The sequence below is a fragment of the Amborella trichopoda genome, chromosome 5 (assembly GCF_054954075.1).
Source record: "Amborella trichopoda isolate Santa Cruz 75 chromosome 5, AtrichopodaSantaCruz75HAP2 v2.0, whole genome shotgun sequence".
NCBI lineage: Eukaryota > Viridiplantae > Streptophyta > Magnoliopsida > Amborellales > Amborellaceae > Amborella > Amborella trichopoda.
The window spans coordinates 42,793,012-42,865,100 of NC_142340.1; the positions used below are offsets into that span (position 1 = coordinate 42,793,012).

A 72,089-nucleotide genomic window follows, 5' to 3' on the forward strand; every position below is an offset into this window, starting at 1 on the left:
CTATGTAGGTGATATTACATCGCATGTAGATAATGTCACACCTCTCCTAATAAGTAAAAATACCATTATTAAAAAAATATTGTATTACAAAATAATGGTATATAAATTTTCAAAATTTGTTGACTACTATTATAAAATGCTCTATAGTGAATAGTGTGAGCACCCTAACACAACTTTTTTTTAAATAATAATTTGGTGACACTTAAATAGATCCCAAAATTTTAAATAAAAAATCCTCCATCTATTTTGCTCGAGGAAACTGTTTTTCGGTATGTGCTCTCCCAGGGTACTATATGTATTCATCCCAAATTTCAAGATCTAGAAATTCTTTCGAAATTGACTTCTGCTTGAGGGAGCAAAATAACAATACGATTAGGCATGGTACACCAAACACAAAAAGGCCAAATGGAACCTCTTACCTCAAATTATGAAAAGGCATTTAAGTAATAAAAAGGATAATTATCGAAAATATACCTATATTTTTGCAAAATTGAAAAAAAAACGCTAAACTTTCAAGAAACCTCGTCTATACCATTTCTCATTATTTTTGGGCTTTTTTGGACGAAAACATCCTTCATGGTAGTCTTTCTACCATAATATATATGGCAAGTTTTACAATAATAAAAATACCGTAAAACTTTTAAGTAATACTACGTTACTTTAAGTACCGTAAAACTTTGGCTATGACCGTGAAGCCAATTACGGTACTTTAAGTATGGTAAGAACTAAAACTCATTATACGTCATTTTAAGTACCGTAAAAACTAACCCATGTTATACGGCATGCCAATTATGGTACTTTAAGTATGGTAAGAAATAAAACCCATTATACGGTATTTTAAATACCGTAAAAACTAACCCATGTTATACGGCACTAAAAATGTCGTAAACCATTTTCTCCTTCTGTTTATATTTATCTCTTTCATCTCTAATTTTATCTATTCTTTTTCTCTCTAGTTCTTTTTAATATTATTTCATCTTTCCCTCTCTAATTCTTTGTTATCTTTTCTCTCTCTTTACATTCTCATCAGTGTTTCTTTAGATATATCATGTCTACTTATTTGCATAACCGAAGTCATTACTCATATGAGAAAAGATTTAGAAAGAAAAAAAAGAGATAAAAAAGAATCACAGAGAGAAAAAAGAGATAAATATTAAAAAAAATTAGAGAAAAAAAAAATAGATAAACATAAAAAGAATTAGAGATGAAAGAGACAAATATTATTTAAAGATATGATGATGATAAATATTATCTAATAAAACAATGATGAGATTATAGAAAGAAATAAGAGATAAATATTAAAAAGAGAAAGAAGAGATAAAATTAGAGATGAAATAGATAAATATAAAAGAAAGAGAAAAGGGTTTACGGCATTCCAAGTGCCATATAACATGGATTAGTTTTTAGTTAAAATACCATATAACGGGTTTTAGTTTTTACGGTACTTAAAGTATTGTAATTGGCTTCACCGTTGGCCAAAGTTTTACGGTACTTAAAGTACCGTAATATTACTTAAACATTTTACGATATTTTAATTATCATAAAATTTGTAATATATATTACAGTAGAAAAACTACCGTGAAGGGAATTTTTATCCAAAAAACCCGAAAATAATGATAAAAAGTGTAAACGAGGTTTTGGAAAATTTGAAATTTTTTAAAAAATTTTATAAAAATATAGATATATTTATGATAATTTTCCTAATGAAAAAAGAGATTTTGAATTTTTTCTTTTCTTTTTCTTAAAAAAATTCGTCAAAAACTTATGGCAGAAGAGACAAAACGAACTTTTAGGAGGGGGCTCACATCCCAACCACCTCAAGCATATATATTCTCACACCTAAAACATATGAGGGGAAGCCCTAGTATCGCCACCACGTTTTGGGTGGCAAAATAAAAAAGAAAGGACAGTAAACAGATGAGTCCAAAACAAGCCTTTTTCTTTGCAAAAAGAGGGGGGGCCACTTTGAAAAAAAGCATTTAACGCGTGTCAGTTTGTCAAAAAGGTCGATTCCGGGTTTAGGGGACTCCTATTAAATGACAGCCATGACATGTCTATTGGAAGTTCCCTTGCAGCCACGCCAAGTTATGAGAGAAAGAGAGGGGGCCAGGTGCGCATCGATTTGGTATGTACAACAAAATGTAATAATAAATTTGAGAGAGAGAGGGGTTGGGCTTAAATATAAAATTTTAGGGAAAGAGGGGGTTTGGATTAAGTTAATAAATAAATAAATAAATAAAATAATGGTCAAGCCAAACCAAAGTGGTCTTCTCTTGACGTGGCTTAGACCCGGTCCTCGGGTTATATTTTGTAGCCCAGGCTGTAGTTTTTTAAAAATACCGCACCAAAGAGGACTTCATAGATTTGCCTATGTAGTTTCCAACCACATCGGTCAGGAAAATTAGTTACTGGTTCTTTACACATCTGGTTCTTCCCCCTTCCTCTTTCATCTTGCTCTTTTTTTTTTCCCTATTTTTGGCTGTTGGTTTTGCCGACCCTTTTTAGATGCTGCCATGGGCTTATCAAGAGTATTTGAGCATCATCTGGGTGTCACCGTAACCCCGGCATATGTGATTCTCGCAGAAGGGAAGGTGCTTTGATGAGGATTAGAGTTGGTGAGGCTTGAAGCTTGGGATTAGAGAAGTTTAGGAATCCTTGCTTCAAGTGGTCAACGGGTCTTCGAGCTTTTGAGTTCGTTTGTTTTTTTGGGAGCGTTGGTTGGTCTTTCTTTGAAGCATAGTTTCTTACCCTATTTTTCTTCTTTCTAATTGTATTATTGGAGTTTCTCTCCTTATTAATGAATACTTACGGTTAATATTAAAAAAAAAAGGTTCTTTGCATATCTAATTACATATTTGGATTAGCAAATTAGACTGGTTTTCTAGTGTGAGAATTAGTCCAAGATAAAAAAAAAAAAAAAAAACTGAAAGAGGAAGAAATAACAAAAAAATAGGAACCAGGAGATCCGGCTAGTCATGATTGTTTCACCAGGCTCTCGGATGGAACCAGGCGAATCTAAGGGACGGGATCAATGTTGAAGGAACTACATCAGTTTGAATCAGTGATTCCCAATTCAGACCACCAGTTTTTAAATACTAATCATGTATAATAAACCCAAACGATTGAAAGAGAGAAGTCCATGTATTCGGAATGGATAATAAACTAGTGTTCCAAAACCTAGACCGGTCTCCAAGTTTTCAATCCGGATAAGTGGGTTTTAAAATAAAATAATAAACCGCGGGCGCGAATAGGGGCAGAAAATGCTATGAAAAGGCAGGATTTTTTTGGGTCAATGTAGAGGAAGAAATATTGCTTAAGATTGGGAGTTGCTTTAAATTCTTCCCTTGCTATAAATTTAAGTAACTTACATTGGCGTCTAGTGGGAGCCAGGTTTTGAGTTACTGAAAATTTACGTCCGTACCGTATTTAGATACGCTAATTACGGATTGATACAATTTTATGTGAATATTATGTAGATGTTTATTTATTTTTATTTTTTTTCCTCTCAGTTTGATGTTTCTAATATAAGACCATATAACATGTGTAAAAATTCAAAAAATATGACGCGGATGTCTCCTGCATCCGACCATGTACCTTACATCATATCAGGTACCCTTAAAATTTTGAGAATTTGGGAGGTCCGGTATTTTTAATATCAAACAGCTATATATACTTAAAAAATAAAAATAAAATAAAAAGCAATCTGATGATGTTCCAAACTACATAAAAAAGGTTACTTAGACCTATATATAAAACACTTGAATCTCTAACATACTATGTTTTGCACACTCATTTTTGCTATTTTCTCTCTAAAAAAAACAGGGTGTAAAGGTACTGGAGATGCATGAAAGTAAGATCCTTCTTTTATTGTCCATTAAACTTTTTTGATGAGGGAATTTTCTTTACTCGTTATCCAATTTCACCGTTTGGGCTTGGCACCTCAAGCCTTGTTTGCCCGGGCCCGGCACATGTGAATCCGCTAGGGATTGGTTGAGAGCGGTGTTCTAAAACCCCATAATTGTCAATTTGAATTGTCGATTCGTATGTCAATCAATATGGATCGAATCAATTCCAGGATGGTATGCTTTTTTTTTTACCTAATGTTTTTTTAGATCTCTTCTAAATCCCCACACCATAAACCTCAATTTCAATTTTTATTCTTGTATTTATTTATTTTATCCACTCCATAAACCTTGAATTCAATTTTTGTTTTCTTTGATTTATTTTATAATATTTTCTAGATTATTGATTCGGACTGATCCAGACATAATCTAGATCGCTGATCTAACAATCAAACATGGTCATTAGATGTTTGATCTAACGATCAAACACGAATGTTTTGCAATAGTGACGGCTGATCTAGATTTTTTATCGAACGATCAAACAAGATTAAACTTTTAAGAGCTGAAGCCAATTATAGCGCACAATGGTGTAAATACAAACAACGTTGAAACGGTTTTGTTGACATGTTCAAACTTCACAGTTCAAACCGAACAATCGGGGAATCTGGTTTAGAGAGTGAGGGAGAGATTGTTTCTTGGTCGTTTGATTGAGAGGGAGGACTCTGGTTTAGAGAGAGAGAGAGAGAGATTGTTTCTTGGTTGTTTGATTGAGAGGGAGAGAGATTGTTATTTGGTTGTTTGGAGAGAGATTGTGTCCGGGTTGTTTGTTGAAAGAGAGAGATTATTGATTGTTAGATTAAAAGCAATTCTATCATCCTTACTATAATGGTATTTGTTTTTTTTTTTTTGGGTAGTGGGAAGAAAGCCCTTACCTGATTTTTATTAATAATAAAAAGAAAATACAATTCATAATTTTACAGCCCTACTGGAGAAATGCAAGATAAAGAAAATATGACAGTATAGATCATCAAAGAGTAGCATCTTTTATGACAAGTAAATCAACCACCATGTTAGCTTCACGGTAAATGTGGTTAAAAGCATGATCAGAGAGCTTATATTTGCAATTAACAGAAGCGACACATAGCACCCACAATATTTTGTGTCGATCAAAATTATATTAACTAACAATAAAGAGTCGCTTTCGAAATGCAAAAATAACATTTGAGCTGAATGGCTAAGTCATCACTCAATATCAACTTTTCCCACCTAACATATTTATGGGGAAACTAATTTGAAAGTCCAGAGTTAGAGAAAGCATGCACCCACTAAAAATTCCTTGAAAATGACACCTGGGTCCTGCACTAATGGAACGAATTACTTTCTCTATCCACTATACTATACGTCTTCATCAATAAGGTTTGAAAACTTACTCCTCTCTCTCTAAAAACTTGCCACTCTCTCTCTACAAACTAGTCACTTCTCTCTCTTCGTCAAATATAGACTTTTACCCCCAAGAACTTTGCACCCAAAGCAATTAAAGAAGTAGAGAGAGAGAGAGAGAGCACGTTTTGTTTGACGAACAAAATTCAAAAGAGGCTGCTTTGAGGTTTACCACTCATCAATGAAGACTTCAATGAAGCAAGAAAACTGGTTAATTTTCAAGTTCTCAAAATCTCAAGTTAAATCAAACACAAGTTTTCAAAATCCTCAAGATTCTATACCAGTTAACACAATATTTTTCATTAGCGAGTATCTAAAGTTCCATCCTCCAAACTTCAAACATTTCAACTTCCGAAAAATCTGTAGCTTCTTCATGAAATAGGATAGATTTTAGAAATTGTGAGTATTCAGTTGAGGTTTTTAGGATCTAAGTTTGGGCTTGAGTGATTAACAATTGACATTAGTAATACTATATTTCATGTTCGATCTATAATTGAACTAAAAAAAAGAACCCTTAACTTTTCTACATGGGCAATAAAAGGATTTATTAAGTGGGGTTATTGTTGCAAGTGGTTGATTTATTGCCAATGTCTTCTTATCTCGAGCTTGCTTCTAGAAAATCAATAAATTGAAGGCCCTTTTATTTTGGGCAAAGTCTTAGGTGGGCCCCCATTTGATTCTCCATTTCCAAGCATAAGTTCTTCAATGCACCAAAAAGGTACCTTTTAGCATTAAAATTTGTTCGTTGCATTTGGATTGTTCATTAGAGACACGCACATCAACATTTTTTAAACCATATCACTTATCCCAATTTTATTTATTCTTGTATCCACCTCACACCTTAATCTTAGTTTTATTTATTTTTGCACCCGCCTCACACCCTAATTCTCATTTTATTTATTTTTGTACCTACCTCACACCTTAAGTAAAAATATTTCTTAAGATGAAAATACCTCCCTTTCAAACCATTTTTCTCTCTCATCTTATCATGCTCTTACTTGTGCCACTTTGGCACAAAATGTGCCAGACTAGTTTCATCTTTTTACTTGAAGCCGGTCTGACAAAAAATATGTCAAACCTGTATATTTTGTGTTAGACCAACTTTTGAGGCCCAACATCTATCGGTCAGGTACAAAATATGCTGGATTGGCTTCTAGGCTGCAAAATGTCCCCGTACGACATACTTTTGAGCCCCAATATAGGTTGGTCTGCGACAAGCCTAGAGAGAGAAAGTGTGACGCAATCATGATAGAAAAAAAAATAAATGAAACAGAAAATTGAAAGATAAAAATAAAGAATGACATAATATGCCCTCACTCTCAGGGGTTTACAAGGAGTTCGACCCCCCTAAAAAAATCTATTAAGAAGACCCAAAATGTATTCTTCTCTTTTCATCCTTTTTCCTGATTCAATAGTTACATGTTTATAAAAGAAAACAACCCTAAAACCTAAATTGTTCTCTAAAAAACCCTAATTAAGTCCCTACCTTTCGCTCTCTACAACTAAAAAATATACAAATACCCCTAAAGAGAATAAGAAATCCAAAGAACTCCAAACTTAAATTTCAATCCCCTAAAACATATAAAAATAAAACTTTATATTTGTCATTCTCTTAGCATTGGATAAATGTGACCTCAAGCTTGTTGAATTCACCATATCCTTTAGGCACTTTTTGAATAGTTGGTGATGAAGTCTCACCATTCACCTTAATACTTCGCCTTTAATAAACTAATTCGTACAACACTTTGTATACAACTTGCGGTAGAACTCTGGGATTTCAAGTATAATATTGATTTCTTCGAACTCAAATGGTTGTATTTTATGTGCTGCAACTAGTGTACCTTCTTATTTATAGTTTATTATCGAATTTTGTAGCACTTTTAGATTGTTGCTAACATCCTCCGCATTGAAATTTCCCCCTTCATGTTATTGTTCATCATGTTGCAATCTATTACGTAAATTTTGTAAACCTTATTCTATTACTTTGTTGATAGGTTCTATCTAGTCTTCTTTGAATCTCTCAAATATTTGACCCCAACTTTCTATAACCAAATACATAGATGTTTGTGAGGGCATCATGGTAAATAGATCTCCATGTTCTTGTTTTAAGTCTCCGATACCAATCAATATAAACATGATGAAATATAAAACATATCATCTCTTAAGGTCTACAAGGGAATCCACCCCAAAAACAATATCTTCACAAGGCCCAAAATTATTTCTTCTTTCTTTATCATTTTTTTTATCCAATAGATGCATATTTATAAAAGAGAACAACCTCAAAACATAACTTGTTCTCTAACAAATCATAATTGACCTCTAACACTTCATCTTAAAAAAGAAAAAAGAAAAGAAAGTTCCAATTTTACTTCTCAATTCCCTACAACTAAAGAAGACACAAATACACTTAAAGAAAACTAAGAACCCAAGTAAATTCAAACTTAAATTTCAAACTCATAAAACATATAATAAAATAAAAAATAAAATCCTAATTGCACCAAAGTGCGAATGTGAAAGAAGGGAGAGAAATGTGAGTCGGAAAGTGGGGTATTTTCGTTCCAAAAAATTGTTTTACTTGGGGGTGGGTACAAGAGTAAATAATATTGGAATTATTTATCTGATTTAAAAAGAAAAAAACCCTTAAAATGTAATTTTGGCACATTTGTAACACCATATCTCATGTTTGATCCCTATCATTGGACTTAAGGAAAAAAAATTTGCAAAAAAAAGAAACTGCAAGACTACACTTTCTATGCAGCTTTCCCCTAACCTAACTTTTTCTCTCACTTTTTTTCTCATAATACAGTTTCTATGTAAATACCCCCAACCAAATAAAAAATAAAAAAAATAGCTAAATCAATGCGGTCTGGTAGTAGGGCTCCAACTCTGTGTAAGGTGCGATCCAACACTGTGTAAGGTGCGATCCAACACTGTGTAAAGTGGGATCCACCAATAGGCTCGAGCACTGTGTGAAGTGGGGTCCGACAATTGCAAAAAGCGGTCTGACAGTAGATATTACTATATTCCACAACTCGAGTACTATATAAAAAGGCAGTCTAACAGTACTCAGTTTCGGTTAGGTAGTTGTCTTAAGGCAGTCGGGCACTTATGTGCTCCAGTAATGTAATAGTATGCTTCGATAATGTAATGGTACGCCCCAGCAATGTGATACTGGGTCTAAAAGTCAACGTCAAATCTGACCAAAATAAATTTTGTGTATAAGAAATGTATTTTTGTTTAAAAAAATAAATTTTTTCTCTTGAAGGGTATTTACATAAAAAATTTGTTTTGAGTAAAAATCTAAAAAAAAAAGTTATGTTGAGGGTGAACTACATAAAAAAAATGTGATCTCGGGGGTTTTTATAATTTTTCAAAAAACAAAAAAAATTTAAGAGGTAATTTCCGCAGTCTTCTACACTCATATGAATGATAGAAGGATTTATGAAGTGGGGTTATTGATGCAAGTGGGTGATTTAATGTCCGTGTCTTATTTTCTCCGTCTTCTGAAAAATAAATGAAGGATTTGATTGTTTGCTTTTTGCTTTTATTTGCGCACAGACTTCGGTGAGATCGGATATCTGCTCATTTCCACGTATAATTTCTTCAATGGAGCAAAAAGACAACCTTTTAGCATTAAATTTGGCTCATTGAGCTTGGTTTCTTTATTGGGAAAAGCAAAAAACGACCTTTTAACATTAAATTTGACTCATTGAACTTGGATTCTTTATTGGGAAAAGCAAAAAACGACCTTTTAACATTAAATTGGTTTGTTGTACCTGATTTTTTTATTAAAAAAAATATAAATTAATTTCAGTACTTTTTAAACTATAAAATTCATCTCAATTCCGATCATTTTTGCACCTATACCCCAAGTCCAGAAGTTCAATTTTTAAAACGAAAATATCACTTCTTGCAACCCACATTTTTCTCTCATCTTATCCGATGCCACTTGTGCACCAAACCAGCTTCATGTTTTTTCACTTGAAGCCAGTCAAGCGAAAAATGCATCGGATCGACTTTTGAGCCCCAAAATATGCCTGTTGAGCACAAAATATGTAAGATCGGCTTCTAAGCCCCAAAGTCTTTTGAATCTCAAAACATATCGATCAAGCATAAAATGTTTCGACAAGTCTAAAGAGAAAATGCGAGCATGAGGTTGATAAAAAAGAAAGGGTAGAGGGATATTATCATCCCCAAAACACAATTCTTTTTAATTGAGGGGTGGGTGTAAGAATAAATAATATTGTGGTTAATGATGTGATTTAGAAAAGATCTTTTCTTTTCTTATTTTTTTTCCGTTGGGGGAGATATTGTGCATGCCAAGAAATTTTGATCAATGGGGTATGTATAAATTTCCTTTCTTTTTTTTTATTATCGGGTGCTTCTTTTTTCTCATATAATATTGAGTATTTCCTGTTATGTCTACGTATCTATATATATCTATATATAGCGGTGTTATTGAATTGGACTAGCCACCTAACTAAATAGGGGACGGTCCAATCAAAATTATTCTTATTGATTGACCTAGTTGGATTGGACTTTTTTTTAAAGTAAAGAAACCATTTTTTTATTTAGTGATTCCACAAGCCAAAACCAACCTATTAGATTGGCCAAAATTGGTTACACATTAATTTTGATTAATTTCCAATCAAATTTAACTTTATTGCGATAGTTTTAATTTGGGAGGAATGGTGAATTTTACAAGAACTTATTTTCTCGAGAAAAAACTTCCAGGTAAAACATAAAATTGAGCATATTTGATATCGATTATTTGTCATGAGACATCATAAAACAAGGCAGACAATCTGCACAAACTTTATTCAGTTTCTTTGATAAGAGCTGGTACTTGATGTTGACCACTTCAGTCTGGTTTTTAGCAACATACAAACCATGGCCTTCAATTATTGTCTTTTGTCTGGTCCAAAACATGTGAAATAAGTAGGCATAGTTAGTGCTTAGCTAAGCTCTGTAGTCACTTTTGGGAAAAATAAAAAATCATTTGAGACTATAATATCAGTAATAATCCTTCATATTGGAAAATAGTTGATAGGGCTGCAGATATATCAATCAAAATAATTAAATCCTCACCTCATAACTCATCGAAAATTGCAAGTGAAGCATTGGAAAACCTTGACATTGAATGATCTCGACTTGAATATTATGGTTTTGAAATACAATAAAATTTCAAACTTTAAAAAATAGTTTATATTATAATAAATTATCTAGACGATAAATTTTGCTTAAATAAGTGTTCACAAATCTACAAGATTTGTACCATTTTTTTATTCTTAAATTTTATTATCAATATCGGAAATTGATTTTAGAGCCATCATAGAGATTTCCATTGCCGAAAGTACCTTCCGAACAGGACTTGAGGTGAGGCTTTATTTTATTTTCATAAAGCCTTGAACTTATAGAAATCTCATCCATTCATATTATGGGGCCGTTTGGGTAGATTACAGGGAAATAGATTACTAGAAAATATGACATTTGGTACATTGATTAGTAAGGAAATTAAAATAGTAAGTCTCAGCCTCTCTTCTCCGTTTCGAGCCTCCCTTCTATGTGCTCTCTACGTAGAGAGAACAATGTGGGTAAATTATAATGATTACTAAATCTTTTGAAAAAAAAAAAAAGGGATTTTTTTGAGATGAGGGTTTAGATAGAGAAAAAAAAAGGATAAATTATATTTTATTTAAATTGTAATGATTACTCGTTTGGAAAAAAAAATATTTGTTGGGAAGAGGGTTTAGATACAGATAAAGAAGTGATAAATTACTTACATAGGCCTCTTCCAATATCTTAATCTAATTTTTTAAATACTTTACCATTTCACAATAAATTTTTTAAAAAATAGATCACCATTTACTATTTAAACTACAAATTAACGGTATTTAAAGGTTGTGACTAAAATAGTTCACTCAATATGACCAATATTAATTCACACTATTAATAGATTGTTACTTTTTGAGTAACAAAGCTTTAAGATAAATTAATGTGTAATAATCATATTTCACCCACAAAACGGGTAGAAAAGAGGGCAAGTGGCACCATATGAAAGTATGCATTGTTGCAAAAAGTAAGACACATGATGGTCCACAGTCATCAATGCCCACAACTATGTTAATTTCCAAGATCATGACTTCATAAAAAATGGAATACCCTGGAATTGAAAGTTTCTATGTGCCTTTTGGTGCAATGAAAATCATGTATTCCCCCCTCCCAACTGTAACGGAAAGGAAAGTTTTCTATGTATCTTTTGGTGCAATAAATATCACATGTGCCCTCTTTCCAAGATTCCATGTATCTTTTGGTGCAATGTGATAGATGGATTTTTTACGGGGTTTGTTTACCGTTTTAGAGAGTGCTCTCCAAAATTAAAGTTTTTATTTAGTGTTGGGCATCTATTACTAAAGAAGAGTGGGGGATTTCACAACCTGATGTTTTCTTAAATTCGTTTAATTGTTTTTTGATGGGTAGCTTTAAGCTTAGACCAAGAGGCTTATGGGTAGCACCGTCCTTAGGTGGATTCAAACTGAATTTTGATGGGAGTTCCCTTGGGAATCCAGGAGTTGCAGGCATAGGAGGGGTATTGCGTAATGTGTTTGATGAGGTTATCTTTACCTTTGCAAGGTCGGCTAGTATAACCAATACAAATCATGCAGAGCTACTAGCTATTCTTGAATGTTTGAAGATCTTTACTGCTAGAAACATTGGCAATTCATGTGAGAACGAGGGTGATTCTATGAATGTGATTCATTGGTGCAATAAGGAGAGTCGGGTTCCATGGGAGTTAAGGTCGTGTTGGCTTCAGATTATGGACATAGTGGAACCGTTATCTATTGCTTTTCAAGGTTACAGCGAGGCAAATTCTTTGACAGACTATCTTGCTAAAGGAGGTGTAACTATGTATCTCTCTCTGTTTCTTCTGATGTAATCACCTTTTTGTGAGGATTTATTATTAATTTTTTTAAGTTCTGTCAAAAAAAGAAAAAGAAAATTATATATGCCCTCCTCTTGAATGGACGGTTAAGATAACTTCAGTCATAATGCGGTGATTAATATTAGTTTATTATTTATATTTCTATAAGTTATGTTGGGGCATGCCTATACCCTTGATAGGGACATAACTAAAAAAAACTAATCGTATAAAATAACCAAAATACCCCTATAATTTTGGTCATTCTATTTTATCAAAAATAAATTTAATTTTTATGGTGCAACTATAAGAAGTGATCACACCTCAAATTTAATGTGAAAATAATTTACCAAAATAAATATAAATACTATGATTTGTCCAATCAAGATTACATGGTCCGAGGCTAACTTGTAACAATATGCTTGAAGCCCACAGTCTATTCAATTCGAATAACTGGAAGGTGATGAGCCTATATAATTTTCTTATATCAAGAGGCATTCTTAAATCTTTCTCTTAGTCATAGGTTTAGTGAAAGGCTTAAGCTTTATGATCATAAAAGCAATGCTGCATCCCAAAACCTAGAAAAAAAAACAGCAATTACAGCGCCAGAAATACCTATAATGGCCTGCAAATTTAATTTCTCTTTGATTATAATTTTGGAATTCCAAGGACAGTGTAGAGCTAATAGATCTATGAACATATGAAAATGTATGACAAATAAGTATTATGTTTAGAGACATCCATTGTTTTGCAAATCCAGTTGAGGTCGAGATGATAAATTGATACTCTTTTGATACTGAAACAACCTTTCCATCGGGTTTGGGTCACAATTTTTTAAATCCTCAACCATAAACTAACTTTTTCCTATTTATAATCAAACGTATTATAAAAAAAGTTGGGGATAATTTCATACTTTGAGAGTATAACTACTCCTTGTAAAGGAAATGAAATTGGGTTTGTCTCACCTTCTAAGTTTGGCTATTGGGAAAGGTGAGTTCGTGGTGGTAGCATCTTCATACACCAATCACCACATTGTGGTTTCTATTCCCACTAATACCACTAACACTTTTAAACTCTTAAGCTATTTAAAAAAACTATTCCCACTTATACCACTACCACTTTTAAAAAACCTACCACTAACACCATTAAAAAATCAACTCCTAAGCTATTTAAAAAAACTATTCCCACTTATACCACTAACACCTTTAAAAAACCTAACTCCTAAGCTATTTAAAAAAACTATTCCCACTTATACCACTAACACCTTTAAAAAACCTAACTCCTAAGCTATTTAAAAAAACTATTCCCACTTATACCACTAACACCTTTAAAAAACCTACCACTAACACCTTTAAAAAATCAACTCCTAAGCTATTTAAAAAAACTATTCCCACTTATACCACTAACACCTTTAAAAAACCTTACTCCTAAGCTATTTAAAAAAACAGATAGGGGCAATCGCTGAAATTACATCATATCTTAGTGGTAAATATCATGTAGGGGCAGTCTCTGAAATTACATCATATCTTAGCATCATATATTCCTCTATTTATTCATATCAGAGGGGAAGATACTTTTCTCAATATTACGAGATGTTTCCACTAGCAAGCATCTATGTTTGGAGCACAAGCACCTTTAAAAAATCAAGTCCTAAACTACTTAAAAAAACAGGTAGGCTTGTCTATGAAGTTTACATCATATCTTAGTGGTAAATATCGTATATTTGTCTATTTATTCATATCAGAGGGGAAGATACTTTTCCAAGATTTTTCCACTAGCAAGCCTCTATGTTTGGAGAATTGGTAGTCCTATGGGACCAAATTCTGTACAGATTCTGCAGACAAAATAGAATGTTAGATTGTTTGTTTTTACCCTAAAGCTCTCAAATAATATTTATTCATCTCAAATATTATTTCAAAAGGGAAATTGTTTGATAGGGCTGCAGCTTTACCTCATAAGTCATCGAAAATTGCAATTCAAGCATTAGAAAACTTCAATCATCTTGGCTTGAACATTATGGTTGTGAAAAAAAAAAAAAGATTTCAAGCTCTTAAAATAGTGTTGTAACAAATTATCTAGATCGTCCATTTCACCCTAAAAATAAGTGCTCATAGATCCCCAAGATTTGAACCAATTTTGAATTTCAAATGTCATTGTCGGTGTTGGAATTGATTTTAAAACAATCATGAAGAATTCCATTGCTGAAAGTGCTTTCCAGACGAAGACTTGAGGTGAGGCTTTATTTTCATTACATAAAGCCTAGGCCTTATATAAACTTCATCCATTTCAAAAATCTATAATGGGGGTCCCACATAATCCAGTTACCCTTATGGCCCCACACCATAGATGAGGAAAACCAGTCTCCTTGGTTCCTAACCTAGACGGAGGTTATCATATACAAATCTTGGAGGAAAAACTTGGTCTCCAAAATCTTGACTAGGTGCAAAGCTGTTCTCTTCTTCTTTGAGTTGGCAAGGCCCCTCATGTTATAAGAGAAAAGCTTCATGAGGAGTAAGGGGCTTACTCGCTAATGCTACCTACAATTAACATATCGGAAAAAGTTTATATCACTGCAAGGCTCTAAACAATCAAGGGCATACCTCAAAATTTTCACTATGTTTTGATACCCAAATATCTTCAAATTGATCATTTCTACCTCAAGTTGCATGCACATGAGAAAAGAATGGATTTCAAGTTTTGGAAATAGTGCATCTTATAATGCATTTTTAGGCCTTCAATCTTCAAGATTTTCAAGTTTTCATAGATTTGCTCGTTGTACACTATCTCTAAAGCTTTAAATTTTACAATTAGAGATGAAAATATATTTTAAAGCTATCATGAAGATTCCCAATATTAAAACCTCATTTCTTGACACTATTTGAAGGTGAGCTTTACTTTGATTATTTAGGGCCTCGGCTCTATACAAACCGCACCAAACAAGATTGTCTGACTTTCTATTTCTCCTTCCTTTTCACTTGCTAGCTCTCTGCTACCCTTTGGATCCACCTCTCCCCTCATATAGCATCTATTGAGTCATCATATAGAACCTTCATGGTGTAGAACATGTGTCTGATCTGATGTGGTCTTTAGCTTCCTTGATTCGCTCATCTTCAAGGCAGTCGAAGGAACCCTGATCTTCAAGGGATCCCACCTCTCTCTTTGTAGACTGATTTTGTATAGGTGATCTACATTTTCCCTAACATAAATTGCAATTGTAATTTTCCATATGGACCATTCTGTATCTTTCCATTCACATGAAAAGAAAGAAGTCCATTTTTTATTACACTTACTGGGAAAGTCCATGGAGCAATTCACAAAACAACCATGGTTCGTGCCAGCATCATGCAATCTCTCTCTCTCTCTCTCTCTCTCTCTCTCTCTCTCTCTCTCTCTCTCTCTTTATATATATATCTATATATATATATATATATACACGTAAATTCAAACCCCCCCCCCAAACACACCCTCTCCGTGTAAATTCATCTCGCCTCCCCCCTCCCCCTTCTCTCCATGTAAATTCATCTCCCCTCTCTCTCATCATGTAAATTCATCCCCCCTATCTCATGTAAATTCATCACTCTCTCTCTCTCTCTCAGAGTAAAGACAGGACTGGAAATCCAAACAAGAGAGTCGATACTTTATCTCGTAATACTCATAGAAGCTCCCAGCAAATTACATAAAATATATTTTACATTTTCTCTGCAATTAACTAGAGAGATAATTCTCGTTCCAAAACCCCTGTAGAAGCTTCAGTGTTATGGTGTGCAGAGGATAGAGGAGCATCAACCAACCTTTCAATGCTCTGCAATTGATCATAGGGCGCTATCTGCATGACACACCCACCATTGCATATAAAAAAATTTACTGAGAAAGAAAGCAAATTTAGAACAATCTGTACAAACAAATGAGAAGCTCAAGGCAAGTCACAGGCTCAAAAAGTAGGGTCCGACCACTGGAGTGGTGCAATTTCAATTTTCAGATAATAAACCATCTCTCTCTCTCTCTCTCTCTCTCTCTCTCTCATCCTGGATCATTGCATCATATGCTATCAAAAGATTCAATCCTATCCATCATAAGAGTGGATCAATTTCAAATTTCAAACAACCCACAGGCATGCATTGCATTTATCTTATGGTGAGGATGTATAAGCATAATTAGTGGGGGAGTTTGGGTATAATACCTGATTAAATCCATCGGGCCATGTTATGGACACTGCATAGTTTCCCATTGGCCGTATATCCTCAGGCTCAATGTCTTCAGGAACATCAGCATATTGAAGTTTTCGCTCTCCAGTCCACTCATCCTGTTTCAAACAAGAAGAATTTGAATAGGAAAAGAAAATGAAGAGACAAAGAAACAATGAATCCGATACAAATAATAATACAAAATACAAGGATAAAAGTTACCCTACTTCCACGGAAATAAAAATAAAACTTACACTTGTATTCAGAAACAAAACCTGGATGGGGTTAGTCAATATTGTTGGGAACTGAAACTCATTCGATTGTTGTTGCAGTGAACCCCACAATTATAAACTCAATATCTTGAAAACAGCACACTTATCACTGGCAAATCGATTCCAAGAAACTCAAACACCCAAGACCCATATGTGGTACAAGAAACTTGGGAAACAATTTCAATGTCATGGAAAAATTACAAGGCTGGTTTGCCTCTGAATCGGTAGAGAACCACCAATTCTCCTTTCCACTGCCACAAAAGAACCATCGAAATAACCTCCATTGTTGACTTCATCGCCGACGCTCCGCCTTAATGGAAAAATGTAAAAATGCCGATAAAATCACCTAAAATAAAACACAATAGTAGCTGGGGATTTCTCCTGAAGCCCCTGATCTCCACCTCAATAAGAGCTCTTCCTCACAAGATCTGCTTTCTCTCTCTACACACTGGCTTATAAATCCCTCACATAAAATGATTTTTATAATGAGCATAAATGCCCTTGACAAAGACAAAAATACCAATGGCAGTTCTTTTGGATCACCTACCCAATGATCTCCACCATGATACAAAATCACGCCCGTACCTTGCCAATCATATCCAATTAATTGTTTCTTGAAAAACCTAGAAAACTTAACCAATGCCACAAGCTCTCTAGCTAAATAACCTCTATGAGCATATCGTGCTCATCTTCATTCGTACTTATCCTTCTCATAGAAACTCCACCTTCTTCAATTCCCTCATCCTTGAGTTCTTTAGGCCATGTCATCACGCATGCTTTAGGTGCAAACCTTCTTGCACATCTACAAGCACAATCAATCATTGATCTCTTTTCACCAAGATCCCTTGCATGAGTTGTTCCCACAAAGCCTTTTACACACTCAAAATCTTGAGAATACTTGTCCATACTTTTTAAATTTTGAACTACCCAACTCACTCTACTGCCACATTACTCTCTTAGGCTAATCAACAAGTCTGATTAAGAAAACAATAAACAATTGAAATGACAACTTTTATACTAACCATGGCAATAATCAAGATTAACACTAAAGTAGTGTACATAACTCTAATCACATCAACCCTTCCTTTATCAAATTTTGGCCACTGGTTCGAAGGAAATTCATCAGGTGCTCCCGGTTTGACATCCTCTTGTGAAAGTCCCAAATCCTTAACCTCTCTACCTTGTTGAATGTCCACGATATGACCTTGTTTTGTACCAACAAGACCTTGTAATGCTAAATCATATACCCCGTGTCGAGCTTCTTCATCCTCTACAACAAAATGTATCTTTTCATTTACAATTGTGCTCCATTTATTTTCTTCCTAGATTCCCTTCTTCATAAGTAGAGCCCAGTTTTAAACTTTGAGCACTCCACCTTGCCCAGTAAATTTGTAGCACTTTTATATATAGAAAAGAAAGTGAAATCAAGCTCTTATTCAAATTCAGCACATATCTCACATTTTCAAGTGTCAGAACTATTTCATTACAGATCTTTAAGCGAATGGGGCCTACAACAATCGTCTCACTCATGGAGTCGTTTCCCATTGGTGCCAATCCACCCTTACATTGCTTATCAAAACACATTATATGTAGGCACATATAATATGTGGCTCTACTATCAAGAGCCCAACCTTAATAGTACATGGGATTGCATCCCACCATCTTCAACATAAACGGATGGTAATTCTTCAACTTGGTGAGCCCCATTCTTCACTTCTCCTTGCCATTTCAATCCCGAATTCCCTTTGAGAAATTGACCCTTTTTCATACCCAAAATTTTTTCTTTATGCGGCCGGGCTTGCTACAAAACCAACAATCACTTTTGTCATAATACCCCTCCACTTTGTTCAGAAATGAGCAATAACACTTGAGGAATTCATTGATGAACTACACCATTCATCCAATCAACCTCTTGCTATAAGAACATCCATTTTTGAACCCATAGGACTTTTCGTCGATACCTTCTTTTGGAGTTCATTGCAATTAGTGTAATACAAATTGAATCCAATTTGAGGGATTCTTCCTTGTTACAACTTTAGGCAGTAACAAGGTGTGTGCAGATAAGGCATGCGCGTGAGGCGAGCATGCGCGTGTATGCTCGCGTGTGACCCCAAGGTGTGTGCGGATAAGGCATGCCGTGCGATGCGATTAGCTAACCAACAAAAATTTAAATCTGAAAAGGTAAACGCACAAAGGGAAAGAATTACCTCGAAGAAGTGATTGAGTTCAGACGCATCCGAGCTATAGCCCTCTTAGATCCCGGTTTTTGATGCCACGGAAAGCCTTCCGACAGCTGTCAGTCAGCGGGGCACGATGGCATATAAGTCGTAGAGATTCTCCCAAAAGGATGAGCCTTGTGAGCCAACCACCTTTGGTTCTCCTCAGGTGAGCCTTGTGAGCTAAGCACCACAACAAGAAGGGAGCCAGACCTATGCCGTCGATACCCACAAGATGGGAGCATGATTTGATTTCACTCCCTCACATGACTTGTCGAGCTAAGATATGTAGGTCGTGCATTTTTTATTGTCGATGGGCCTAGATGGTTGTCGCAATTTAGTTTTGATGAAGAGGTAGGGGGTTAGGTCTAGGTTGGTTGGTTGGTTGGTTGGTTCGGTATAGATTTGAATTGAGGTTGATTGGAGTGAGTGTAAGCTATGGTGAGTTCGAGTGTGTCGAGTGAGCTGAGAGAGAGCTGAATGGGTTAGACTGGATTTGGGGCGTGTGGGCCCGAGTGGGTCAAATGGATTGAGGGAGAGGCGAGTAGGTATGAGTGGGTTGTGGCGTAGGCAAATGGGGAAGGGAGGGGCCTAACCCAAATCCGACAAAATTTCAGTAACACCTCCCTAATACTAGGGTTATGGACGACAAAATAAAGGTGCTCGGTGATTAACCGAAGCACCCCACGGGAGTCCGTTGGTCAGGGTCTGACGGGTCTAAGCCCGTCCGAGTGTCGCCTTGGAAGAGCCTCCTTAATGGGCTAAACTAAGTGGGGGTTAAGTGGGTTAGGTCAAGTGGCTCAAGTGGGCTCAAGCCAATCTTGGTAGGCTAGGTTTAAGTGGACCTAGGTATGCTCGATTGGGTTCAAGTGAGCTAGGATGGGATTGGGTTTGGAGTATAGTTAGGGTATGGAGTTTGGAGTTTGGAGTATGTTTAGAGTATGGGGTATTGTGACGACCCAAAATTTTTGAAACAATAAAATAATATTAATAGTATTAACAGAAATAAATAAAAAATAAATAAATAAAATAATAATTATATATTAGTAATGATAATAATAAGAGTAATAATTTTATACCGTTAAGATATTGCTACTTTTTTAATATAAAATTAGTAATATCTTAACGGTATAAAATTATTACTATTAGTATTATCATTACTAATATATAATTATTATTTTATTTATTTATTTTGTATTTATTTCTTTTAACACCATTAATTTTATTTTTCCGTTTCGAAAATTTTGGGTCGTCACAGGTATAGAGTATGGTTAGGGTATAGGGGTATGGTTAAGTTAGGACTAGGGTTTTGATAGCCTTGGTTATATGTAGAGACTTAACCAAGGTGGGTTAGGGTTGGGTTAGGCTAAATAAGGTATATAGTTAAATTAAGGTTAGGTTTGGGAAAGGCTATGAGCTCTTTTGCAAAAAACAATTCCCTCTCCTCCTTCAAGGTGATAGAATTTCTTTAATTTCAATGCAAGCAAATGAGTCTTTGTTACATACGTGATGGGAGTTTATATAGAGCTTCCATTGGAACATGGGTAGATGCTCAAAACTTGGGGAATTGGGTGAAAAGAAAAAAAAGAAGAAAAATACAATGAAATTCGAGCAAAAGAAAAATGGACGAAAAAAGACATGAACAATGTCCAAAAATGACCATTACGTCTCTCAAGGAGGGTCTCTTCTCAACCACATGGTATGGGCCTTGTTTTTTGGACTCTCTAGCACCAAAACAAGTGAACTAACATTGGGAAAATGTAGATCACGCCACCACAATCATTTTGACATAAATTTTGCACAAAACCACAGATTTGGAGTTTTGCTTGTTTTGGGTTTTGTGGTTTTCATGCAAACTCTTTGATCAATTTCTTCAGATATGCCAGGTTTATTGGTCGGTGGAAAATCAAAGGGGATCTCATCATGATCATTTTGCATCAAAAAGAGTGGGAAAAGACCTTCAATTGGCCAAGTTACGACTCCAAAAAGTTGCCGGAAATCCAAAATTCTGCTATACATAAATTTTGGCCCATTTGCAAGCCATGGATGACCATCAATCCGGATGCCGATCGTGATTTCTTATGTCATCTCGAAGGTATTCGAGTCACAATCAAAAAGCACTAATTTTGAACTCAAGATGATGATCAGATGTCAAGTTATGGCCGAAGAAGCACGGGGAGGTCATGCAAACTGGTTTTTGTGTAAGCATCAAAACTAGTACACCTCTCTCCAGGATTTCTCTCGAACCAATCAACAATCAGATGCAAGGCCTATACCAAAAAAAAGTGCTTGTCAAAGAGCACGACATATCTAAATTTCAGCTCAATCCGATTTGAGGATTGTGAGATTCAAGGGCGGAAAGTTTTCCCAATTTTGAGGAAGTGTTGCAGGATTTTACTATTTTTAGTAACTACTATGAGCTTCAAAATCCTGAATAGTATGAAAACATCCCTTTTCTAGAAAGTAGGGCCTAGGAATGTCTTTAGGCATGAAACTTGGGGTTAGGAGCTTTTCAGCCTTCTGAGTTCATTCGTGGCGGTCTCGAAGCCATATGAGATCAAATTTTAGGGGTTTTACAGTAATCTTTCCTTTCTCAACCCATACACTTGTGGTCTACAATACCCTTTAAATCTTGCCTTCCTCCCTTTTCTCGGTTGCAACACCTAATTGAGCTGAAATTTGTGAGGTGTCTTTAGGTTAATAGGACTCATCTTCATACTCTCTTTTGGTGTCAGAATGAGAACATCCAAGTGCCTTGCAAGATATACGCCTTATTATGCTCTCCATCGTGGTTGGGGCCAGAAACCCTCGAAGGCATCTTGGTTTTCAATGGGTGGGGGGGCCCTGCTATTTTGGGAGCCTGAATGGGCTTTACAGGAAGCTCGCACGTGCTTCTTCAAATTTTTAGGCATATTTGGTGGCCAAAAGTCACGGTTGCAACTGTCTTCTCCGTTATTCGTATGGGGGGCGTGGTGCGTCAAAAATACATGCAAACAGCTTCTACTCATTAAACAACAAACACGAAGTGACTAATTTGTTTGTGTCAAGCTAGCAATAGAATTTCTTTGGACAAGTTATTCAAAGGAATTGGGCTAATGTGATTTACACCATAAATTAGATAATAAATTTCGTTCTATGTGGATCATTTTTGTGGTTGGTATTTAATTAATGAGAAAGCTTCCAATCGTATCCATAGACATGGAATTAAATTATGGTATCCAATTCTTGGAGTTACATAATGGTGTGCACTCATAAAACCAACTCAACTTACTGATAGTTGAGATCCTTCATGAGGATGACATATGGATTTTTCTTTTCTTTTCTTTTCTTTCTTTTCTTTTTTTTTTTTTTTGAAAAGAGGAGTGCAGGGAATTATGATGAAAAATAGATTTCATATGCAAAGGTTAGCTCCACGTACAACACTTTGAGCTGAGCGATCGTTCCGGCGCACTATTGCAGGATGCAATAAAAACTCTTCATCTGAATCTGGCACCTTCACCCTGATTGCTCTCAAAGATTTGTCATAGGTTACAGCCGTTGACACTGAAAATAAACATATTTACTAAATTTTATTAATTTAACTGCATAAGACAAACTTTCCTAGTGCAAAAGAATAAAATTCTATTTATAATAATAAAAAAAACGTTCATAGCTATGTAATACATAACAATATATAGAACAATAACAGGAGAATTATCACCACTAATTATCCAAGGGCAATGGTGCTTTCTGTACGGATCACAAAGATAAAGGGCAAAACCATGTCACATCTGCCATTCATCCTAACATGTATAATCAAATAAAGCATGGACACTTCCATAACATTATATATAGGAAACTTCCATACCAAAGTTTGCAACAATCATGCTGCTTAACTACCTTGCTGGCGAATCTTAGCACACTGTTGAACAACACATACTCCAATATCTTGAAATGTTTGAGCAACTTCTCCTTGAGGGTCATTCACAACTTCAGGCATTCCACTATCTCCTGAAGCTGAAAGCTGCCAAATGACAACCTATCAGAGTTCAAAATGAACAAATCTCTATTCCATGCAAGCTCCAAATGAGGCGCCAATACAATTCCTAAGAAAGTCATGATTGCAAAATAAGTTATTCTAAATATAAATTCATATAGCCCAACAACTAGTAATGAAATAGTCAAAGACAATCAGAAAATCAGATCTCATGTTCATGGACAAGGGTATATTACAAATAGAACTTCATAATTCTAAAAATGATGTAGCACTTTATGGCATTCCAGATAGAGTAAATAGCTTTATTTCATACATACAGTTGGTCTAATGGGAAGATCAAAACGATGAGGGATTCCAAATTGTTGAACAACCTGCACAGAAACTCATAAAATCATCAAGAGAACCAAGGTGATGGTGTGTTAACTGGATAAGTAGATGTCATTCACGCAGTTGCTTGCCTGAGAACCTGAACCTCTGCCAAATGGGTAATATCGTTTCCCATCAGCATCAAAATGGCACATGTTCTCAACAACTGCAATGCATGGAACCTACAAAAGAAGACAAAACAAAAGAAGACAAAGTCATTATATATTTTCTCTTTTGTTGGTTATTGATGTGGTTTAAACACAGGTTTCGCAGGTCTACAACATGACTAATAATTTGCCATCAAAAATAAAATTGCTTATAGCCTCCTGATCAAATGGTTTGAAGTAGTACGAACTTCTATTCCTCATGCCGCCTCTTATATTTTCACTCAGGTGGCATAGGGAATAGAACCTTGAACCATTTAGAATAAAAAACCATCAATTAAGCAGCACATTTATGGAATGAACCCCAATCAGGAACATGAGAGGCTACTGGTTGATACACCATACAACCATAACATACAAATATGAGTCAGTTAAAGAAGTTGAGGAGTGGTCAAGTTGAAGGAAACTTTCAATTGAGATGATAAAATGGTTCCTCCCAATCTGGAAATGCTGAACATTGTTAGTGCGTGCTAAGTAACTAAAACCAGAAAGACCATAGACTTGTTTAGCTCAATAAGTAATATGAAAGAGGTAATCCTAGTGAGCAAACCTTAAGCTTTGAGAACATGCGAACTCCCTTTGCAACATCAATGAATGCCAGCTTTTGGGGAGTGGTTACAATGACGGCTGCAGTTAAAGGAACTACCTGTGAAAACAAATGGACTGTATTGATCCAAATCAACTAAATGAAAGAAACAGTAATCTTCAAATGCCTATATTCATCAAATTATAGGCATTGACAGTATGAAGGCAATACCTGACACAAAGTAAGCTGAATGTCACCAGTTCCAGGAGGCATATCAATAACAAGGTAATCGAGCTCTCCCCTGTATGGTTCAAGAATCAGGATCACACAATCTGTAGAATAAGGTGATCCACGAGAAAAATGATTACTATGCAATAAAGGTTTGAGTTTGAAATATAATTCAAACTTTCCGGTCTAGATTTAGGAATGTACAATAGAATTTTCACAAATGTTTTGATGCAATTGTTGGATTCATGATTGAACTGCTGGAGCCACGTACGAAATTGCTAAATATTATAACCATCATTATAGAGAAATAAACCTTTTCCTAGATGTCATACTGCCCAGATGAAATAAGGAGGAAGACAAAATCCAATTGTAAAGCGGTCTATAGCTACTTTTAGAAGCAAATGCTTCATTACATTATCGCAGAATATGAGCAGTAGATTGTTTTTGTTCAATGCAATACCTGAAATTGAATTGACACAAATCCTTACTTTAACCAAGAACTAATCATGTTTAAAGTTCTGAATGAACATGTCATAGACATCAGTCCTAATGTTTGTTTGTAGCCATAATGCTTAGAGGATATCTAAAAAATTATTGCATCAGATGTGACCTCAATGAACTCCAATTTTAATTGATTATTTTACTTATTTAAACTAAGATTTCTCTAAGGCTGAGTCAACCTATGATTCTCCAATAGGCAAAGTTGGAGTAGTTTATTGAAACTAAGAGGCTTTGACGTTCATTTAGAAAGGCACAGGAAATGGCTTGCATAAGAAGCCTAACCGGTGACCATGGACACATATAAGTGCTCAAGCATGCAATTGCCAGCAATAAGAAAGGCTGGAATGTGAGGTTACTTGAAGCTGCCAGAAAAAGATATTATGATGAAAGAATCCAACTAGGAGTACAACAGGCCAGTAGCTCAAGAAGGAAAGTGTTTCTTTCTCCTGTCCAGTAGTTTAACAAGAAAAGCAGTGACTGTTTGAAAATAATAGACAAATAACTTAAAAAATATATATATATATACTTGCAGGAAAGGATCATCTTCACAGGATAAAGGGACTGAAATTGAAGCCTAATTGACACAGAGGAGGACAGGCTAGGTTCCATGCAAATTTAACAAAGTCTTCCTGTTGAGGGAGGTTCCCTGATCCAAAGTCTCCTATAGACCTTAAAAAATTCACATCTGTGATCTAAAAGAAAACACGACTTCATTACATGCTCCTGATGTCCAGAGCTCCGTCTTCCTAGGCATTGTAATCCAAAGTTGAAGTTTTCCGAAAATCCAAGTAGTCATACACTATTCAAATATGAGATGGTTGGTAAGAAGAAGATGAGTACCAGTCACAAAGTTATCACTAACAAATCAATTACTTCAAAACTCAAGCGAGTATCCGAACAAATTCAAAGATAAGGTGGGATGATTTATAAACAATCAGAAGCGAGATTGTCATTCAGAAGTTGATCACTTGATCATAACATATAATTCACTCAAGTAGAAAAAGGAAAGGTGAATATGATTGACAACCAATGTTAGATAACCATAGCATAAGGTACCAAAAACTTCATCAATAAAAACTAATCATCATCATCATCCAAGCCTTATCCCAATTGTTTGGGGTTACTACATGAATATTGTTCCTCTACTCTTCTCTATCAAGGGACATACCCTCAGTAAGATCAAAAGCATAGGTTCAAGATTCATGATAATATGAGGCAAAGTTGTATACTAGTTGCCTACCTAACGCAACTAACCTCATTCACCTGTACTAGAGACGGTTAATGAAAAGTTTAAGGTCCTCACCCTTATTAGACTAATCAATAAACACTAATCAATAGCATAAATCAGAACCACAAAAAAAAAAATCATAGGTGATATCCATAATGTAATGAAAAATATTAAATTTAAGGATGACACCAGTAGTGTTGCATACCATTCAGTGGTAGTAAGCAGCTGATTGATGACCCCAGAAACCATAGGGCCACGCATTATAGCACGCCCTTGCCCAGCAAAACCAAAAGAGACCAGTTTCACACCCAGATAGTCTGTAGGGATTATCATTCTTTTCTCTAGGTTCTGAAAATAGAAGCTCTGAGTAAACTAAAACAATCATAGAATCCATGCTTATAGGGAACAAGAGGGTACCATTTCCAGCAAACGGTTTTCAGGGGAAACCATTGTTGGCAAGCTTGGACCATAAACATCGGCATCAAATATGCCAACTCTAGCTCCCATACCAGCTAGTGTGTATGCAAGGTTAACAGCTACAGTAGATTTTCCCACACCTCCCTTCACAGAATAAGATGTTAAATTTAGTGAATTGATGAAGCTTTGTAGATAGTAAAAAATCAACCCTGTTAGTTACCATAGGAGTTTTACTACTACCAAATTTTTTATAGGGACAGACCTTAAACCAAATGTAGTTTAACACTCCCATGAGGATGGCTGATATATTGGAGGGATGATCTTGATTTCAAGTAAGATCAAGGAAACAACAGAACAAGAAAATGGAAAATCATGAGACTTTGGGATACTTCACCTTGCAACTTGAAACTGCAACAATGTTGGAAATGGTCTGCAACCCTTGGGGGAGATCCCCAGCAAAAGCAGGCCTTGCAGGTTGTGCTGACATCGTTACATTCACACGTTTCACCCAAGGCAGTGCGGCCACAACCTCATTTGCCTTTTGTTCAAACTGGTCATACAAATTGTTTCAGGAACACATGCAAAGACAAAAAGATCTGACAATCAATACAGATTAGGGGACTAGCTTGACTGGTTACAGCATTGACAACTGCAATACCTAGTACTAGGTTCAAATCCCACCACCGACCTACCCTAAAAAACATCATCATCATCCGAACCTTATCCCAACTATTTGAGGTCAGCTGATGTATGATGTAGAAAGGCTAAAAGAGTCTGGAAATGTATAATACAATTTAATGGACTATAGAAATGCATAGTCCACTCAGGTCCCCTCCAACCATTGATATTACGTATGGTGATGGAGAGACAGAGTGGGCCATCACAAAAGGACAAGGCCCTAATGGCAATTCCAACTCCTCCATCCCCGCCCATCACTTCATCAGAGAGTGATGACAACCACTGACTCTGCTTTTCCATAGTCTGCAGATTATAATATACTTTCTCCAAGAGTCTAACAATCATCTGAAACGGGAAATTAAATTGTTGGCAGGACTTGGAGCATCATTATATTTTCATGCGACTGCAAAATTGCAGATATTAAAAATGGAAAAGCATCAATCCACAAGAATGAGCATCAATTGCTCTTGCAAAATTCCTCATCGGCGAATTGCATTGACCCGTATGCTGATCCAGAATCATTAAGTGACAATTTTTTCAAATAAAGTCATGGTAAAGCAAGTAATTCTGTAGCAAGATGAGCTAAAACAAATTTCACAGAATAATTCCTTCTGTGGGCTAAAAAAAAATAGTACTAAAGAACACATCATCAAACTTAGTAAACCAAAACCTGCCGTGTTACTAAATTTTGAATTTTAACATTAACGCAAATATGATCCTTTTCATAGCTACAAATTGCTAAGGGCAGTAATTCAAACAAAACTGTACATTGGGGTCAGAAATTTTTGAGGGGAAAAACACTGATGTAATTTTTTCATGATTTTTATACAAGAGGAGAGTTCTACCCGTTTGAATGTAGTATTCATCTTGATGAAATAATGAAATTTGCATTCTATTTACCATGTCCTTTATGGGACATGCCGGTGTTGTAAGCTCCAGTCGAAATGAGACCTGAACAAGTCAAAAAAACTAACTTGGCATTAAAAATCAGCTCGCAATTATACACAGAGGAAAATTGGGAGAGAAAGTTTGTAATGACCTCTCCAAGAACTTCATCAATGTGAAGGTCTTTCACAAATCCACATGAGACAATATCTGTGCCAAAGTCGGGATCTATGATCTGAGATAAGGCTGCTAAGACATCGTTCTCACCCACAGCAACTGACAAATTTGTGGCAGCTGCTACAGAAAAGAAGAAAAAAATTTGCGAAACAAAAATGTGAATGTTTTTCTTTTTTTGTTGCAAGTGGAAAGATAGACAAATAGATAAAGAAAAACTGTAAGCCAATAAAACACCAACATTCTCCATCTTATACACAAGGAAAAAAGAAGAAACAAAGAAGCAATCAAATAAAGGCAGCATTTGATATTAAGTATTCCACAGTAAGCCATTAGACACAAAGGGTTACAGTGAATAACAGAATAAGAACTAGCTTGTCACAAATTTGAACTGCCAATGGGGGATGATGATGCTAAGAAAAATAGTTAGACATCTCCTTTCCAACTAAATATTGCAGAGACTACACCATGGCTGTCGCCCCATATTTGCGCATTTCTTGGACAACATTATATTTGCAATTGGAAATTATGAAAAAGAGAAACAAAAGATCATCTTCTAGTCTTAGATGCACAGATAGACATATCGGTACAACTCAGGATTTCCTGAAGCCCAAGGTACAAATATCAATAAAAGTATCCTATCCAATTTAATGATGCATATAGAACTAGGGATATAGGATATCATTGAATATCATATCATAATGAAAATTTTAAATTCTTGCTATATTTCTTTTTTATCATGACATTGTTTTCTGTTGTGGGTATCGTAGGAGTGTCCATTCATGTTATTAGTGTCAAATTATGCCAACACCAGTATGGTAAGTATAGTATCCTGGTAACTTAGCTTTTAGTGCTTATGGGTATATATTTACCAGATTCCTCTTTTTTTTCCTATAGAGAAACCTAAATGGCCTATTTCTATAGAGAAACCAATTCACAGTGTCCAATGCCAGGACGCCTCTCATCTAAACTCGGCATCAAAACCAACTTCCCACATTTTTTGAGAGTCCGAACTCAATACTTTTCATTTATGATCATATGTAAAGCATGGCTTTCCTAGTTTTCTGGATTCTTCTATTACTCCAGTTTTACTTTTCACATGGCACCATCGTAGTTACGCATCGGACAAGTGAACACCTTCTGGTACTAGAAATAACTATTTCTTTAGTTTACTTTCTTCAAAAAAATGAGTTTTTTCTGTCTGTGATCTAGTTAAGTGGAGAAAATTAAATGATAAAGAGCAATGATGGAGCCACTGATATTCATCAAATAAAAAATCAAAATAAGTCTCTTTAAATAGTATATAATCACCTTTCGCTGAAAAAGCTCTGGTTAATACAGCACTACCAGTCTTGCGTGGCCACCCATAAATAGAAGCTTTTGGGGATTGAAAACTAGCAAAATTGTAATATTTTCTCCGAAAAGAAGAACATAGCCTTGGGTAAAACCCTGGATTCAAAAATAAGCAAATTTTTTATTGTTAGTAGAAAGGGGAGAAAGGGACATAAAATGGTTTGTTACATTATTCTAAATTTCAGATAAAATTACAACATTCCTGAAGTTCTTTTCCTTCTTCGTAATTAAATTTCTGAAATTGCTTTCCAGAAATTTCCTAAATTAAGGCCGTCATGAAATGATGTTCGTTCTCAGTGACACAAAATACTAAATATTTAAAATTCAGCTCCCGTCCTTAATTCAATCGCCAATATCCATTATGAAATTAAGAATATCAGGATAAATATCCAATGAAAAACATTTGGTATCAAAAAATGAAGAATGAGATAAGAAACAAACAGGACACGGGGAATTCGATATCCATCTTCGAACATCACTGCAGAGAAACCGGGGATTTTTCCTTGAGAACATGAAGTTCCAAACTCTTCAGAAGAAAAACGAAAAAGAAAAAAGGAACATATATAGAGAAATTGAATTTTATCCCCATTTCCTCATACAACTTTTGCATGAATATTTCCCTTTGATAATGGAATTTTATAAATACGAAAAGAAGAGTATAATAAACAGAGAAAATGCTACTTCAAGAGAAGTTGCAGATTTTCCATCGAGAATATGGAATTATAGTACTATGAATCAAAGATGCAGAGAAAAAAGAAGAGAAAATAAGAAACCAACACCATTTTCAGGCGAATTTCTGGAGAATTAGTCAAGTAATAATATGCTTCTCCAAAATATTTAAAAAATCTAAGAAAATAAGAAGAGAAAGTACGAATTTTTACCTGAATTTTCAGTCGATTTAAGCAGATAATTTGGGGATTTTCCACTGATAAAATGAATTTCCATCGATTTTTTTGAAGGTTTGGCTCATGTGGAGAGTATTTGAACCTCAAATTCCGATAAGGAATGATGACGAAAGTGCCCTTGTACTTTTAATATTATGACTAATACATTCACACGGCACAACAATAAATTATAGTTTAAAATAAATTCAAACTGTCAAATACCTCTATAGTTTAAAATAAATTCAAACAGTCAAATACCTCTATAGTTAAAAATAAATTCAAACAGTCAAATACCTCTATAGTTTAAAATAAATTCAAACAGTAAAATACCTCTTAAGAGAGGTTTGCATAGAGCCGAGGCTCTAAACAATCACCATTAGTGTCGAGAAATATAGTTTCAATATTGAAAATTTTTATGATATCTTTTAAATATAATTTCATCTCTAATTATAAAATTTAAAGCTTTAAAAATAGTGAAGATCAAATAGATCTATAAAAACTTGAGAATATTAAAAATTGACGGTTTTTAAAAATTAAAATTTTTTTTATTTTAATTTCCCTGCATCTTTATATCGAGATGATTTGAGCATCAAAACAAACCTCTTTTAATAAAAATTTTTAGGTGGGCTCTAATTTGAGTGTTTTAAACTTTTTCCAATGATATTTGACCCGAAAAAAAAAACCACTTCGTTCCATACGAATTAAAGAAAGAAAACACGTATGATAAAACTAGAGCCCAAATTGTTTTAAGAGTGATTTACGTAGATACCTTAAAAAAATTTATAAAATATAGAATGTTTTATTTACAAGTAAAAATTACAAAGGTCGGTTAACTCTCTTTTTTCTTCTTTTGTTTAAATTGCCTCTCGATCTAAAAATGAATTGCCCCTTAAGGATGGAATTCTCGGTTTGAATTTTATTTCTGTTTTTTGGTTAGTAGGGCAGTACCCTAAGTTTTAGGACAGTACCCTATTAACGAAAAAACTAAATAAAAAAATTAAGATCCAATCCAACAATGTCTTAAGACCGAAGGGTAATTTTGAAAAATAATAATAATAATAAATAAATAAAAAGTTGAGCGACCTTTGTAATTTCCACCTATAAATAGAACACTTATGTATTTTAAAAAAAATAGGTCTGATATGTAAATCACTCTTGTTTTAAGGCAAATCTATTTTAGGCAACGTAACAAAACCATGCGTCGATGCTTTTGGTAAAGAAAGAAAAAGTAAGAATGGCTAGACTGTCACAGCAAACAGCAGCTTAATATTGATAACCGATTGAATTCCCAAAAAGTTCCTCAACTTTACTAGGAGAAATGATACATCTCAGCCATTCAATTTTACATCGAACTGCTTAGAGCGTTTGTGATGATCTTGATTTTTCTCATATGTTACAGTAAAAAGACCCCAACTTATGGGATTGCAGTAAATTCCAACTTGGTCTCAAGAAAATTCCTTGAGAATCTCTTGGTAGTCTGTATTTTCAGACTGCAAGCTCCAGATAAAGAGAGTACATTCCAGATAATAGAAATGTAATAGTGTCAATGGCTTTGCAAACTTTGCACTGCTACAAATCATCCTAAAATACCCTCTCTCTCTCTCTCTCATACTAATAAAGTTCATCTCCCTCTCTCTCTCTCTGTCATACTAATAAAGTTCATCTCCCTCTCTCTCTCTAATCCATTGAAATACCAATATACAGTGCCTGTGGCTTGGCAAACTTTACAAGACTGCGTACCCTTCAGAAAAAACAATCTCTATCTCGTCATGCCAAAAGATATTATACTCAGGGCCAAAAGGAGTCCACCAAGGAGCTAGGTGTAACGTTCAACTTGGCGTCTTTCTTCATCGCTACGAGTCGTGTTCAGTTCCGTGCGTGGCCATAGTAACCAACCTGCAGGAGCCCTAAAGAATCATGGTAACCACCTAGGATCATCAGAGGCGCTCCTATCTCTTGCAATGGACCTAGAGGATGACCAAGCCCCTGGATTCTCAATAGTTGGTAGTTCCATTTCGCTGCAATCGTTAGACCGACAAGAGCCGAGCGGTCTACTATTAACGTAACCCGGACTTTCTACCAACACTAAAAGAAAAGTAACACCTCAAGTAGCTCAGTTCAGTAGAATTCGCTTGCTTATTTAAGTAAGGACTATTCGTTGGGCCCCTTCATGAGCCCCTTGATGAGTAAGCTCAGCTCTTCGACCCAGCAAGTTGGCTTGCTTACGATAGGAGGCTGGTAGGCTTCAACCAAGTTTGAGTGGTGAGCTCAGCTCTCCCCTACTACTGCTGCTTGAGTAAGCCTCTCCTCCCGAGCAAGCAACCGCGCCTACCTGACCAACCACCTTCGCCCTTTATTTTGCAGGTTAGTACGTCAAAGCAATGACCGGCCCCTCTTAGGCGGCCCTGAGCACCTGAGCTATCAATAGCTCAGTGAGTTAAGGCACAACATTGAACAGTACATGCGGTTGTTCATGCTCTCGGGAACCGACCCTGCCACATCTTTAGGTGGGGGCAGGCTGTTGTTTGAAGGTCATGGACCTGATGAGTCAACCAATTCATCTACCCTAGCAATGGTAGCAAGGTCACACTCTTGTTTAAGAGGTCTTTTTCCTCTTAAGCAATTTGATGTTGCTTCGAACTCAGTTTTTAGGGGTGCTTCACATAAAAGCACAAGTTTGAGAAGTGTGTGATGCAATGCGAGAAAGCTACAAGGTAAAAAAGCAAACCAACAAATACAAGCAAGAAAACAGATGCGCTTACGCACTGCACTAGGCTAGCCCTTGTTTACGCGTTAGCGCCATACTTGCCTTTGCTTCTTGCAAGAAAACGGATGCGCATTAGCGCCGCACTAGGCTAGCCGTTGCGTCTTGGCCTACGCTTGCTGGCTTTTTGCTGCTGCCCAATCCCAATAAAGTGCTTTAATATGTCAAGCAGAAGGGCTGTTAACTAAAGACCCCCCTACCACTCCCGGATTTTTACTTTTTGGGGCAGCCAAATAAGTCTCTCTTCTAAGTGGAAGTCACAAGGCCTTATGGTACTACTTCACCTAGGTAAAGGTGGACAGTCCATCTCACTCAAAATCTTAAGCGAACATCTCAAAACTAGCTAGCTCTGGATCCGACCTACCTCTATTAGTCATGAGCAATCACCAAGCAGAGTTGAAAGAGACCTGTAAGGACATGCATGCTTTAAGCTCAATACTTTGCTCTTTGGCTCGCTTAGTGCTTAGGCGCTCCTTGACTCGCTCAATGTGCACATTGATTTGAGTTGGATGCACGTCTTTGATTGGTAAGACAGTTCAGGTAAACAAAGAAAGTCTGCTAAAGAACTTCATCACCTCTTTCTTACAGACAACTACATGGAAGAGCTACCATTCTCTTTTGTACGAGATCAAGAATCCAGAAAAGAGAGAAGAGATCAAGAATCCCTAAAAGAGAGAAAAACACCAGTTGCCCTTGATCAAGAGACGAATGAATAGGAAAGTGATATGGCAGGTGCGGTTAGAAAGAAAAAGAAGGCTCATTTCCTTCTATCTGTTTCAAGCCCTGAATTCTCAAAACAACATAATCAGAACTTACGAGTTTAAGACTGAAACAACCTAGCACCGATAATCAATCGCAATCAGACTGCAAACCTAATAAATCATATCCACCTTTCTTAACTCACGATCAAGCTAATATCCGAGACTTTGCAGCGCATGGTTCTATATTCTCAACCTTTAATTGCTCTCCTGTACTCGCAAACCATTGTTCGCAAAATCACCTTACCTAACCATTAACCACCCGGTTAGATCGAAACCTACCAATGTTTGAAACAGTTAAGGTAATCAACCAGTATTTTTAAAAATAAAAATAAAAATAAATGTATATAAATTTTCAAAAATATAGAATTTGATTTGTCCTACATTTTTAAACATTAGTTACATTGTAGTAAAGACTAAAAATTGTTTTGATCATTAATACTCACTTTTATTTCCCATCTTTTTTAAAAAAATTTAAAAATAACCCTTACAAAATATAAAATAAGTTAAAAATCCATTTTTTTCATTAATTTTCATCTTCATTTGAAAGTGTCTTGTTTTAATCATTCTTCATATGTTTTTCATATTTTAGTAAAAATAAATTGTATTTTTTTCACACCTTTTTTACCGCCCAAGACTTATCCGGTGAGAGCAGTTGAATCGGTAGGTTTGCCGGTTAAGCCGGTTAAACCGCTTCCAAGCCCATGTCCGGTTAACCGTTCCAATTTGATTTTGCGAACACTGACGCAAACCATTAGGAATGTCGGTCCCTCAGCATCTTATCCTCCGTTGAATGGACCAAGAAAACGGAATAAAAGGCGCCGCAGGATTCATTTATAAGACTATAAATGAAGCTATTTTTGAGCCATTATTCAAGCAAAATATCAAAATCACGAATCCTTTCAATGAAAAATGCTTAAATTATACAAATACAACATTGTCTATTTACTTCAAACCTAGAAACATTCAATTCAACAAAGCAAAGATATAACTTCTTCAATATGGTCTTATTAGCCCATTCCATCAAAACATGTAATTATACAACACAGAAATGCCAATTACATTATCAACCAACCGATGGGAGAGTGAGAGAACCATCAAACTAATGGCCCAGCCTCCCGCGCGGCCCCCCACCAGGGACGACCAACTGAAGATGGGAAAAAAAAAAATACAAAGGAAAGAAAGAGAAACAAAAGGACCTTGGAAACCTCATAGAAAGCCATACACAAATCAATGCAAGATTATACAACCACAAGTGATCAAAGAGCACAACACCACATTGGTCACAAACTCTTTGCCTTCTCAAAGACAGAACTCACATAATACACCCTTCCCCCACACTGATCTTACAAGGCTGCTGGAAATGGCAGCCAGAAAAGATACACTTACATTGGCACCCCGAAATTCCAGCAATTAATTCGCTGGAAAACTGAAGAGAAGCATGAAACCGGCGAGACTCCACCCATTGAGTGTAGTTTGAGAGAGGCTAAAACTTTCTAGTTTCTAGCCAAAAGGGTTTCCTCCAGATGAAGAGAAAGAGTTTTGAGAAGAAAGATTGGGGGCACCGGCAACTGGGTGTTGGAGGGACCCGTATGAGTTTAGAGCAGAGGCCTCGCTACCATACCGAGGGAGTCCTGGTTGACTGCAAAATCACCATGGATCACCCAACAATGAGAAAGAGGAAAGAAGAGAATCTGTGTTTTGAGAGAGAGGAAAAGAATTTGTGAAACAAATAATCTGCAAAATAATTTAAAGGGGAAAAATAGATGAGGGAGACAATGCAACAACAAGAGGGAGAGAGAGAGAGAGAGAGAGAGAGTACCTAAGAGATGGCACGCTGGTTGACATTTGTTGAGCCATATAAGCACCTGACCGAGACAAACAAGCCATTAGAACAGTCGAAATCAATGCAAACCTTAATCCCCCCCCCCGCCCCCAAAAAAAAAAAAAAAAGCCCTATTAGTACCCATATTTTGTCCTCAAAACAATTTGCCCCAAAAAAAAACATATTTTCATATTTTTAGTCAATAAAGCCTCATCACAATCAACCAAAAAGATAGCATAAGCATTAAAAAAAGACCATAAAATAGAAGAGAGAAATAAGCAAACTATCATCAATGGCTGTTCACCTGGGGGCATTGCCATGGGATATGTGGAAACTTGAGGAGCTCTCCATTGTTGAACAGGAGCACCAAAACTTGAACTACGCATTAGGGCTTGACCAGCAATCAAGTTTGGTAGAGATGCTTGCAGTGGAACCAAAGATGGGAACTGTAAACCACATAGAGAAAGACATAGATAAATACAAACGCAATCATTTGTCTAACGGAGAAAATGGTAAAACAGAGAACTGAAACTGAATCACAACTTCAAACATCAAGTATGTCGCATAAGTTTCCTAAAAGCAATAAATGGGCATCTGCATGTTAAACAATGTGTAAGCTTGTAGCTGAAACAGACATCACCAGTAAATTTTATATCAAAGATAAGTCAATTATAAGAGAGGTTAGAGAGATGGGGGATAGCTACAAAGATACTTATCCAATTAAAGTCAATTCAGTGGCTTTACAGTGTGTGTGTTCGTAGGAGTGAGTGGGTGGGTGAGTGGGTGGGTGTGTGGGTGCACGTGAGAGAGAGAGAGAGAGAGAGAGAGTGGGGAGGGCAGGGCTCAAAGATGTAGAAAGATAAATCTAAATAAATTTGAAATAAGCTTACCGTAGGGCTACTCTGAACTGGGGCAGGGTCGAGATCAAATGGGTTGGTGGACTTCGATGATTGCCCTGGGAAAATTGGTGCAGCCTAAAGATGCAGAATCAGTAAAATCAAATTAAGTCATCGAAACCCATCATGAGTTCTTTTGTAAGGAAAAATTAAGTAATGATAATAAGAAAATAAAGAAATGGTATATCTAAAAAATAAATGGAAGTCTGGGATGTATAAAAAATCCCAAAAGACAGGCCCTACCCCTGCATTGGGAAATTGCATGGGAACAGCACCTATGCCAAGTTGTGGACCAGCTTGCCAAGCTGGGAGATGAACAGGAGCTGGTGAATAGAAAGCAGCAAAGAGATCCTGCAAGTAGTATCCATCTTTTTTAGAAAATAATTAAGGAATTATAGAATAGCAAGATTCATTTCTTTTCTACTTAGGAGAAATTTATTTCTTGTCAAAATCAACTGGATTTGAACAGCTCCAAAGAAAAGATAAATGACATACAGAAAAAAAGAAGCAATATGACAGGTTCCATCTTCACAAAATGTAGAATGAACCTCCTCACTAATAGTAGAAAACTGGACCCTCTAAAAATCTCTGGACACCGATCAAAAAAACACTTTCTTATTTAAAATCAAATTTATCTTTCAGCAGAAACCAATTCCTGTTCCAGCTAGGTCCCTTGCAGGAGAATGAATCCAAAACAAGGCCAGCATGCCAAATGGCCAGCCTATCCCTCTCCTCACCAGATCACCTTGTTTTTTTTTTTTTTGATAATGTTAAAACGATTTTGTATTGGAGAAAATAGAATACAAAAATTTGCTTCCAGGATGGAAGCTCTACGACAAAAATTGGCTCCCCACTAAGGGGGAGCTCTGTACAACACTACCTTAGGTGGAGAGAGAACTAGAAACGGAAACCAAGAAGAGAGGGAAAGGCTTCGGTCTGAGGAGTGAGTCTAATAAAATCCACTTGGTAACTTGCCGATTCTGCGTCCAAGTTGCTCTCTTGCCATACATGATTCAAAAGTGAGGGAAACTCCTTGTCAGGTGGGAAATTTCGTCAAAAATGTGTAGCAGGTACCAGGGACTTGCCGTGGAGCCAGATGCCCAGGAGATTTTGTTCTGGGAGTCACCTTCTATTACCAGGCCGGAGCTCCAGGATGGGTCGAAAAGTTTGAGGCCTTCTAGGGGGGCAAGAGCCACGGCTGTTTGCGCATCAGCGTGGCCAATGGATTTCGAGGAGGACAGAGCCTTGGTGATCAAGGAAAAGGCCACCAATACCAGCAAGGCCTGGATTCTGAGAAAACAGCCATCAAAATTGAGTTTGAAAAGCTATTCACAAGAAGGTTGTTGCTGATTGAGGTGAAGAATGGCCTACTAATCCGGATGAAAGGCCAAGGAGGGGAAGCCCTTAAAGGAGGGGTCGTTGGAGGCCCAAATTATTACTAGGGATTTATCTTTGTCAAAGAGGGCTGTCAAAGATAAGAATTCACCCCAGAATATCCTATTGTTGCGTTCGATCCAGAGGGTCCAAAATAAGGCAGCCAAAGAAGCCTTTTCAAAGCAAGATACCAGATTTTTGCCCAAGGATAGGGCTGGAGAGAGGAGAAGAGGAGGGGAACCAAGTAGGGAGTCACCATAGTTAGCACATCACCGTTTAATCGGCGACTTTTTCAAAAAATCAGCATTTTTATGGAAACAGTTTTAAAAGGCGACTTTTGAAAAGGTTGGCAAAAAATTGCATAGTTTTCATAAAAAAGTTTAAAACGCGCTTTTTTCATAATACGATTTAAATCAGGCCAAAAAAATGTATCTTTTTTTACCCATAATTGTTTTTTGAAAGATAAATTTTTTTTCCCTGTTTTGCGTATTGCAACCATTGCTACTTTCATGCTTTTGAAAAAAAATATTATTTAAAAAAAAAACCTAAAATAGAAATTTTTATCCCCACTATGTTCTTCAAAGCCACAGTTGCCGATTGAAGGTATGAATTTTTTTTTCCCTGTTTTTAAAAAAACATAAACAAATAGATGCAGATTTCAGTTGTTATTATGGAAAATTAGTGTAAATGAAATACTGTTTATAGCAAATCATTTTGTAAAGTAAATCATTGTGTAAAGAAAATCATACACATGCAGATTTCTATGATTATTTGTGATAATTGTTTTTATGAAAATACTGCTTATGGCACAAATTATAGTCAAAACATAGTCCTTTACTGATGAATGAGAAGCAGAGAGTGTGACTACAGGACCAAGTAATCAATATTTTGTTTTTGATTATGTGATAACAAAGATAAACAATATAGTGTAAATTGTAAGCTTACAGGAGCAAGCAATTGTACATATAGGATTAGTTAAACTTTAACCATAGTTATAGAGCCCATGACCATAGTCACCATACAATAGTTAAATCACTGTAATGAGAAACCAAAAATCGTGTATTTTTTTGGTACCTGCTAAGTAGGTGTGATGTTTAAGTATTTAATGAATAAATTTATATAGTATATTTGTCACCATACCATAGTTAAAGTATTTACTGAATAAATTTATATAGTATTATTTGTTTTTGGTATGTAATAAGCAGGTGTATCAATGAGTAGATTTTATATGATACATTTTTTTTAGTATATACTAGTTAATTATGTATTTAATATTGGATGATTGGATGAGAGTCACGAGGCATCTAAATTAATTGACTTAATTATATTAGTCTAGTAAAGTTTTTACGGATGAATTAGTTATTGATGGCTTTGACATAATTTTTATTTTATAGAATTTCAAAATTTCTAATATTATAAATTTATCCAATATTTTTACTCCGATTTTTTGAGCCTAATCCAATATATTAGCGATATCTTTATAAGAAGTATTTTTGCCAATTCGTATTTTTTAGCCGATTTTTTCATCCTACTTTTTAAAATAAAAATGATTTGTTTCTGATTTTATGGTGAGCCGATTTATTGATAGTTCCCGACTTGCTAACTATGGGAGTGACCCATTTCCATCTTAAAAAACATAGCAGGGCCCCCCACAACTCGTGTGCAATAGGGCAAAGGAGGGAGAGATGGATGTTGGTTTCTTCTGCTGCCTGACATATTGCGCAACAGTTGGGGATTGGCAAACCCCTTCTTTGCAATTGATAAACTGTGAAGACCCTTTCTGCGAGGGCAAGCCAGGAGAAAACCTTGATCTTGGGAGGGGCTAGGGTAGACCAAGCTTTAGCAGTGACGGAGGCAGGGGCATGAGGGTAGGTGGGGGGTTCAAGAAGCTTTTTGTAGAAGGAAGAGACTCAAAATTGTCCAGCAGGCGCTGGACATCAAAAGATCTTGGCTTCCCCTGAAAGAGGTAGGAAGGTGAAATGATGGAGGGACGAAAGACGTAAAAATTCTTGCATCTCATAGTTTGATGGTCAGCATCTGAAGGTACGAGTCAAGGTCCTTTAAGACCCCTGGGGTGGAAAGTAGCCTACACTGTGGCTTGGCGGTTGAGTGCATGAAGGAATAGAGAGGGGAAGAGGTCTTTTAGGGGGGTCTTGCCTATCCAAAGATCGAATCAAAACCTGAAATTATGCCGGCTCTAGGATGAAAGCGGATATGAGTTTTGAAGAGGTTGAGGATACTAAGGAGTGATCTCCATAGTCCTTAGGACCTACCATTGACTCTGCAATTAGGCATCCAGGAAGATTGGTGGTGGAGTTGATATTTGTGCCGAACCACTTGCGGCCACAAGTGGTTATCTTGGGTGGCATATCGCCACCACTTGCCCAACATGGCTAAGTTTGCCTTCTCGGGCCCCCAGATACTGAGTCCCCCTGGATAGCAAGGTCAGTATAACTTCTCCCAAGAAATAAGGTGGATTTTGTGGTTATGGTCATTGCCTGCCCATAAGAAATTTCTCATAAGCGTCTCGAGACGAGAGCGAATGGATGCCGGCATAAGAAAGAGGGACATGTGATAAATGGGCACTTTTAGCGAGAGTGGCCTTGATGAGGGTGACGCGTCCAAATTGCGAATTTTGGTCAAACTTGTCGATGATGTGTGCCAACAGGATATGTTTAGTTTACCAAGGTAGAGTGGAAGGCTGAGGTAAGTGGAGGGGAGACTTTCAGAAAGAACAGCCCCAAAGATCAACAAGGGCCTGGGTGGAAGGGAGATCCTATCCTTATCATTATTGACTTCTTCATATTGACTTTGAACCCAGCTACCCATTCAAAGCATTTGAGACTTGAGGAACAGAAGGAGAGTATCGACCTCCTTGGGGGAGACATCGCAGAAGACCAATGTGTCATCTGCATACAAAAGATGGGTGATTGTGGCGCCTTGAGATGAAATCTCGAAGCCATGACGAAGTTCTGAATGGAAAAGTCTTTGAATAGAGCGAATAAAGACCTCAACCACAATGGCAAAGAGGAAAGGAGAGAGAGAGTCGCCTTGCCGGAGACCCCTAGAAGAGGGAAAGAACCCCTTGGGGAATCCATTAATGAGGACAAGGAAGTGGAGATTGCTAATGCAACCATGGATCCATTCCCTCCACCGGCTACCAAAACCCATATGATTTTATCGAGGATCGCCCAATCAACATGGTCATATGCCTTTTCCCAATCAAGTTTAGCGACAAGACCATGGGATCTGAAGAGGTGTTTGGAATGTAAACATTCAAGAGCTATGAAGGCACCATCGAGAATTTGACAGTCCTTTACAAAAGCCCCTTGTTCGGGGCGAATAACATAAGCCAAAACGTCTCTGAGATGAGAGGCAAGGACTTTCGAAAGAATTTTATAGGTGCTATTAATGAGGCTAATGGGGTGGTAATCTTTGAGTTCTTTTGCCCCTTCGACTTTGGGAATGAGGGCAATGAATGTTTTATTGAGGGCCTTATGTAGGGTACCCGCTCAAAGAATTCTTGGAAGAAAGCAAGGAAGTTGGGTCAAAGAGAGTTCCAAAAGGATTTGAAGAATGCAACGGGGAATCCATCGGGCTCAAAGGCTCGATCTTGACCAAGCTGTTGTATGGCCTGAAGGATTTTGTCCTCGGTAAAGGGCATTTCGAGCCATGAGGCCTTCTCAGGCGGAAGGAGGAGAAAAGATAGGTCACCCATCGAAGGTTTAGGACTAGAAGGGGCAAAGAAAAGGTCTTTGAAGAAAGTGAGGATTTCCCTTACGACCTCTGTGGGCTCTTCGAAAAGATCGAGTCCTCGACTCTGATGCGTGCGATTGAGTTGTCTAGCCTCGGAAGAAAGTGGTGTTAAGGTCCCCCAATTTTAACCACTTCACTCTGGACGTTTGATACCAGTAAGTTCGTTCATGTTTGAAAAGCAACTGGTATTCAATGTTGAGTTGGACTCCCTGTTGTCTCTCAGCTTCTGTTAAAGTACAATGCTCTTCGAGGACATCCCAATTCCGGATGGACCATGAGGGGAGGTCCTTGCAGGAATGGAAGTTGTCAAGCAGGTGCTTACTCTTATCTTTCACTGATGCTTTGAGCATCCGAATTTTGCTCTGGCGGCAGTAACCAGCCCTACCCGAGACCTGAGAAGCGAAGGAATTCCACCACTGAGGGACCAGAGCTTGGCTCGTCGAGCCAAGTTCAATTAAACCTAAAAGGTTTGGGGCCTCTGGGCACAGGCTTGGTGTTTAGAAGGATAGGGCAATGGTCGAGGCCGATTGGGGCAAAGCCAAGGCATGGGAGCCTGGAAAAGAAGCGTCCAATTTGGTGGAGAGCAAAAATCTATCTAGTTTAGAAAGGGAGGGAGCGGAAGCGTGGGTAGACCACGTGAAGCGAGCCCTTCCAATAGGACGTCAATCAGAATGTGTCTTGAGATGCAATCAGAGAAATAGAGCATCCCCGGGGAAATTCTTGGAAGGGAATTGCACTCATACGACCATCTTGTTATGTTGAAGTCGCCACCAGTGCACCACCTTGAGGGAGGAATTGTTTCTACAAGCCAGTTCATTCCACAACTGGTCTCTACGGTTTTCGAAGTGGGACCAGTAGACGGCCGTGAACTTCCAAAGGAGACCATTTGAGACTCTTGAGAGAATCATTGTTGCTGAGTAGGGTGCAATGTGAAACAATGAGAAGACATGGAGAGACGAATCCCAAATGATCCAAATGCCACCCGATGCTCCCTCAGCGGGTAGGGCAATCTATTTGCAAGGTCTACAGCCCCAGACCTAACCAGGTGAAGAGAAGGGGAAGGCATTTTAGTTCTGGATAGAGTGGGGATAGTGGGGCAATGGCGGGTACAAGTATCTCGCACTGCATTTTGTTTAGTCAGGTGTCCCAGGCCCCAAGTGTTCCAAGAAAGTATTAACATGATGGGGTGGGTTGGGCGGGAGGGCATTTAGCGAAACAATGTCTTGAGGATGGGTTTTTAGGGTCTGAGGCCTCTGAGGGGGTAGTCTAAGGGGGTGGGGGTTGGGGAAGGGACACTCATAGTTTATGCTGCAGGCTAGTTTGGTAATTTCCCAGCAAACTTGTCCTTGTGTTTTGGAGCTAGAGAGGAGTCCTTCTTGAGAAATTCATGGAGAGCTTGTTGTGGGCCATTATAGTGGAGGCCCATCACTTAGAGTACCTTATTTACATTGCCTTGGGCTTGATCGAGATCTTCAATGAACTGAGAGTCAACCAACTCAAGGAAGTGGTAGAAGGAGCACTGAGAGGTGCTAGAGGAGTCATTGGGATGGAGACGAGCGCAAGGGCGAGGTGGCAAAGACCCTGAGGGTAGAAGGGAGGGGGGGAAATAAGGGAATGGCAGGGGGGGGAGGCAGAAGGGGGCCCATAAAGAAGGGGGAATGAGAAGGGGGATGGTGGAGCAGAGGGTTAAGAGGGAGAGAGAGAGGGGGAGAAGAGGGAGAAAAGAGGAGAGAGAGAGAGGGCAAAACCCCCAAGGAAGGAACAGGGGCAGGGATTTATGAGAAGGGGGGAGGGTGGTTGGGGTGGAGCGCCGAGAGCCACCAAAGGAAGGTCAGGCGAAAGGAAGCATCCAAGGGTGAGGGTAGAGGAAGACTAAAGAAGGGAAAGAAGAGGAAGGGAAACCAGCAATGAGGGAGAAGAGGGTGCAAAACGCCGAAGGCTGACGACCGAGGTAGAGGGGTGGGAGGGGTGGGCTATGTTTTGCGGAAGCAAGATCATCTTCAACTCCAACAAAAGGGTTGAGGGACTTCCAAGAAGGCATTCGAGATGGGGGGTTGAAGGAGCTCCAAGAAAGAGGGGCTTCCAGGGAGTGTAGCCTGGGGAGCTTTGAGAGGGGCTTCGTCAAGGGCGTTCAGTTATGACATGGAGAGAGGGGGGTGGTCGTCGCTACAGAGGGAGATGAGGGGTGGCGAAGAAACTAGGGAAAATATCTCCATACCTCTCATTTTTAAGCTTTATATCTCACTAGACCCAAGGTTTCAAAACATATCTTGGGTCATAGAAATTCTAAGTCTTGTATCTTTTAACCCCCTAAACTAACTTTATCCCCTTTAAACCTATTTTTTTGCTCCAAACAAATATAATAAAGACATCCTTTCTAAACACCATCATTTCTCCTTTCACGTGATTTTCCCCTAAATCTCTCTCTCCATGAATTTTCCCAAACCCTCTCTCTCCCTATTTTCCCACTCTCTCTCTCCATGGTTTATTTTTCTTTATATATTTGCTTGATTCCTGTGGATTTTTACTATTGATTAGTTGGATATTATTCGCATATATGATTAACTGTATGTAGATTGGGCCTGTTTTTGGAACCCAAAATGAGAGAGGGGTTTCAGGAAACACGGGGTAGAGAGAGAACGAGAGACCTAGAGAGAAAAAGTGGGGGAAAATAAAAAGAGAGAAGGGGTTTGGGAGAATCTCTAAGAAGAGAGGGAAAGAGAAAAAATTGGGAGGAATATATCACGTAAAGAGATGAAGGGTTTAGAATGAGCATGTTTTATTTATATTTGTTAGGGCTAAAAAATAGTTAAAAGTGGGTAGAGTTAGTCAGGGGGTTAGGAGAAATATTTTAAATCCTTGGGTCTATTCAGATATGAAAACCAAAAATAGGGGGTATGAGGATATTTCCCCAAGAAACTATCAAGTCTGAGCTATGCGAGGGGGGAGGAAGGAGTAAAGGGTTTCCAGAGATGGCAGGAAGCGATGATGAGAGAAGGTCGAGAGAGGGGACAGCCGGCCAGGAGGAGCACAGCAAATCCATACAAGTGCTCACAGGAAGAGAATGCATGGGTGGGCAGCAGGGATAAAGTCAGAGGGGAAAGGCAGGGATGACGTCCTGTTAGGAGGGAGGAGGGTAGTGGTGGGCTGACAAGAGGACAGAATGGAGGACTGTTGAGGTGAGACATGGTGAAAAGTGGGAGGATCGGCCACATGGGATGGGGGAGAAAAGGGGAACGGGAAAGAAGAGAAGGACGGGTTGCACAATGGGGAGGAAGCAGGTGGCCAAGCAAGGAAAATCTGGTAGTAAAGGCCTCAATCTCTAACCAAAGCGAGGAGGGGATGGACTTGGGATCTGGCAACTGGATGGAGCCCATGGGGAGTGATTCAAGGGATTTCCAATGAATGGAGACGAGGGAACCAACCAGTTCGGCAGTGTTTGAGAGTTTTGGGCATGCAGACATGAAGAGGGATTTTGAAAGCTCGCAAACAGACCTTTTGGGTTTTGAATGCTTCAATTTCCTGGGACCAAGGGATGAGGGAGAGGGAGGCACCCCGAAAGCTGGAAGAGTGAGCCACACAGGCACTCTTAACGGCGGAGAAAAGGAAGTGGACTTGCCCATTCATGAGTTTCCTGCAACAGAGGTCGGGATTGCCCCCAAAGTTTCTGCAGCCATTTCTCAATGCCCCAGACATCATCTCGCCGAGGGTAAAAGCCAACCAGGGAAGATGAAAATTTGAGTTTGAAAGCAGGGTTTTGGCACCCGTGAAGAGGCCGGGGGGAGATGATGGGAAGAGGACGGGGTTGAGGAGTGGAGGAGTTAGAAGCAGCGAAAGGTGAGGCATGAGAAGCGAGATTTGGATGATAAGGAGCAGGCTGCAATGGGGTAAAACACAAAGAGGGGGCCATAGCTTTGGGGGGGTTGATGAGGTGAGAATAATGGGAGTAGAGTTGAGGAAAGGAGTTAAGGGGGAAGCCCTGGGATGGAGCCATTCACAAAGGGAAACTCTGGATTTGAATGTCTCTCTTTCAGTTCAGAAAATATCACCTCGTTTATTTTGAACTCAAGTTCTTTCTGGATATCAGATTTTGGACTAGATTATCCGATTCACAAAGTATTAGTTGGTTCCCAGATTAAGACTCATATAACCACACTGAATTCAGTCCAGTTCCCTCACTAGTTTAACTATGGTAACTGTACGGGTTACAGAGAGTCAAAGGTAACATGGACTATATTCAATAAAAAAGCACATTTTATCATCAAAAAACAATCAACCCATAGGAACTAATAAATTCAGGCCACAGGGGCCCTAGACCAAAACAGAGCCCAGCACCCAGCCTGTCATGAATTTCGGAAATTAGTCAATCCAGAACTGAACCGCTGCTTCAAGTTCACAACCACAATGCCAGCTACCAAAAGGGAAAAAGAAAAAAGAAGAATAAAACTTGACAAGAAAAAATATCTTAAAAGAAGGTATACAATAATCCAACGAACAATGGAAGCCATAATACATTGGGTCCCATTATCTCTCTACCAACAGTGATGAAGTAAAACACTGTGGCTATGGTTTTCAATAGTCCATTAGGTTATACTTCCTCAAACATTAATTTGAAACATGTTCTTACCTCAGGAAGTGCATGCCTTCCCGTTGGTTTAGGTTCTGGTGGGGGAGGTTGTGATTCATCTTTCCGTGAGGTTTCTTGAGGTTGTTTGGGTGCAACTTGAGATGGTTGTCCTGGCTGTGCAGTTAAAGATGCTTGCGTGCTTGGTCCAGGCAATGCGTTCCATGGCTGCCAAGCAGAATGCACCAAAGAAAAACACTTTCTTATTTCTCTCTATTCGAAAGAGAAAAAAAAAACCATGTTACTTGCAAAAATGATAATCAAGCACCAAATGGTTCATGCAGATGGTACTGTAGTACATAACAAAAGGCAAAAACAAAAAAAAGCAGGAAACAGTAAAAGGCATTTGAGGTTTTAGCAGGATTTAGTGGGCCAAATTTTAGAGGAAAGATGTTTGAAGTTTATGCCACCAACAAATTACTTTCTGTATTTTGAGTGGCTTTATCCTGCCCTTATTTCATGATAACTTTATATGACTTCTTTTCCATCAGAAAGTTATTCCAAAAACTTACGGGAGAAGTACAACATAACAATCCAAAACTCCAAAATACTAATAAAAGACAGAAGAAGTCGTTTAGAACTTTGTGACATTACCGAGTACATTTTCACCAAAAAGAAGTGGACAAATTTTGTTCCACCAAATTTCAGAAATCCAATGTGATTAACAAGAGGTCTAAAAGAACTATCATAAACATAAGGAAGAAATCATTCGGAACTTTCAGTGATCATCCAACACTCAACAAATGCCGGATTTTAATTGAACCAAATATCAGGGACAAGGATTCAGAAATGCAACAAACCAAAACATCAACCTAAAAAAAGAAAAAGAAAAAAAGGAATTCCAGAATTTGTAGCATACCCAAACACGGTTTCAGATAAATTTTACGACCAATGCAACCAAACTTTGAAAGAAAACATTCCAAGAAAAATGCATTCTTTCTAAGAAAAAGTTTAAAAGTTCTGTAACATCATCGAGGTTACCTGACTGTTTGCAGCACCACTAACCGGCTGGTTAAGCTGTTGAGTTGTAGAGAGATTATCAGCACCTGGAAAGAGAAAAGTTTGTTGTTGCTGAGGTTGCTGTTGTTGTATAGATGGAAAGAGAGAAGCTTGTTGTTGTTGAGGCTGTTGTCTTTGGGCAAATGGATAGAGAGAAGGTGGTTGTTGCTGAGGCTGCTGTTGCTGCGTAGGTGGATATAGAGAAGGTTGTTGCTGCTGAGATTGTTGTTGCTGTGCAAGTGGAAAGAGAGAAGGTTGTTGTTGCTGAGGTTGCTGCTGTTGTACAATTGGAAAGAAAGAAGGTGCTTGTTGTTGAGGTTGCTGCTGCTGTGCAAAGTGCCATTGCCCATTACTTGCCAATGATTCAAGTCCACCCATGGATGGCATAGAGACACTGCCTACTGGTCCAGTGGTAGGGGTTAGTAACTGCGAAATTGCGGAAGCTGGAGCAGCTGGTGCAGTAGAAGGTGCGGCAGCCACCTTTTCCTGAGAACTAAAATCAAAAGAAGCCCAGTCATTTCCATCAACAACTGGAGTGGTTGAGGATTGAGGAACTGGTGGGGAGGCAAATGGGTCCTGCTGTATTGGAGTAGCAGGAGGAGGTTCAGGGACTGCACTGAAATCGATCAGACTTCCCGAGTTTTGCCTTTTCAGTTCTGGTGGGTTCCCATCAGTGGATCCCATGCTGCTTGAAGATGCAGTCCTCTGCCATAGGAAGAATGGAATGCTTCTCTTTTAGTAACAAATTAAGTTGTTTTCTGATCAGCAAGAAAGATAACCTTTTTAATAAGTACAAGCAGATCCTTTCTTCTTCTCCTTCTCCTGTTTTTACTCTTTTTTTGGGGATAAGTACTAAACATATTTCGGTGTTGACACAGACACTTACAACAATAAACATAACAGATACTCCTAAGGTATAGCTCAACTGCTGTGATGCAATATTCCAAATCCGAAAGTGGGGTGACAAACGGAGGTACCCCAATCATTTTTACTACTGCAATAGAATAAAGTAATCGATAACAATCTGAAGCCACTCATAGTTATTATGCAGGATCTCTATGCGACAAAAAGGGAAAAGCTAATATCAACCTTGAATAGTTCTTGTGATGGTAGATAAAGCTAGGTTTCAACCACAGCAGACAGGGCAAAACAATTGCTATTCTCATAGTTATGAGAGAATGAGTGAGTTTATAATTATTAAGAAAAGCCAGAGCATGAGTTATTTATCGCTAATCTGATGAATCTTAGTTTCAAAGATGAACACCTTACCTGTGTCTGAGGAGGGGGATCTAGACCCCTGCTACCACTTGGTCTTGGGGGATCACCAACCCGTAAAGGTGGAACATCATCCCCCAAAATATCCCTAACAGGTCGAACTGCTGGTGGACTAGCGACATCCGAACTCTTTTGAGAGTTGGGTGACCTCTCTTCAGGCTTGAATTGCACATCATCGCTTCTGTTCTGATTTCCATTTGCAGATCTATCTTCTCGGCGCCTATCATCTACGACCTCAAATCGTGCAGGACTTCTCCTGTAGGAATCTCCATACCGTTGATTTTCCTGATAAGGCCGATCATATTCATATCGACCAGGACTTCTTTTATCATCATATCTAGAATAACGGTCGTCATATCCTCTCTCTTGATCAGCCTTCCGAGGAGCAGGTCGATCATTATGACGTCGGTCGTATGTGTCCTCATATGGGGGACTACGAGAACTCCCACGATACGTATCAGTTCTTCTATTTTCATAGGCATCCTCCTGGTCGTTCTGCATTATAATTCAGAGTCACATTTTTATCAACTGGTGAATGGTACAGGAAAAGAATTATTCAAATTTCTTTTTGGGAACCATACGAAAAACTAACCAAGGGATAATGTACAACCACACCGGATTATGGCCAATACCAATCAAATGAAAGAGACAGTGAAGAGAAGTTAAGAGCGAATGATAGTAAGACGAATGTTGATGGCAAAAGAGTGGAACCCAACATTGAGATCAAGACATCTAATGAAATGATGGATGGTGGACAAAGAACAGGACGCGCCATTGGGGGTTTATGTACTGCTCTGGTAGGTACCAGTGCTTCCATCACTATCCATCATTTCAATGGATTTTAATGACCCAAATGAACTGATTTTCATTGGACAAGAACCAGCTCATTGTCAAAAGCATGTACAGTGAAAACTTGTTTTAAAAAACGCCAAGTCGAACCGGACTCGCCCGGTTCGACTCGGAAATAGTGAAAAAGGAACCGGATCGCCCAAAAATCGGAAATCGTCCGGTTCTAGAGAGAACCGGACGATTCTGTACAGTGAATCGCCGATTCACTGTACGGACTCGCCGATTCCGTACAGTGAATCGGCAATTCCGTACGGAATTTTTTTTTTTTTTTTTTTTTTTTTTTTTTTTTTTTTTTTTTTTTTTGGTAATCCATGATAGATTTTTTTGTAATCCATGATCGAATTTTTTGGTTTTTTGTAACCCATAATAGAATTTTTTGTAATCCATGATCGAAATGTTTGTTTTCTTTTTTTGTAATCCATGATCGATTTTTTTGTTTTTTTTTTTTTTTTTTTGTAACCCATGATAGAATTTTTTGTAATCCATGATCGAATGTTTTGTAATATATGATCGAAATGTTTGTTTTTTTTTTGTAATCCATGATCGAAATGTTTGTTTGTTTTTTTTTAATCCATGATTGAATTTTTTGTTTTTTGCTTTTTTTGTAACCCATGATAGAGTTTTTTGTAATCCATGATTGAATTTTTTGTAATCTATGATCGAACTATTTTTTTCTTTTTTTGTAATCCACGATTGAATTTTTTGTTTTTTTTGTTTGTTTTTTTTTGTAATCCATGATCGAATTTTATGTAATCCATGATCGAATTTTATGTAATCCATGATCGAATTTTATGTAATCCATGATTGAATTTTTTGAAAATTTGTGATTTTTTTTGTTTAATCCATGATCGAATTTTTTTTTGTAACCCATGATAGAATTTTTTGAAAATTTGTGAATTTTTTTTTAATCCATGATCGATTTTTTTGAAAATTTGTTTTTTTTTTTTTTAATCCATATTATTCAAAGAGAAAACGAGAGAGATGATGATTCTGAGGCCACCCTATCCCAGCCATATTATTCACATATCGAGTCCCAACAGCAACAGTGTAGGGATGAACACGAAATACTGTAAATTAAATGCTGAATGGCGGTTCATGCAGGGAAAGAACATATCAATATTCGCATATTCATTCAAAAACATGAAAATTCTTAATGGAGTACCCTCATTTTTTATTGAATTCCTAAAAACCAATATTTATAATGAATTTTAATAATTTTTTCGGATTTTTTTGAAGCTTTATTCTGACCGATTCACCCGATTCCGATCCGGATTGCCGATTCGCCGATCCGGATCGCCGATTCGCCGATCCGGATCGGTTTTTGAAAAGCCCGATCCGGGTCACCGATCCGGTTTTTAAACCATTGGTTATAACATAATAACATAACACATTATGTGGCTGCATCAAAGTTGTGCCAAGTGGGTGGGCTGGCAAAATGAACCTACCTAGGCGGTGCATAGCCCGCATGTGCAAGCATATGACACCACGTGATGCACCCACGCCTAGGAGGGGATACACCAGCCCAAGTGATGCATAGCTCTCATGTGCAGGCTGAACACAACCTGTGATGCACCCCCACATGAAGAGGTGGATATATTGCCCATGAGCAGCGCTAAAGAAGTCTTGTTCCCCTCAAAAGAGGAGAAAATGGTTTGGTTAAAAAGGGAGTTATTTAACCCCACCCCCAAATCCCTTAGAGCCAATCTTTATTCATTCTGAGGGGATTAAACTCAAAATCTGAGTTTTGGGATTTCAAACTTTGCACCTAACTTTGTAGATTTTTTGGGTAAAACATCAAGCTGATTTTCTCCTATAGTCCTATCTTTTGAAGGATTTTCCTGGAAGACTTATTGAATTATCGAGGCTTTCAAGAGGAAAGGAGCTTAAACCAAGAATCAAAGTATTTTAGACACTTTAATATTTCGCTATAGGCTACAGTACAGTTAGTTGCCAAATGCTGTGCTTGGTTTGTATAGCAGATGACCATTTGAATTTATTAAATGTAATGAATGGATTGGAGCATTTTATTTAAGATGATTATAAAACCCGTCTCTTACTCTTTATCAGTTGCTCCAACAACGTATATATTGGGGCCAATATAAAATTAGAAAGCCTAATACCACACAAGTCGTGTATTCTTATAAAATTTATATTTTTCAATACTTTATGTTTATTGTCCACATGGAAAGTGATGCACCCGCATTGAGAAGTATAGTGCATGGGAGCCCCTAGCACCTCAAGTCCACATCTCGTATTTGATTAACCTTGTTTGGAGCATATTATAAATAAACAAAGTGGCGTATAGTGAATACTGAGAAACAGTGTGCTGTAACTATTAACAATAGAATAACATACCATTCTACCCTTTGGAGGCTTATCGGTGCCCCGTTCCCCAGTATATCTTCTTTCCACATAAGCATGCCTAATGAAGTCTCTGAGCCTCTCAACATTACTGGGAGATAAACAGAAATAAGAACTTGGAATACAAAAAATGATATACACACACAACACTTATGTGCACGCATGCACACACAAACAAAAAAGGAACTAACCGCTTTTACAACCAGTACACTGGTGGCCTGAGAAATAGAACAAAAGGAAACTAATAAGAACCTGCTATCAGGAAGTGTATGACGATGTGCATCCCATTCTTTGAAATAGAACTCCTTTGCACGCTGTACAAATTATTAAGTAATTTCATTAAGAGTAGATATCAAAATAAGATACTACTACTACAAAGAAAATGAGAAGGACAGAACACCTCAATTGGTTCATGGTTAAGTATGCATGCGGCATACCTCATTCCCCCCTCCTTGAAGTGCGGTAACTTCTTGGGAGGTAAACTTGGCCATGGAAACTGATTTCACACGGTGAGTGAACTCTCGACTAACATAATGTTAGGAAAAACAAACAAAGTCAACAAATATCAACATAATATCAGAAAGGCACGCTAAAATATCAAGACAATGCCTGAAACACCCACACAAGTCATTGAGGTGCTCCAGGGGATGAGGATTTTATAACAGTGCCATATTAATTAATTTAATCAGATGCAAATTACTAATAGTGCATTAGGAGACAGTTCAAAACAGCACTTTATGGGAGCCCCCAAATTAAAGTCCACATTTTACATTATATTTGGGAAGGGATCTGGACCACTTATTTCTTTTATTGTACAGAACAGTACCCCTGCGACATTACTGGGCTTTTTTTCACAGGGCTATTTCATCACCCGTTCCAAAAGGATCCTAAACTACTCACATTAAGGTATTTTAAGTACCAAACTGGAGGTAACATAGCCATTTAAAAATTGAATAGTTCAGGAATTGGGGTTGGGCTCGAGTGGTTAGCAGTTGACGCCAAACAATGTTACATCTCAAGCTCAACTCCTACCACTAAACTACTCAAAAAGAACAGTCCAGGTACTGTTTTTTATTTTTTTTGAACCAAAAAAAAAAAAAAACCACCCAGGATTCAACACATCTCAAGTTCAAGTCCAGGTACTGGTTTTAAAATGGAAATTCTGAAGCTGTTTGATATTTTAATGTAGCAGAGTAGCACATCTTAAACCACCCAAGATTCAACATATCTCAACCCACCCAAGATTTAAATATGGATATGCATCAAATGTTGCTACTAGAGTAGTTCATTAAAGAGGAGGAGAAACTGGTACAGCTTCAGTGAGAGAAATTCTCAAATAAGATAAACCCAACTAAAGGGGGGCTTGTTCCCCAACCCCTATAAAAAATGAAAACAAAAGGAAGCAGCCACTTTAAGAACCCAAGTTGTTCAGAACGTACTGTATTCCACTACATGCGGTGCAAACAAATGTCCAGAAATTGGTACACACATATTGCGGGCCCTGGTTGCAAAAATAAAAGCAGAATCAGTTGCATTATAGATTTTAGAATTGGAATAGGTAAAAACCAATAATTTCTTCTAAACTTATGTAAAAAGCAATAATTTCTTCCAAACTCAATTAACCGAAACCACCGCTGAAGGAAGTCAAATTAAATAGCTAAACACGGAATCAACAATTAGAATTTTTTGCTTCCCCCCCCAACATACCACTTCCTGACCCACACCAAAGGAGTTCATAAAAAGGCACTGAACATGCACAGGACATATCATTCATATAAATTTTGCAACTAATGCAAGAAGCATGCAAGATATCACAAACTATAACACATGCTTTCAAAAAAACTTTGTTAAAGCAAACTTCTCCGAATAGTTTAAAACACATTTTTACCAGATTTTTTAGAAGTTCTGGAAGAAACCTTCTTTGCCCTTTATTCCAAGCTGCTGGAGGAATATCAAAAAGGGAATCTGATATGCACCTTTTTTTCGAATTTATGAGGCCAAAAGAATCTTAAAACATTTGACTTCATGCCTAAAAGTATTGGAAAGCTTCCTGCAAAATATTGCATCTGAAGAAGAATGAAAAGCCCCCACAATTTCCCATTCTGAGAGATAATAATGGCCATGACCCACCTCCCGCACAACTTCAACCAACCATCTCAGAATATTGTGAGAACAGGATCCCCCATGGCATGAAGAAATCTGCCTCATCTTCAATATTACCTCAATTTTAGTGTAAGGAATGAACTTAAAACATACACCGTAATTGAAATATATGAGAATCAGACAATTGATTATATTGAGGGCAAAGGCCTCTTATGTTATATCTGTAATATGAATGACTTTCACCTGATGAATTTATATAAAAGAATTTGATTCATCATTTTTATGGAAACATCATTCAGAAACTGTTCTTTATAATTTATCAGGCTTCATTTGTATGGGAATATGCTCACAAAACCTCAATCAGTTCATTTCTTCACGGTATAAGCCCCCCCAAAAGCCTACAGAATGCTTCTCTGACAGGCTTCCACCACTGGTGTACGTTCAGCTCCAATTCCTACCCCAATAGAAACTTAAGATGTTCAGTGTCTAACAAGTAGTTCTCGATACCTTCCAATGTTGACAACTCAATAAAAGACTCTAGAAGCTTTAAGAACCAATGGGTGATTAAGAATCTATAAGTGCACTAGCCAAAAATGGCAATCAACAATGATACCCACACTTTCGCCCCAAATAAAAGAAGGAAAAAAAAAAATTTAACGATGATATCGACACCAGCCTCACAAACAAAAGAAGTTGGGGTGGGGGGGTGGGGACCCTCACCAAACAAGGAAAAGTAAAGTATCATGTGGTAGAAACAGTGTTCATAATCCAGAATTTGCTCTGGGACTCCATGGGTGCCTGGAATGATTCCCAAATGCACTCACAAAGTCCTGGCCAAGTTCCCCAAAAAAGGCTCAAAAATTCCCAAAACCTTCAGGAAAAATATTAAAATGGAAAAATAGAAAAAATATAGAAAAAACAAAAAAAATGGATGATAATTTAATTTTTGTATACACATTATTTTTGGCCAGCCTTATTTTTTCGTTCTCTATAGAATCCAAAGCTTAAGATCAAACAAAAAATTTCAAGATCTCATACTTACAAGATTTTGAATATCAATAGGCTTAGGGACAAATTTTGAGGGTGAATCAAGGTGGCATTGCGAAAGCAAGCAAGAAAACAACTTCTACAAACTCTTATTTTTAAAAAAAAAACTCGCAAATATGATTTTTTTTTTTTTTTTTTTGGTGGAATCTAATGAACTTGATAGAGGATAGCAGAATATGCCTAAGGGTGGTGAATTTTGAGAGATGACTCAAACAATGACGAAGATGGACAAAATGGGCCTCATAGTTCCACAACCTCCTACCCTTTATCATAAAAGTGTCCAACAAGAAAAGTTTTTGTGGACTCCCCAAGTCCCTTGACCTCTCTAGAGTTCCCGTAGCAACTTGGTTGAGTACTGCTACAGTATAGGGCCCCAAAGAGTTGGGGGCCTTAAGGACTCAGCAGGCTGCTGAGTCCAAGTCAGCCTCGGTGAGTTTCAAAAGACTGGATAGAAACAGCAGTAGCAATGATGTTTGTCTGTCTACCAACTTCACTCATATCTTGGTCTCTATCTTCCTTTCTAATGTATATGTTTTTGTTTGGATGGACTCTTTATGTAAATTGAATGTATGCTTCTTTCCATGATACAACATTAACAATCAATAGGTCAATACCAGAAAGTCATCTTTTTAGAAGTAGTTCTTTCTAGCATTATGTGCTACCATAAAAGTAGTTCTAAGTGATGCATTTGACCATGTTTGCTGTAGCCACCATCAATTCCCACTTCATATAGTCACCATCGGTTCCCACTTCATAATGAATCCATAAGATGACCTTGTGTAGTATAGCATTGATTACATACGGTGGTGGTATTGCACATTCCTTCATTACAAAATGTGATAAAACCACTGTCACCTTTGATGAGCATACCCCCTTTTCTTCTTCAGTTTCTTCTTCTTCTTTTTCTCCCCTTTTTTTGTTTTTTTGGGTATTGTAACAAGAGGTAACTTTTAAATCAAGTTGCCAAGAGACATAGAAAGTGAGGCATAAACAGTTAGGGATGGACAGAAAAAAAAGAAAACAACATTGGACACATCAAATATGATCTGGGAAACATGGTCCTACAAACAGGGCACTCCTACTATTCCCCTCACATGTTAGTGAGTCTGCCACATCGTTAGCCATTCGTGGGACATGCTGAACAGTGGCTGGCCACTCTTGACAAAGATCATCTGTTTCTTCTTCATTGTTAATGATATTTTCTCCCACATTTCATGCTGCTGCTCAAAACCCATTTTCTATCGTGGCTCTTATTCAAAAGTGAAATCATTAAATGACTTTGCACAATAGTTAATAGGTGTCATGTTCAGCAACTTCTACAGACAAATTTCTCCATTAACTCCCTACCTCCAACATTTAATAAAATCAAGCAGATTCTGCACATTTCTAAATATTTGCCATATTGGACCTGTTACCAACCAGAATTCATTTTATATCAATATGCATGAAACCATAAATTCATGTTGAAAACTCTCATGTATCAGTTTCTGTTCAATGTTGATAATTAGCTCTAACCCAACCACACCCTTCTCAATGTAATCTTCAAAAAGATGAAGGGTCCTAGACTAATTAAGTGAACTTTGGTTTCTTTCTCATCACTAACATCTCAGCAACTGGTGAACGATCACACAAATACCAATAAAAAGCATAATATTAAATAATTTATGAAACGTGAATGCCCATACACTCTTTTATAGAGAAATTCATTAGCACCTGATTTTGACTAGAATCACATTAGCAAATGTTAAACTCGACAAGTGAAGTTCCTCTGTCCTTCTTGGAGATTTAAGCCCCTAGGGCTAACATGAGGAAAGGAAAAAAGATGGAAGAGCAAGATATTCCAGAAACTAACAAACCCCAACAAATGTCGACACGGTGACAAAGGCAGAAATTATTTCTTTATCTTTGTGAGGATTGACAATTAAATTCCATTCATTGCAATATCATAATAAACACAACAAATGGGAACATAAGGAAATGTGAAAGGCAAAAACTGTTGTACTTAACAATCAGAATGCCACAAATTCAACGTAGACAGAGAAGAATAAACTATGCAAGCTCCACTGCATAAAGCTTACCAGGCTGTTGCAATTTATACATCTTCGATTCGCAGGGAGCTTTAGAAGACCCCGAATAATCTTCTCATTCTTTTCATCTTCCTTCATTCTGTTTGCCATTACCCCAATATTTCCACTGCGGTCTAATTAAATCAAATATATCAAACACTAATCAAAATCACTCAAGAAGTAAATGGAGCTCCCCCAACTAACCAAAATTCATTAACATCAGTGCGTCAAATCTCAGTTTTCATCAATCAAGAAAGCAGTTACAATGTCAAAACCCCAGATCCAAAACAATAAGATCCTTGCTCAAGGTGAGACAAGATTTTGTGTGTGTATATTTGTATATATGATAAAGGAAACAAAATAGTAGAGTGCAAAAGACCCAAAAACAATTATCCCATACGGAAAAATGGATTTCCCAGATTTATACAATGTGAACGTGGCATCAAATATAATTCAGTTTTCCCACACAGATTTCCAAAAAAATTCAAAAATAACAACAAAGACATAATCAGTTAATCAATGTAATTTTTCAGTGCCAACACTTGTTAACATTTATCACACCAAACACCAAAACAAACATCGTTTTCAGTTTCCCTTTTCAAGCTAAGAACATACTTAATTGTAATTATCGACTAATATCAAAATCATTCACATCTAATATTGCAAAAAAATAAATTTTCAAAATGAAAAGGACCCAAAAATACAAAAAAGCCCCACGAAAACTGCAAAAGAAACCAAGATCTGAGACCATAAACCAAAATCATCAGCTTAAAATCCCAAACTAAAACACAGTGTAAGATCTTCAAAAAAGCAATAACAGTTCCAGAACAAAGTGATTTTACCAAATTTAACCAACCTTTTATCCCCTTCAATTGAGGAATTATTGAGCTCAATAACAGCAAATTCCGAGGAGAATGTCAAAAATTCCCAAGGATCGTGGAAAATGAGCTAAAAAGCACATATATATGAAGCGATCGTCCTTCACACCTTTCCTCTCTCTCTCTCTCTTCTCTCTTCTCTCTCTCTCTCTTCTCTCTTCTCTCTCTCTCTCTTCTCTCTTCTCTCTCTCTCTCTTCTCTCTCTCTAGTTTAGGGCCTCCCACTGGTTCAAGAATTTAGGGCTCGTCTCTCGACCAATTACAGAGATCAGAGAACCATAATTTAGGGCTTCTCTGGTTCTCTCTCCTCACTCTCTCCTCTCTCTACTTCCTCTCTCTTCAAAAAAGGGGGGCGTTATTATATGTGCAAGCCAGGTGGGGTCAAGCACAGCAAACGTTGCCGGTTTTTCCGGTGAAGCGACCGGATTTTGCCGGTCCTTTGTACTGAATCCGTAGTGAAAAAGGAAAACTGACCATAATGCCCCAACATTTCTGGAAATGGCATGAGCACCCGCAGAAGGCGCTTTTGTGTATTCATTTGTACATGGCAAATTTATAAATAGGAAAATATAGAATGAGACCATTCACCTTTATTTTTGTATAAAGTGGTCACAATTAATTTTGATTATTAGATGAAAAATTTGGTGACTACATTTATTACATTGACTAAGTTCAAAAACATTTTTCGAAATGGTAGAAGCACCTTCAAAAGGCGCTTTTGCGCATAAGCACAATAGTCCTCGAGTATTCATTTATACTTGAGAAATTTATTGAAAAGAAAGTATAGAATGAGACTATTTACTTTTGTACAAGGTGGTCATAATTAATATTAACCATTGAATATAAAATTAGGTGGCTGCATTTATTCCATTTACCGAGTTCAAACTTCAAAATAAATTTTCTTAAACTTTATGATACACCCAAATCATCAAATTTCACATCAGATGGTTGTAAGTAATTATGACATGTTTGTATCAAAGGTAAATGGTCTCATACTCAATCTTTTTATTAAAACATCTATAAGAGGTAAAAGTTGATATGGAAAAGGAAAATTGTTTCATGCGGGTTGGACCAAATTTCCTATATACGGTTCAAAATTGTAAAGCAGCATCCATCTTAAAGATGGATGCAAGTAGGTGGTCCTTCTAAAAACAATGGAAACGAACGGTCCAAATGCTTTGTTAATGGAATTATTATCTCTAGTTTTTAAAATTTATCTATCTTTTCATATTCACGATCTCCATGTTAGAGATTACATGTCTTTAAAAATTAAGTCCAAAAACCCATCTCAAAAATAGATTTTTAAGAGGGGCTGCATTTCTACATGTGCGGGCTTGGCCCACATGCTAACCACGTCCTATGGAAAGACATACCATGATACTGTTATTTTTATTACATAGAGGTCACAATTACTCTTGTCCATCGGATTTTAAAATCAAGTGGTTGCAAGTATGTCATTGATTAGACTCGAAGTTTTTTAAAAAAAAATCTCAAACTTTGTAATATACATCAAGCCATCCAATTTCACATCTAGTGACTAATAACAATTGTGACATCCTTGTTACAAAGATCAATAATCTCATAATATACAATCATAGTTAATATTTTAATCATTTATAATTGTTCCAACTCAAGATCATGTATTTTTTATGGACGTTACAAGATGTGCCATTATTAAAACTTAGAATCCCTTTCTTTTTCGATTTCCATATATGGTCAAATAGAGGGTTTTTCATCATTGGAACAACCTTTTTCTTTAAGCTTTTTTATATGTACTTACTTTTATAGTTCATTATATAAACTTTTTTCTAATTGTATTAAGGTCAAGCCCCAAAATAGCGTAAAATAAATGGTGCCAACTCAAGCCCTATAATGGGTGCCAACTCAGGCACCTGATGATTTGAGTCAAATCACTAATTCACGAGTCAAGTGGTCAATTCAGTCTCAAGAATCATCTAGTAAAAGAATAACAAAGTCACCTAAGTCCCAACAGTGATCAGGTGGTTCACTGTAGTGACTGCTCTACTCTTGGGGTCCTTTTAGAGCCGCAACCACCTTGGGTCGGATTCGGATGGATCAGACTCGAATGTTTTCAAATCAGTTGGCCTATTCATGAATCACCAATACGAAATCCGACCCACTCCTATTCATCATTTTTCATTTAACTAAATTGATTCTTTAGATTTGTAAATTATCTAATAATACAAGATAAAATATTAAAAGAAACTGATTATATCTATTTTTAGTTTGTAGTATAATTGATTCATGTATTTTTGTTCAAAAAATAGCTAAATATTGCATGATGCGTTCCACTATTATACAAAAGATTGTGGGTATTTTTGTCATTTCGTACCAAATTATCCAAGTGTGCCAACGGATTTAACCAGAGCGGTAAACCGTTGTTGGCATTGCACTTTGTTTGTCCTCAAGTTAAAAATGACCTTTTCACCCCTCTTTTCTCTGCTAAATAACCAAAATCTCTTCCGGAAGGAAAAAGTTATATATGGACGAGGTTCTAAACAATCAAATTCGAACCTACCTCAAAAATTGTACTCTAAAATATTGTTTTGATGTTCAAATATCTTCAAATTTAATATCCTGATATAAAGCACTTTTGAACCATCAAATTTTAAGATTTTCAAGTTTTCATAGATCTCTAGATCTACATTATTTTTGAAGCTTTAAACTTTAAGAAAAACGTTATATAAATTTGCAACCTTAAAATGTAAAATCACGGATGCACCTCAAAAATCTATTGGAAATGTTTATCGATCATCTCGACATTGAGATGTATGAATATGAAAAAAAAAAAAAGTTTTTAAGTCCCAAAATTAGTGCATCTTGCGACACATTATCTAGACCGTCCATTTTCAAGATTTTCATATATTTATAGATCTACTTGATTTTAACCATTTTTTGAAATTTAAAATTTCCTAATTAGGTATAAAAATAGATTTTAACATAATACTAAGAAGTTTTTATGATAAAATTTTATGGTGCGCCTAAATTGGATTGTTTAAGGTTGCATCCTTATAGAAACCGTACCCTAAACTTTATAAATAAATATGAAAATATATTTTAAAGCTATCAAAAATATTTTTGGTATTGAAACCATATTTCTTCACACTATTTGAAGGTAGGCTATAATTTGATTGTTAAGAGTCTAGGCTCTATACAAACCGCATCCATTACAGATAGGTCTCCAAATTGGAAACAGGAAAAAGTCTATGTAAGGTTTCAACCTCATAGTGTCTATTGTGCACCTAAAAAACCCCAAGTGAAAGCTGTTCATGTGCTGGAAAACCTACTTTAGCTAATATAAAAAGGGAAAAGTTTATATAGAGTCGAGGCTCTAAACAATCAAATTGGAGCCTATTACAAAAAAATTATTAGAAGAGGTCGTTTTGATGTCCAAATATCCTCAAATTGATCATCTCGACATCAATATGCATGGACAAGAGAAAAGAGTAGACTTTAAGTGTTGGAAATAATATATTTTGTAACACATTTTTTGACCGTCAATTTTCAAGATTTTCAATAATTCATAGATCTGTCGATGTACACTGTTTTTTAAGCTTTCAACATTATAAATAAAGTTGAAAAATATTTTAAGGCTATCACAAAGATTTATAATATTTAAACTATATTTTTTAACATTATTTGAAGGTAGGCTCTAATTTGATTATTTAGAACCTAGGCTCTATACAAACCCCACCCATATAAAATATATATTAATTGTTGTTCCAAAAACTCCACCCATTTTTTTTTATTCTAAAAAGCGTAGGAATTGCTATATATGGAATATAGAAAGATTCTTGACACTCTTCGCTATATATGGAATATAGAAATTAAGAACCGTAATGGGATTCCTCGTCCAATCAATAGTTCTATTGAATTTTTCATATTTTTCCACTCTTTGCTTTCTATAACTCATCTTTCTACTTAAATAATGGGGTCATCTGAAGTATCATCTGATTGGTGTTCTGTTTGTCACAAATCAATCATTTCGACCTCGAGATTTATAAATATGAAAAAAATAACAGATTTCTAGTCCAAAAAATAGTTAATCTTCTAACACATTATCTAGGCCATCTATTTTCAAGATTTTCAAATATTTATATTCTACTTGATCTTCACCAATTATGGAACTTTAAATTTTATAATTGGGGACAACAATATATTTACATATTATCACAAGGCTTTGTGGGGCCAAAACTACATTTTGACATAGTTTTAAGGCATACCTTACTTCAATCGTACAAGGTTGACGCCTTATACAAATCTAACCCAGGAAAAATGGATGGCATTTTGGATATAATATTCAGTGCTACCTCGGGAGCATAGTATGCTTATAGGTTTTTTTTAAAAAATAGGTAAATACTTGAAGGGGTTTTTTCGATAGGAGATTTTAGAAACTATTTGAGAATTATTAAATAGTTATTCTTAAATAGATAAATAAATAAATAAAGAGCTTTCTAACAATTAGATCTCACCATCAAAAAAGTGAATGGTCTCTATTCACTCTCGGGCATTATTTTTCTCAAGTACATACAATTAAGACTTTTTTATAGGGTTAATCTAGGTTGAAACGGTTATATCCCCAAAAATTTGGGGTCCTAATATTAATAGTCGAATATATCCTACCCGAGGAAATAAATTAAAATTTAACTCTTGGGTAGAATATCATTTGTCTTTTCTTTGTTTCTTGGGAAATTCGAAAGGAAGTGGGTGTCAATGTAAATAACAAGAAAGATTTGGGGTTTTGGTGTCTTAGGTTTATTCTCTCTCCAACACGTGCGGATTTTGTGGATTTGTTTAGGAGTGTCGGTGTTTGAGCTTGTAAGTGCAACCGCTGCTTACTGGTGGAAAATCTCGAAACTACCCTGAAGCTTGTGGATAAATATCTTATTGCCCTTGTAAAAAAAAGTATACGATGAGACCATTTATAATTAGAACGAGGAGATCACAATTAATCTTTAGCATTATATGTGGAGTTGGATGGCTTCAAAAGCATTTTTTTTGAATTTTGTGACACACTAAAGCTATCAGATTTTATATCGGATGGTTATAAATAATTATGACTTTTTTGTATAAAAGGTAAATAGTCTGATTGTATACAATCTATGTTGGGTTTACGTGACTTTTAAAAGCCTTAATAGAGATTGTATAAATATTTGAAATAAATAAATCATAAACTCAATGGGTGTGTAGTCTTCTTGTAGATCATACTAGGCAAATACAATTTGCCGATACTCGAACTAAGCTTGACATGCTAGGCCAGCCGAGTTGGAAAACTTAAAGTAACTGAGCATAGAGATGAAAATGATGAGGGTTTAGTGATTAGCCCTTGATGATGTCGAAGTATGCCCGGATGAGAGCTGAGGGACTATGTGAACATTGTGTGTGATGAATAGTCCATACAAACATGACTAAAACCTCATTATTGTATCATTACACGGCATGTACATAAATAGTCGTACTGAGATAGTAATCTACCATTGAGGGTGAAACATGTACATGTACGAGATATTACCCATACGCATCATAGAGTCATGGTTGCATCATGATTTGACGGGTCATGCTTTGTCTCTATGGGAGAACCTGAAATCCACAGATTATGATTACGTCCCCAAGCCCATTGATTGATTTTATCAATCCAATCATGAGCCACTGTAGTAGACTGTGGGTCATGGGAACTGTTTGTGTAACAATCCTAAACTTTTGAAAAAAAAAAAAAAAAAAAGAAGAAGAAAATAAACTTTTAATACATGATGATTCGTTTGAACATGATGGTCCTTAGGGACCATCTCTACTTTTCAAACCTTTTCGTTTAAAAGCTTTGTTGCTTCTTTGCGCTTGCCACGTTCACTAAAGGACGTGGGCTTTAGTCGTTTAAAGCGTAACCTAACGCTCACACCTGTAACGTAATAAAAGAATAAAATAATATATTAGTAGAATTTAAATTCAGAGAGATGAGGACTCCTACCTTAGAAACCTTATGAGATTTTTCTCTCTGGTCAAAACACAGTGAACTCCTCTCTCGAACAGAATTTTTTATCGGAAGCTCCCTCTCAAACATTTGTGGGTAAGTGACATCGTCTTCCCGAAAAATAGTCTATTTTTAATAAATAGTGATATTTCCGTCCAGGATCTTTATTTTATAAGTTTTGTGTGTAAGTGACATCGTCTTCCTGAAAATTAGTCTATTTTTAATAAATAGTGATATTTCCGTCTAGGATCTTTATTTTATCAGTTTTGTGTGTAAGTGACCTCATTGTCTCGAAAAATAATCCATTCTTTTTAAAAATAAAATTAAATAATTATTTCTGCTTATTATCATGAATTTTAGGCGCGATAAATTTTATGCGCACGTGACCTCATTATCTTGAAAAATAATCTTTTTAATAAAAATTGTGATATTTTATCTATGTTAGAAATTTTGAATGCTGTAAATTAGAAAAATAAATTTATTTATTTTTCTTGTCTATTGTTAGAAATAAATGTGATATTTCTGCTTTTAGTAAAATTGTGATATTTCTTTCTACTGTTTTGAATATTTAGACATTGTAAAATTCATGTGCAAATGACTGCCTTATTATTTTAAAAAATTGATATTTTTGCAATTGATTATAGTATTGTTGTGAAATGTTTATTTGTGGATTGATATCCCATAAATTGTGATAATTCCGTATTCTTGAATTTTTATAAGAGTTTTTCTATACATATTAAATTGGCAATTATGCTAGAATGCCTTTACAAACTGCTACCTTTATAAATTTGAGCCCAAAATATTTGATTGGTTATTTTTGAAATGTTATAGAGAGTGACTGTTATTAATGGTTTAAGTGAAATTCATATTAATGATTTTAGTGATATGTTGAGTACATGATATTGCTGCTTTCGAATGCTTAAAGAGATTTAGAAATAATTTAAGTATGCAAGTGGACTCATCCGGTTCGCCGGTGAGGTATAAGTGGACCTATTTGGGACGTCGGTAGGGATTAAGTGGACTCATCCGGTACGCCGGTGAGGTATAAGTGGACCTGCAGGGATTAAGTGGACCTATCTGGGACGACGATAGGGATTAAGTGGACCCATCAGGACGCTGATGGGGTATATAGGTGACCTACTTGGGACGCCAGTAGGGTATTTTGTGAAATCCTTTGAATTATGCACTACCGTTAAAGTGTTATATGCATTTCAATTATTCGGATTATACTTAATTATGCATTTATTGAAAGTAAAACTGTTGATGCATTTCTGTTAAGATCTCATTTTGGAAAATATTGATATCTTTCAATCATGATTATTTTTAGGATTATGATGATCACTTATTGAGTAGCCAAACTCATCAAACTATGATAAACATTTTTCAGGATAACTGCGGTTTCATTTTGAGTGCTAGTCAAGATCAACCTTGGAAGATACTGTTGTTGTGCTAGCTTTTTTTATTTATTTTGTAAGACCCCGCCACTGTAAATTTGTCCTATCAATAGATGTATATATGTTTTGTCTGTCACATCTCAGGAATAACAGTATTGTAAATTCTTGGGGTGTGACAGTTTGGCCAGTTTGAGAAAGCTAGTATGGATGGTGGTCCATAGTTGAATGTGGAATGTTCATTTGTGTTGATTAAATCCTAGACTTATTCAAATATGATTCCTATAAAATTTAATTTAATATACTTAATTTTATGCCATATGATTTTTATGATGTTTATTTAAAATTTTGTGATTCTTATGATATTTTAATTATATCATTTGGATTTATAAATTAAAAGAAAATCAAATTTCAGTATTTAAAATATTCAAAGTAAATAATATTTATTCCTAAAAACCTTAAATATTTTTATTAATATTCTATGTTTCACCGGGGGGCCATGGGGTCCACCATGCTTACTATGAGATGGTATGTGGGGACCACCCATGCTCACCACGTGTGGTACGCCCCATTCCAAGGAGCATTAGTTTCTAATAGTGATAAGTATTTTATTCAAGGCATGCATTTTTTGGTAAGCCTTGATATTGAAAGGTGGCCTATGAATATTATTTAGTATATCTTGATAATCACATTGTTAAATAAGGAAAATTTATTTGCTAAATGAGAAAGTAAATAACTATTATTTTTATTTAACGTATTTGATTGGAATATGTTTAGGAAGTGGATGATAAGGTTCTAGCACATTTCTTAGCATATTGTTTAATACATAAAAATTCAATAAAAATAGATCATTTTTCTCCATTATCTCTACGCCTCGTACTTATTTTATCTTCTCTCTCTAAAATATAAATTTTCTCTCATGGTTCTAAATCAAGCTAGTTATTTGTTATGTGATTTTGTGGGCGGCAAATGAATCAATGTGCATTGTTTGGGTTTTGCCATAAGAATAAGAAATTAAGAAATCGACTAAAGATTCTGAGCATCATTAAAAATATGAGACTCGGCATGAGATGTACTAAGTCCGATTGAGGTAATCTTCGATGATTTTACTTCTTTAAACTTATGTTTATGTTATGTTATTATTTTCATATGAAGTAAAAAGTATAGTTTTTTTTTTATTATTATATAAAAGCTTTGTTTTATATGGTAACAAGTGAGATCTTATTTTTATTTAATTATTTATTTCAAGTGAAATTCAATTGTAGTAGGACATTGTAAGTGATCTTGTCAGTAAAAGAAAAATAAATTTTTAAATACATACACTATACATGATTACATAGTCCTTCTTTTAATCCCTATCTAATATTTATTCTCAAAATATCACGATGTTTTTTTTTAAAAAATAACATTTCTACATCCTTCATTTCTTTCAAGGCACATGTAAAGAGAATTACGGGGATTTAGAAATAAATTTTAAGCAATTCATAAAAATATATATCGTAAATAAACAATTTGACAATTTACTCATATTGTTTGATTTAATTTTAAAATACCCATCAAAATATATATGATTATGAGTTGGAAAAGTTGTAAATATATAAAATTTTAAATAATACATCTCTCGTGTATTTGATAAATAAAGATCATGAATTCCACTTTATAATCCTCTATTTCCTCCAAACAGTCAAATCGAAGAAAGAGGAGGAGGGAGTGTTTTGCTTCAAACAGTGTTAAAAAACCAGATCAGTGACATAAACTAACCTTTTGAAATCTAGTCGTGATCAATAATCTAGAGACCATTTCTCCTATATGAGAAACAATCGCAAAAAATTAAATAATAATTTTAATTTTATAAAAATAAAAAAATAAATTGAGTAGCAATTAGACAGTTCACGTGATATCGGTTGCCCAATTCCTAACAAACTTGCCAGTTCTCTGATAGAACAAGACATATCTATGACAATTGGACCAAAATTTAGTTCTAATTAAGAACGGTTTGGTCCTCACCAATTCCTTGTCTAGAGAGGTGACTTCGGTCATTATTAATCTTGATCGGTTGAATTGACTAGTATCAATACTAAAAGATAGATAATCATGTATGTTTGTATTAAACATCGAAGAATGAGTGCCTGAACCTAAAGCGAGTGCCAATATCAAAACTTTTCGTTGATATCAACCTTAACATAAACAAAGAGAGAGGCATTTATAGACGTTTACAACAGGAAAAGACATTTATGCGTGCTCATGTGCTAAAATGATCATCAATACCTTATCCCTGGTATGAAATGGCAAAAATATCGAATTATTTTTTCATTTGAAAATGGGAAAATACAGCGTCATATTTATAATTTCTAAAGGCATATTTGGTATGCGTGAAAATATTTTCGTGAGAGTATTTTTACATGAAAAAACTCCCTTCATGTGGATAGACGTGAGAGTTTTTTCACATTTGTGAAAAATGCACTAGGACCAATTGCAGGGAAAAACTCTCACACCTAATCAGATGAGGGATTCTTTCATGTAAAAAAATACTTTCAAGAAAATATTTTTACGAGTTTATAAACCCAACACAAACAATTTCAGGATATAGAATTGACATATGCATTGTTATTATTTTCCAAAAAAAAAAAAAAATACTTAGGTTAGCCCATCGTGTCATATATTTGCTTATGGGAGTTTCAAAACCCAAAACACAAATCAAGTCATTACGTATCTTTTTCAATTCCAGATCCATGAATCTGGAGCGCCAAAACCAAAACCAATGCGATGATTTATAAAGAATTAAAGTGAACAGTTTATAAAAAATTTCAAAATAATATATTTTTTAATTTTCAAATGTACTTTTTTGTACTCATTACCATGATCATCTAAATGATAAATCTATAAAATTGAATTCAGAATTTTATCTCTAAAATGGATCATAGAAGTGAGGACTCACTGTAACAGATGAATCTCCGCAACAAAACTGTGCCCTATAAAACATTGAGTGCGGTTTTTATGGAGCCTAGGCTCTAAACAATCAAATTAGAGCCTACCTTCAGATAGTGTCTAGAAATATGGTTTTAATATTGAAAATCGTTGTAATAGCCTTAAGAAATGTTTTTATATTTATTTATAAAGTTTAAAGCTTAAAAAATAGTATAGATTAACAGATCTATGAAAATTTGAAAATCTTAAAAATTGACGGTCCAAAATTGTGTTACAAAATACACTATTTATAAAACTTGAAATTCATTTTTTTTTCGTGTTTATGAATCTTGATGGTCAATTTGAAGATATTTGAGCATCAAAACAAACTCTTCTAGTAAAATTTTTGGGGTACGCTAAATTATTTTTTATTTTTAGAGCCTATGCTCTATATGTTAACACCATTAGAAATTTCATTTTCTCTCTCTACATGTTATACATTAGTATGACATAAAATACCTTCTCTCTCTCTCTATGTTCTATATATTTTTCTTTGTCTACATCTTCAATTGAATATTAGCATAAAATAAGCTACTTCTCTCTACATGTCCTATACTAATATTAAATAATATTATTTTCTCCTACAAAAGCTCTCGTTCTATATTCTATATATTTTTCTCTATCTTCTATGCTAAGAAAAAGTTTATATAAGGTTGTTGTCTTATACTATAAAAATAAGGTGCACCTCAAAAATCTAGTAGACAAGAATTTTTCAAAGTTGGAAAAACTTCTAATTGGTCACCTCAATCTCAAGATGTAGGGATATAAAGAAAAAAGAATTTAGAATCCTAAAAATAGTGCATCTTGTAATGGTATATGGACCATCTTTTTTTTAATATTTTAAAGTGGTTTATAGATCAGCTCGATCTACACCATTTTTAAAATTTAAAATTTTCTAATGAAGGTTGAACTCGGATTTTCAAGCCGTCATAAAGTTTTCGACACTGAAACTATATCTTCTTACAAAATTTAGAGACGTACCTTACTTGTAAGGTGTAAGGTGGACACTTTATATAAACCTCATCTTTTTTTCTTTTTTTTTTGGGTAATTCAGTGGGGATGACTAGCCCTTACTCGTTTTATGAAATCCTTAGTGGTTTTTTAATGCTCTAGATGAGAATAGAAGCCTAGACACTTAAACTACATCTTCTTACAAAATTTAGAGACGTACCTTACTTATAAGGTGTAAGGCGGACATTTTATATAAACCTCATCTTTTTTTTTTTGGGTAATTCAGTGGGGATGATGAGCCTTTACTCGTTTTCTGAAATCCTTAATGGTTTTTTAATGCGCTAGATGAGAATAGAAACCTAGACTTTAGATTGGGGGATAGGTGATGCTACACCGTGACCTCAATCCCATTCCCATAAACCTCATCCTCTATACCAATATTAAACAATCTTATTTTTTCCTACAAAATCTCTCTGTCTCTTCAAAGGTGCACGTGTGTAATGCATGGATCTTGCCTTGAAGCTAAATATAAAAATAGGAAGCATATGAAAAGAGAAAACAATGGAAGGGCATTGGATCACATTGGATTAATGAAAGATTGGGATTGGGTTTCCATCGCCCTCGTGGAAGCTAACGATTTGACAGGCTTATTTTCCTTGTTGAAAATGCAATACACTATTGATGGCATCATTAAAAGAAGGATAAGGTGCAAATGCTTCACAGCGTTCAAAATCTACATCCCAATTTTGTAAATGATTATAGTCTTTTGAGGGTAAGTTACCGAAATTTGCAATTTAACTTTTGGAATTACCATGTCACCCTTTGCATTTAGGAGAGAGGATATCTTGCTAGGGATCCTTTTCCAATTAACCATTTGCTGCACATGTAACTCCTCTCTCTCACACACACACCAGTATCAAAGGAAATTGTTCACATCACAAGGAGGGCTAGACAAAAAGGTATTTTATGCAAAATTGATTTTGAAAAAACTTACGACAGAGTTAAACGCGCTTATTTGATAAGGAAGTAGAAGGAAAACTTGGATAAGGGCATATTTGTCGTTTGCAAATTTCTTAATCCTTTTCATTGTCATGTCATATTGATGATTTAGAGCAACCAGGGCTTTGTATTGTCAACTTTTCTCTATGCTTTGGTGGCAAAATCTTTTAGCTTAATGCTTAATGGGGTGACTAAAATAGATTACTTAGTGGACTGCCTACCTCTACCACTAGGTTAGGGATATCCCATCTACAGTACGCAGACGATACCCTACTACTAGTGCAAGCCACACAGGATCAGGTGCGTAGCATGTGGCTGTTTCTGAGATGTTACGAGAAGATTTTAGGAGCAAGGTTTAACATGGCCAAAATGAGACTTATGGGCATAAATTGCACTAATGAAAAAGCCCATGGCTAGGTAAAATGGATGAGTCGTATAGTGGATTATTTCCTAGTACATGAATGGTACCCTCTCTCTCTCTCTCTCACACACACACACAATATCGTGGTTTTGAGCTGTTATGGACAAACTTTTAAGATGCAAACTTTTCGCGTCTCTCATGGAAACGATTTGTTTGGCTTGAGCTGATGCCTAAAGGCGTATTTGTCAACTAGAACTTCCGACATTAAAATCCAAAACTTTTGAAATACTATAGTAGTAGTTTGCTACTGTTACGCAACAAGAAGTTTATACTTCTAAAAAATGAGAAGTGTGCACTTCCACCCCCCATAGAAGCACAAACTCCTAATAGAAGGACAAGCATGTAATTCTCATGGTATTTCATGCTTATGTCATTTTTAATTATTATTCTTTTTTAAATCATATTGAAAAGAAAGTTTGATCGTGAGTTTGCCTCATTGAGCATGTTTATAAAATTATAAAAAAAATCGATTGAGTTCGCCCCATTGAGTACATTTATAGAAGATATAGGAAATTTTACCAAAAAATAAAATGACGATTCCATAACTTTTGGGAAACTAGAAAGCGATAAATGTTGTTTCTTACAAAAGCATTATTTAACTCATTGATTATAGGTTGCACAATATCGTTTCATTGAGTTTTATTTTATGGGAAAGTATACAAAGAGACCATGTACTTTTAGTATAAGGAGGTCTCAATTACTCTTGTCTACTAGATTTAAATCGAATGGTTGTAAGAATATCATTAACTAGACTCGAAGTTAAAAAAAATAAAAAAATCTCGAATTTCGTGACACACCGCAAGCCATCCAATTTGACAACTACATCTAGAAGTGATGGTGACCACCTTATCACAATAGTAAATAGTATCATTGTACACAATCCCATATTTTATTGTAGACTATTCATACCATTGTTTATAAAATTGAATGGTTTAGATCTTAGGTTATTGCGACATAAATCTCTCACTCTCTCTCTTCAACATAAACTAAGAATTCACTTCTTAAGGATGTAAACCACATTTTCGATTACATGATGAATTAAGCCTTATCTTCATCACACAAAGATATGATCAACATACACATCACATAATTAAATGAACTGCATTTTCATGACATGAAGAAGTTATAACATGCACCCGACTATGAACCTTTCTTTGATACCACCTGAAGGTATCAGGTTTATCTAAAGAGACTCAGTGTCCATTAAACAATATGAATTTACAAGCTTGTTTAAATAGACAAATACAGATAACAAGAATATAAATAAATCACAGATTCTTATACTATATCTAGACTTACCATAAATACAAGAGATTGTATCTATTTTTCCCAAATATACAGATTTTCATATACACCTTCTATATTAACCTGATCAGTGATTCGAAAAGTGGACCACCCAGCACCTAGGCGGCCAATCTGGGCGGTCGACCGTGGGCAGCAGCTTGGGTGGTATGGAACCCACCTAGATGGCCGCCCAGGGCTTGCGCCCCTCTCAGAGACGGATTTTTTTTTTTCGTTTTGATTTTTTTTTAAAGATATAAAAG

General features: G+C 36.2%; 2 protein-coding genes across 20 annotated transcripts; both read right to left on the minus strand.

Annotated features, from left to right (window-relative positions):
* Positions 1–15,811: 15,811 nt before the first annotated feature.
* On the minus strand, positions 15,812–30,444 carry HCF101 (ATP binding protein). 18 transcript variants are annotated; one of them, XM_088868056.1, is made up of 16 exons: positions 30,251–30,324; positions 29,811–29,847; positions 29,328–29,465; positions 27,997–28,136; positions 27,858–27,908; positions 26,674–26,829; positions 26,280–26,423; positions 26,068–26,210; positions 24,137–24,206; positions 23,930–24,025; positions 23,308–23,397; positions 23,167–23,220; positions 22,753–22,876; positions 22,292–22,416; positions 16,382–16,504; positions 15,812–16,027 (listed from the first exon to the last, which is right to left on the minus strand). In XM_088868056.1, exons 2-16 carry the CDS (start codon positions 29,833–29,835, stop codon positions 15,911–15,913), a joined length of 1,596 nt encoding a protein of 531 aa, XP_088724182.1. In that variant the 5' UTR covers positions 29,836–29,847; positions 30,251–30,324; the 3' UTR covers positions 15,812–15,910. The 18 variants fall into 18 exon arrangements, 13 of the variants coding, with proteins under 13 accessions (XP_088724182.1, XP_020522886.1, XP_011623370.1 ...); XM_020667227.2 differs by having other exon boundaries at positions 27,997–28,139; positions 30,251–30,320; XR_016056377.1 differs by lacking the exon at positions 29,811–29,847 and having other exon boundaries at positions 24,137–24,237; positions 30,251–30,443.
* A 4,319-nt stretch (positions 30,445–34,763) lies between these two features.
* LOC18434228 (uncharacterized) lies at positions 34,764–58,161 on the minus strand. 2 transcript variants are annotated; one of them, XM_011625067.3, is made up of 14 exons: positions 57,807–58,161; positions 56,963–57,084; positions 53,174–53,235; positions 52,172–52,259; positions 51,987–52,048; positions 51,729–51,825; positions 48,519–49,019; positions 47,232–47,954; positions 46,254–46,418; positions 36,740–36,847; positions 36,491–36,574; positions 35,905–36,046; positions 35,598–35,643; positions 34,764–35,417 (listed from the first exon to the last, which is right to left on the minus strand). In XM_011625067.3, the coding sequence occupies exons 2-14, from the start codon at positions 57,059–57,061 to the stop codon at positions 35,279–35,281; spliced, it is 2,316 nt and encodes a 771-aa protein (XP_011623369.1). In that variant the 5' UTR covers positions 57,062–57,084; positions 57,807–58,161; the 3' UTR covers positions 34,764–35,278. The 2 variants fall into 2 exon arrangements, with proteins under 2 accessions (XP_011623369.1, XP_088724192.1); XM_088868066.1 differs by having other exon boundaries at positions 52,135–52,259.
* Between the last annotated feature and the right edge of the window lie 13,928 nt (positions 58,162–72,089).

What these genes read in the sequence shown, in the direction of transcription:
- HCF101 (XM_020667226.2), bottom strand. Translation starts at nt 30,314, where the DNA reads ATGGAAATTCATTTTATCAGTGGAAAATCCCCAAATTATCTGCTTAAA. An exon ending in CTGCTTACTACCACTGAATG is followed by an intron (nt 24,207 to 26,067) that starts GTATGCAACACT and finishes TGAACCATACAG; the next exon opens with GGGAGAGCTCGATTACCTTG. An exon ending in TGCTAAGATTCGCCAGCAAG is followed by an intron (nt 22,417 to 22,752) that starts GTAGTTAAGCAG and finishes GTTTATTTTCAG; the next exon opens with TGTCAACGGCTGTAACCTAT.
- LOC18434228 (XM_011625067.3), bottom strand. Translation starts at nt 57,061, where the DNA reads ATGGCAAACAGAATGAAGGAAGATGAAAAGAATGAGAAGATTATTCGG. An exon ending in ATCCCCCTCCTCAGACACAG is followed by an intron (nt 47,955 to 48,518) that starts GTAAGGTGTTCA and finishes TTCCTATGGCAG; the next exon opens with AGGACTGCATCTTCAAGCAG. An exon ending in TGCAATTTCCCAATGCAGGG is followed by an intron (nt 36,575 to 36,739) that starts GTAGGGCCTGTC and finishes CTGCATCTTTAG; the next exon opens with GCTGCACCAATTTTCCCAGG.